General features: G+C 44.7%; 1 protein-coding gene across 1 annotated transcript; it reads right to left on the bottom strand.

The window, feature by feature from the left end:
* Window positions 1-39,879: 39,879 nt before the first annotated feature.
* On the bottom strand, window positions 39,880-56,506 carry LOC142249373 (defense protein l(2)34Fc-like). Its single transcript, XM_075321009.1, has 6 exons — window positions 56,400-56,506; window positions 49,213-49,421; window positions 46,875-47,011; window positions 45,564-45,664; window positions 44,225-44,312; window positions 39,880-40,113 (listed from the first exon to the last, which is right to left on the bottom strand). Exons 2-6 carry the CDS (start codon window positions 49,409-49,411, stop codon window positions 40,048-40,050), a joined length of 591 nt encoding a protein of 196 aa, XP_075177124.1. The 5' UTR covers window positions 49,412-49,421; window positions 56,400-56,506; the 3' UTR covers window positions 39,880-40,047.
* Window positions 56,507-72,089: the final 15,583 nt, after the last annotated feature.

Consider the following 72,089-nt stretch of genomic DNA (forward strand, 5'->3'; position numbering starts at 1 on the left):
CTATTTTGCCATCTGCTGGCTGATACAGCAGTGACATTCCAAATTGGCTTATATACGCCTTAGGAGACCAATAGATTTATGTTGTCTCTGTTATCAGCCAGCCGGGGTTATATACAATGACTTATATCTGCGGATTTATCCTTGTATGGTTGTTTCGAGGGTTATTAACTGGGGATGATGCGCCCCACTTTGAGGGCTTTTTTCCTGTTTTATACTTGTGATTTTGTAATCAATAAAGTTTTGTACTTTTAAAGAATTGTTATGCATTCAGCTCCACTTCTTATCTGAGCATTATAGTGCTCAGATTGTTGTTATAGTATGAAAAACAATACCTGCTTTGAGCTTTACTTTATGCCACTGTTTGGCAAAATTTACAATTAATCTGTTAGGCTGTTGCGAGTTCTGTCCTTAAAAAAAACAACCAGCAGGATTTTCATATATAAAGTAAAGCCAGTGCTATACTGGCTCTTGGATGCTGAGTGTAAGCATAGCTTTTGATCAGAGATTGGATGTTTTATTTCAGAAATCTGTGCAAGTAAAGTTCCAGCAATGCACTTGATTGACAAGTGCAATAGGCCCGGGAATATGTGGGTCAGGTCTTGCAATATATTCTCGCCCTTGCCTGCCTGCCTGGCCTTCCTCCCCCTGTCCCCGTCATAAACATTAGCTCTGGCACCTGTGCACTATCATTTGGAAGTATTGCAGAAAAGTCCTCATTAAGATGGCATCAGAGTCTGTGCCTGCGCATAGCACTGTCTCCGGTGCCATCTTTGTGAACACTGTCTTCTTTCAGCAGATTGCCGTTTGTGTTATGCGGGGGCAGCACATGTGCCCTTGCATCCTCTACTCTCGTTGTGACCGTGGGAGCGCGCTCAATCACAACAGAACTGCAGAACACCCACAAAATCAGCTTGCCGCAGACCGTACCCAGAAGAACCCGAGTTGTATGCTTCACAGGAGACTAGTGAGCTGATTTTGTGGGCGGTCTGCAGTTCTGTTGTGACCGTGTGCACTCCCGCAGTCACAACAAGAGTAGAGGATGCGAGGGTGCATGCTCCACCCTCCCATAGCACATATGGCAGTCCGCTGAAAAAAGACAGTATTCATAAAGGTGGCGCAAGAGAAGCTGCTATGCGCAGGCACCGACTTCGATGCCATCTTAGTGAAAACATGCAATACTTCCAGATGATAGTGATGAGGTGCTGGAATTAACGTATATGACGGCGACAGGGGGAGGAAGGCCAGGCAGGCATACAAGGGGGGAATAGATAGCAATATCCGGCCCTCATATACCCCCTCCTGTTGCACCTGTCAATCAAGTAGCAGTGCATTGCTGGTACTTTACTTGCACATATTTCTGAAATAAAACATCCAATCTCTGAATAAAAGCTATGCTTACACTCAGCATCCTAGCACCAGTATAGCACTGGCTTTACTTGATATATGAAAATCCTGCTGATTTGTTCTCTTTAAGCCTCTGCCACTTTTAGCTAAATGGCAAGGCAGATCCTAAAGAGCAAAACATCGAAGTTTTTTCACTGATGCAAAATTAGTCATTTTATAGCCAGAAAATTGGTGGGAAGAGATGTAATTGGCCTGTAAATTGTGACAAGATTATTAATAATAGGTACCTGTGATTTTATCTCCTGCCTGGTAACTGGTTTTAGATGCGGTCAGAGTATAAGGGGCGCTGGTGGCCATAGCTGGGACACCATGCTGAGGCACCATATCTACACAAGCTGCTGAAACTGAACCATTGGCATAAGCAGAAACTTGGAGAGGGAACAGAACAAGGGTGACCACAGTGTACCGGAACAAGGGATTCATCTGGAAGACAAATAGCATTCTTAGTAACACTTCTACATGCGACAACATAACCACTTTTTTATATATATATATATATATATATATATATATATATATATATATATATTGTAGCAATACAGCTCTAACATGGTGAATCCTGGGATGGAGAGGGAGGCGAAATCTCCACATCGTATTCGGGACAATCCAGGGAATTGGCTATTTAATAGGCCTATTTAAAAGGTAGATATAAGAGGTCCTTAATTAAAGGGGTTGTCCAACATGTCAAAAAATTCTGGAAATGGCTTGGGTGTTTTTAAAACTAAAACATACTAATCTGTTCCAATCTTCCTGGAGTCAGCATAGGCCGCATCAGTGGTCTGTGCTGAGATTAGGAGCAGCAACATCCTGTTTTTCAGTCACCTAATCACTGAGGGCTCTGATTGGCTGCAGCGCACAGTTGACTGAAAAGCTGAATTTGTCTATTTAACATTGTACACACTTTGAGTTGTGAAACCAATCAACAATTTATTTCAGTGATCCAAATATTTCTTTAGGTCCTGTAAAAGTGTTGTTTAACACTTACTTGGGTTGTCTATGGCATTAAAAGGGTTAATTATAAATTAACCAATGGCTCTAGATCTAGACAGTAAGGACTGAGCAGACTTATCACAGCCTCTCTACTGATGGACAATCTGCTCAGATTAAGTCTACAAAATAATATTAGTTTTGAAAGAAGGAACCCTTGTGACATGTGCACCTAAAAATTTTGTTATTCGCGAACTATATTTTTTTATTTGTTTTTTATTTAAAATGTCATGTCCTGTAAAAGATTTGTTAAGATGCCATTCCCCCCTTTTTTTTGTCCTATACCTTGTTATGACTTAAAAATTTAAATAAAGAATTTATAAAAAAAAAAAAAAAAAAAAAAAGGGACTTTTCAGTATCAACCCTCTTCATATGTCTTTTCAGTATAAAAAAAGTCATAAAAGTCTATCTGTTGGAGGAGTTTCCTCAAGAAAGGGGGGTTTCCCAATTGTTTGATTTCTGAAAAGCATTAATAGGCTCCAAACTCAACAGTTGTACTGCCATTGATACAAAGTACTAACAGTAGTATTACCCCATCATACAGATTCTTACATATGAGGTTTATGGATATGTTAAACACAAGTCAATAATACATTCGCACTCTTTCTAGCGTTTTCTCCATACCACTCCGTATATCTAGGAAGACTCACTTAAACTGAGTCATTATTAGCTACAGAGTAGAATTCACCAAAGACGTTTTTTGTAGAATAATAATATAATAAAACATATATAGTACATAGAAAGAGTAATACATTGTACAGTTAGGTCCAGAAATATTTGGACAGTGACACAAGTTTTGTTATTTTAGCTGTTTACAAAAACATGTTCAGAAATACAATTATATATATAATATGGGCTGAAAGTGCACACTCCCAGCTGCAATATGAGAGTTTTCACATCCAAATCGGAGAAAGGGTTTAGGAATCATAGCTCTGTAATGCATAGCCTCCTCTTTTTCAAGGGACCAAAAGTAATTGGACAAGGGACTCTAAGGGTTGCAATTAACTCTGAAGGCGTCTTCCTCGTTAACCTGTAATCAATGAAGTAGTTAAAAGGTCTGGGGTTGATTACAGGTGTGTGGTTTTGCATTTGGAAGCTGTTGCTGTGACCAGACAACATGCGGTCTAAGGAACTCTCAATTGAGGTGAAGCAGAACATCCTGAGGCTGAAAAAAAAGAAAAAATCCATCAGAGAGATAGCAGACATGCTTGGAGTAGCAAAATCAACAGTCGGGTACATTCTGAGAAAAAAGGAATTGACTGGTGAGCTTGGGAACTCAAAAAGGCCTGGGCGTCCACGGATGACAACAGTGGTGGATGATCGCCGCATACTTTCTTTGGTGAAGAAGAACCCGTTCACAACATCAACTGAAGTCCAGAACACTCTCAGTGAAGTAGGTGTATCTGTCTCTAAGTCAACAGTAAAGAGAAGACTCCATGAAAGTAAATACAAAGGGTTCACATCTAGATGCAAACCATTCATCAATTCCAAAAATAGACAGGCCAGAGTTAAATTTGCTGAAAAACACCTCATGAAGCCAGCTCAGTTCTGGAAAAGTATTCTATGGACAGATGAGACAAAGATCAACCTGTACCAGAATGATGGGAAGAAAAAAGTTTGGAGAAGAAAGGGAACGGCACATGATCCAAGGCACACCACATCCTCTGTAAAACATGGTGGAGGCAACGTGATGGCATGGGCATGCATGGCTTTCAGTGGCACTGGGTCACTTGTGTTTATTGATGACATAACAGCAGACAAGAGTAGCCGGATGAATTCTGAAGTGTACCGGGATATATTTTCAGCCCAGATTCAGCCAAATGCCGCAAAGTTGATCGGACGGCGCTTCATAGTACAGATGGACAATGACCCCAAGCATACAGCCAAAGCTACCCAGGAGTTCATGAGTGCAAAAAAGTGGAACATTCTGCAATGGCCAAGTCAATCACCAGATCTTAACCCAATTGAGCATGCATTTCACTTGCTCAAATCCAGACTTAAGACGGAAAGACCCACAAACAAGCAAGACCTGAAGGCTGCGGCTGTAAAGGCCTGGCAAAGCATTAAGAAGGAGGAAACCCAGCGTTTGGTGATGTCCATGGGTTCCAGATTTAAGACAGTGATTGCCTCAAAAGGATTTGCAACAAAATATTGAAAATAAAAATATTTTGTTTGGGTTTGGTTTATTTGTCCAATGACTTTTGACCTCCTAAAATGTGGAGTGTTTGTAAAGAAATGTGTACAATTCCTACAATTTCTATCAGATATTTTTGTTCAAACCTTCAAATTAAACGTTACAATCTGCACTTGAATTCTGTTGTAGAGGTTTCATTTCAAATCCAATGTGGTGGCATGCAGAGCCCAACTCGCGAAAATTGTGTCACTGTCCAAATATTTCAGGACCTAACTGTATATCCCTGACCTTGGATACTTTGACCTAGGACTCTAATACAGAACAATAAGAATAATGCTATTCCGGTGTATGAAAAGAGCTATATGCTAGGGTGGTTACTCTATATCACAAAACCAGTTTTACTAGAAGTTGAGCTTTGTCTGATAAACCTAATTTCTCACAAAGCTGCCATTTCTACTATTACCTCCAGTATTTCTTCTTCCACTGTAATTATGCTACCAGATAACACATATAAGGAACCTGTACATAAATATACCACTACTCCAGATACCTATACACTGAAAAGAATCTGCTTAATGTTTTCAATTTACAGTATAGCCGCACTTATTACCATGTATATACACTCAAGGGATATAGAAATAAAAAATCACTTACAATCAGTAGATTGGACATCCAAGGCCTGGACACCTCGGCCTTTGGATGTAAAACAAATAACCCAGACTTTATACAAAGGCTGAAATATATAGACATTGAGAATCTCCTGGAAACATGGATCAGGGCTATAAACGAATCCCTGGTGCCCATCTGATACATGAAAAGTGTTGTCCCAGCCCTGAAAAATAATGACATTACACAGGGTCTCTGCTCAGGTGGGTTATTTGTTATGGTATAGAGAGGAGCATATCCTGCTCACCATGAGGACTGAGCCTGGGCTCAAAGGATCCACCTCACCTGGAGGGTATGGAATCCATACTGATATGTTTGTAGTGATGACTTCATGATTTTGCCATGCATTTTTGTATTGGTATCCGCTGCTGAACCCTGAACCATCAGATGGTGTCAGGGCCAGGCGGTCGGGCAGACCCAGGAGGTGGATCCACTGGGCCGAACTCTAAGATGGTGGTAAGGAGTCCGGTAGCTGCAGCAGTATGGGCAGTAGAACAGTCCGTGCAAGTGAAGGTACCGAAGAAGTCCCTGGGACCACGGAGTCACGGATGGTGGTCCGGGTGACGTAGCTCAGGTTCGGAAGCCGAGATGATGTCAGGCGGGGTCCGGAACCTTTTGGAGCGAGATGACGGGTCACTGCAGGGATCCGAGATGGTACGGACTGTCAGATGGCAGACGGACAGCGTGCGGGGTTCGGGATTCAGCAGGCCCGGCTGGCGAGGCAGGATCAGCTCTAGAAGAGAGATACGTGAGTATGGCAAGACGACACAAGGAGACCTGACTCCTAGCTTGGAAAACACGAAGATCAGGCCCCGCCCCCTTGGACACTAACCCCCTTTATACCCTGTACCTGTTCAACCTCATTTCCTGTTAATGGACGCTGGCCCTTTAAGAAAGGGTCAGTGACCGCGCGCGCGTCCTAATGCGCATGCGCGCCGCCCGGGTGCCAGAAGCCAGGGAAGGAGGCTGAGAGGAGGACGCAGGGGAGCCGGCCAGATCCTGGGAAGCCGTCGGGCGCCGGAATCGGGCACCAGGGGGCCTGGGAAGGACGGGCACCGGAGGCTGGAGAGCGGGGAGCGTGGCAGGTGAGCCGGGGAGCGGGGGTGAGGACCCGGGGAGCGTGACAGTACCCCCCCCCCCCCACGTCCCCCTCCCCGCAATCGGGACATGAAGGCACGGATCAGAGGAGTGCCCACGTTCTCCCTGGGCTCCCAGGACCTATCCTCAGGACCATACCCTTCCCAGTCCACCAGGAAGAACTGTCGACCACGTACGGTCTTCATGGCCACGACATCCCTTACCGCATAGATGTCGTCATCGGCTATAGGAGGAGGAGCCGAACTGGCAGCAGCGGAGAAGGGACCAAGGACAACCGGCTTGAGCAGGGAGACGTGGAAGGAGTTGGGTATCCTCATCGTGGCCGGGAGCTGGAGCTTGTAGGAGACCTCATTGATTTTGCTGAGGACTTTAAACGGCCCGATGTAGCGAGGACCCAGCTTGTAGGATGGTATCTTCAACCGGATGTACTGGGAAGCAAGCCAGACTAGATCTCCAGGAGAGAAACACGGAGGGTCCAGACGCCTCTTGTCAGCGTGTTTCTTCATCCGCTGGGAAGCGCGTCCAAGGGACGCCTTGACAGAGTCCCAAATGGTAGCGAAGTCACGGACTACAGTATCAGCCGCAGGGACATCCGAAGAAGGGGATATAGGCAATGGGACGGAGGGCTGAAGTCCGTAAACGACATGGAAGGGAGATTTGGAGGACGACTCACTGATGTGGTGGTTATGTGAGAATTCAGCCCAAGGCAGAAGCGTGGACCAGTCGTCGTGATGGGCGTTGACATAGTGACGTAAGAAGGAGGTCAAGGTTTGATTGACCCTCTCCACTTGGCCATTAGACTGAGGATGGTAAGCAGAAGAAAAGTCCAGAGTCACTCCCAGATGTGTGCAGAGCGCCCTCCAGAAGCGGGAGGTGAACTGAGTTCCTCTGTCGGACACGATGTGGGATGGAAAGCCATGCAAGCGGAAGATGTGATGTATATAGGCTTCCGCGAGTTCCTGAGCAGAGGGCAGTCCAGCCATAGGGACGAAGTGAGCCATTTTGGAGAACCGGTCCACCACGACCCATATGACCGTGTGTCCGGAGGACAATGGCAAGTCAGTAATAAAATCCATTGCTATGTGTTGCCACGGAACTGAGGGTATCGGCAGAGGCAGAAGACGGCCATAGGGCAGGTGTTTGGGCGTCTTGTTCCTGGCACAAGAGGAGCAGGCAGAGACAAAAGCAGCGACGTCCGTGCGAAGGGATGGCCACCAGTAATGGCGTACAATCGCACCCCATGTTCTCTTCTGGCCTGCATGGCCGGCTGTTTTTGAGGCATGGCCCCAGTGTAACACTTTTTGTCTGTCAGTCTCAGAGACATAGGTCTTTTCGGGCGGTATCTGGGCCAGGGTGACAGGGGCCACCGGAAGGATCTTGCTAGGAGAGATGATAGGTTGGGTAGTCTCTTCCTCCTGCTCCATGGGCATGAAAGACCTAGACAAGGCATCAGCGCGTACATTTTTGTCCGCGGGTCGGAAATGGAGCTGGAAGTCAAACCTGGCAAAGAATAAGGACCACCTGGCTTGCCGTGGGTTCAGTCGCTGAGCGGACCGCAAGTATTCCAGGTTCTTGTGGTCCGTGTAGATAATCACGGGGTACACTGCTCCTTCCAGGAGGTAGCGCCACTCCTCCAGAGCCAGTTTGACTGCCAATAGTTCTCGGTCACCGATGGTGTAGTTGCGTTCAGGCGCTGAGAAGCTCTTGGAGAAGAAACCGCAAGTCACCATCTTCCCGGAGGAGGACTTCTGCATGAGCACTGCTCCGGCTCCCGAGGAGGAGGCATCCACCTCTAAGGTGAACTGGCGGTTTAACTCCGGACGGTGGAGTACAGGAGCGGAAGCAAAGGCTCGCTTCAGTGAGCAAAACGCGGCGTCGGCCGCAGGTGACCAGTCCTTTGGATTAGCCTCCTTTTTGGTCAAAGCGGAGAGAGGAGCAGTCAGGGCAGAGAAGTGAGGGATAAACTGGCGGTAGTAGTTGGCGAATCCCAGGAACCGTTGGATTGCCTTCAGTCCAGAAGGGGGAGGCCAGTTGAGTATGGAGGAGACCTTCTTTGGATCCATTTGCAGTCCAGTACCCGAGATGCTGTATCCCAGGAAAGGAAGAGAGGACTGCTCAAAGACACACTTCTCATATTTGGCGTAGAGACGGTTCTCTCTCAGTCTTTGTAGGACCAGCTGTACGTTCTCTCTGTGGGTCTGGAGGTCCGGAGAGTAGATAAGGATGTCATCCAGATAAACTACTACACAGATGTAGAGGAGGTCCCGGAATATGTCGTTCACCAGTTCTTGGAAGACTGCTGGTGCGTTACACAAGCCGAAGGGCATCACGCAGTATTCATAGTGCCCATCGCGAGTATTAAACGCGGTCTTCCATTCGTCCCCAGAGCGGATACGAACTAGGTTGTAGGCACCCCGCAGATCCAGCTTGGTGAACACACGGGCTCCTCTGAGCCGGTCGAACAATTCAGGGATGAGCGGCAGAGGGTACTTGTTTTTGACGGTGATCTGATTCAGACCCCGGTAGTCGATGCATGGGCGTAGGTCACCCTCTTTCTTCTTAACGAAGAAGAAGCCTGCTCCCGCAGGAGAGGAGGATCTCCGGATGAATCCCTTTGCCAGGCTCTCTGTGATGTAGGTAGACATGGCCCTGGTTTCGGCGGGGGACAACGGATATATCCGTCCTCGAGGTGGTGTTGCTCCTGGGAGCAGGTCGATGGCACAATCGTAGGGACGGTGTGGCGGAAGTACCTCAGACTCCTTCTTGTCAAAAACGTCTGCGAAGGACCAATAGGCCGAGGGCAGTTCCGGTAGGTTCTCTGGAAACGGAGGTCGTCGGATGGGTTGTATGGACTTCAGACACTTCTCATGACAAGCAGGACCCCATCGGGTGATTTCGCCAGTACCCCAGCTGACTGATGGTTCGTGAGTCCGCAACCAGGGAAGTCCCAGCAGGATTTGATGGGACATGTGTGGAAGGACGTAGAGAGCGATGTTCTCGGTGTGCAGGGCACCGATACGCAGTTCGACCGGTCTGGTGACCCAGGAGATGGTATCAGAGAGGGGTCTCCCATCCACAGAGGCAATCACTAGGGGCTTCTCGAGTAGAGTAACAGGCAGCTGGTACTTGTCCACAGTGGCCTGCTGGATGAAATTGCCTGCTGCTCCAGAATCGAGGTATGCCTCAGCCGTGAAGCGCGTCTCTCCCGTTGACACTTGTACAGTCCACATAACCGGGTCTGAGAGAGTCCCAGCACCTAGGGAGGCCTCTCCTACCAACCCTAGGCTTTGGAGTTTCCCGGCCTTTCCGGACAGGAGCGTAGGAGGTGTGTGTCCTCTCCGCAGTAAAAGCAGAGACCCTTGGCGAGCCGCTCTGCTCGACGTTGTTCAGACTGTCGTACTCGGTCGATCTGCATGGGCTCGTGGACGGGAATCCCAGCTGTTGATGACTGAGAGACGGAGGGCTTCTGTGGAGGAGAAGACTGCCGTACCGGACGTCTCTCACGAGACAGCTCTTTGGAGCGCTCCTGAAAACGAAGGTCCACTCGAGTTGCTAGGGCAATCAGGGCATCTAGGGTGGAGGGCACGTCACGACCCGCCAACTCATCTTTGATGCGACTCGAGAGTCCTTCCCAGAAGGCGGCTGTTAGGGCCTCATTATTCCACCCGAGTTCTGAAGCCAGGGTGCGGAAACGGATGGCGTATTGGCCCACCGTCAGTGTTCCTTGACGTAAGCGGAGAAGGGATGAAGCAGACGCAGAGGCGCGTCCCGGCTCGTCAAAGGTGCTGCGAAAGGCCTGCAGGAACTCTTGAAGATACTTGGTCATAGGGTCCTCCTTCTCCCACAAGGGGTTCATCCACGCCAGTGCCTCGCCCTCTAGGTGAGACATGATGAAGGCGACCTTGGCTTGGTCGGAGGCAAACAAGTGTGGTAGCTGCGTGAAATGAAGGGAACATTGGTTTATGAAGCCCCTGCAGGTCTTGGGATCTCCGGCATAACGAGGTGGTGAAGCCAAACGGAGTTGGGAAGCAGTCGAAGAGGCTGCCACGGGTGCGGGAGCCGTGGATTGACTAGTGGAGGCCCGGAACGTTGAAGGCGTAACTGCCGCTTGTAACGTGTACAGGCGGGTGTCCACGGAGGTCATAAAGTTCAGCATGCGGGTCTGGACTTCACGCTGGCGTTGGAGTTCCTCTTGCAAGGCCGCTAGTGCTGCAGCGGGATCCATGGCCTGATCTTACTGTCAGGGCCAGGCGGTCGGGCAGACCCAGGAGGTGGATCCACTGGGCCGAACTCTAAGATGGTGGTAAGGAGTCCGGTAGCTGCAGCAGTATGGGCAGTAGAACAGTCCGTGCAAGTGAAGGTACCGAAGAAGTCCCTGGGACCACGGAGTCACGGATGGTGGTCCGGGTGACGTAGCTCAGGTTCGGAAGCCGAGATGATGTCAGGCGGGGTCCGGAACCTTTTGGAGCGAGATGACGGGTCACTGCAGGGATCCGAGATGGTACGGACTGTCAGATGGCAGACGGACAGCGTGCGGGGTTCGGGATTCAGCAGGCCCGGCTGGCGAGGCAGGATCAGCTCTAGAAGAGAGATACGTGAGTATGGCAAGACGACACAAGGAGACCTGACTCCTAGCTTGGAAAACACGAAGATCAGGCCCCGCCCCCTTGGACACTAACCCCCTTTATACCCTGTACCTGTTCAACCTCATTTCCTGTTAATGGACGCTGGCCCTATAAGAAAGGGTCAGTGACCGCGCGCGTGTCCTAATGCGCATGCGCGCCGCCCGGGTGCCAGAAGCCAGGGAAGGAGGCTGAGAGGAGGACGCAGGGGAGCCGGCCAGATCCTGGGAAGCCGTCGGGCGCCGGAATCGGGCACCAGGGGGCCTGGGAAGGACGGGCACCGGAGGCTGGAGAGCGGGGAGCGTGGCAGGTGAGCCGGGGAGCGGGGGTGAGGACCCGGGGAGCGTGACAGATGGGTGAGGAGACCTTTCCTTATATGCATATTTTACTATTGCTACTACTGAATTACTTGGGCACTGTATGTCAGTATTATTTGGGTATTGCATATTGGTATTATATGATTGGTATTATTTTGCTAGTATTAATTGAGCACTGTATGCATTATTTGGTTTGTAATATTGGGAACGGTAAATTGCTATTACTTGGGGACTGTATATTAGTATTATTTGGGCATCTATGTTGGAATTTTTATTGTTGGTAATATATAGACACTACATCAGTATTATTTGAAAAATCAAATATTTGCTAGAAGAGACAGGTCAACAAAGGTAATTAAACCTAACCACAATACTTGACCTTGTGTCAGCGCTAATCATTAGAACATCATATAAGAAATTTGCGCAGAACCGACATAAGAGGTATCAAAATTTTATTACCAAAATAGTGTAAACAACAAATCATATATTGTGGCATGATAGCAGCAGGGAATTGGATACAAAGGACAATTGCTATAATCAGGCAAATAAGGTGTAATATGTATAGTCATAATTAGAGTATCAATTTAACTCGAAGCCATGCACAATACAATCACACAGGGGATAAGATAAGGGCCCCTCCTAGGCAATGTGAAACATATGCTAGAGGAAATGAAGTATAGCCCCGTTATATTGAACACCAAGTGGCACAATAAATCCAAACACCCCATGTGGACAACAAACAATGCATGGCTTAAGATGTAAATCTAATCCAAACAAATCATCATTACCTGAGAAACCAAGTGCCCTGTCTGGAAAGCTCCTACGCACGTTTCGATGTGCTGTCTTTTTCCAGGGAGAGAGTGAACTCTCGGTTCTGCGCAAATTTCTTATATGATGTTTTTATCAGTATTATTTGGTTTGTAATATTTGGGCACTATACATTGGGAATATTTGAACTAGATTTTAGGATAATATCTTGTGTCCATTGTTCTGCAGAAGGTAGCAACTGAATGGCATCCTATTTAGGGCTTTGGATAAATTGATGGCATTTTTTAGTACATATCTAGGCACTGTATATTGCTGGAAATTGTTTCACTGTAAATTGGTATTATTACGTTTACTTAATAAAACTTAAAACATAACATAAAACGTAATACATGATACTTATTCAATTAGTTTCATAAGAAAATTGTTTCCATCTCCTGACATATTATTTGAAAATCATACTATGGAAATTCTTGATCCGATTGTATGTCATAGCTGTTACCAATGTTATTTGTTTGTTTCTCCTTTTGTATATGTCTATATTATTTGTTTGTTATAGCATGAAGTAATGCTATACAGTACATTCTGTTTTATTGTTTTTGTTAGAACTGTTTTATGTATAAACTTTGAAAACCTAATAAAAAATTATTGAATCATAAATTGGTATTATTGATTTTCATTATTCGTGTCCAATATTTTGGCTTTATTTGGTCTCTATATTGGAATTATTTTAGCACTGTATAGTGCTGTGTTACTGTATATTTGTTGTGTGGATTATGTATTTGTTGTCTGTATTGTTAGTTTAATGTCTGTATTATGTAGTCTGTAGTGTGTATTGTTTGTCTATATTGTGTATTTGCTGTGTGTATTTGTGATGTGTTGTTGATGTTATTGCATATTTAATGTCTGTATTGTGTTGTGTTGTCAGTATTGTGTATGTGATGTCTATATTGTATATTTGATGTCTGTATTGTGTATTTGTTGTGTATATTGTGTATTTAATGTATGCTTTGTGTTTTTTGGATGTCTGTACTTTTTAATTATTGTTTGTTTATTGACCAGCTGAAGCACTTTGTAAGTGCGAAACGGCCGTCGTCGGACGTGTCCAACGCCCCCTCCCCTCCTGCCCACCCAACACATGTAACTTCCAAGTGTGAATAAAATTGCTTCCTGCACAGCAAAAATCGGGTGAGTGCCATTCCTTCTCACAAGTATATGATGCATTGTCTCCACATTAATGTGCACCCCTGAGCTGCATTGATTCATGCCGTTTTGAAAAAGACTTTTTTTGTGAAAAAAGGACATAAATAGTGTGGAGTAGTGCCCCGGATCCCTCTACATACATTGTATTTATTGTTTATATTGTGTATTTGATGTACAGATTGTGTTTTTGTTGTCTGTATTGTGTATTTGATGTCTAAAGAGTGTATCTGATGTCTGTATTGTGTATTTGTCTGTATTGTGTATTTGATGTATTTATTTTGTTTTTTATGTCTATATTGTCTATTCATTGTGTGTATTTGTGTGGATCAATGATTTTGAAAGCCATGCTATTGGTAATGTATTTTGCCATCAGGGACACCCCAGGTGGACAGGTTTCAATTCAGATACCAAACTATGGCATACTGCCCAGGGCCAGCAATGGGGTAACATACAACCTTGATTTCAGTGTTGCTTTTTCATGGGAGCCACGTTACTGCATTGGCAATTTTACTTCTTTGTTATGCCAAAATAACTTGATGGAGAGTACAACAAAAGAAATTAGATATAGTACTGGAAAATACACCCCTAGTTCAGAAGGCACTCCATAAGCTCCTGGGAAAGAGCCAATGCTCGACCTGAGTATGATAAAGTCTTGTGGCTCACCAGGGTCAAAGCCGCAAAGATGTCTTGATACTAATATCGCTTGGTCGAAAAGGAAGATCAAAAGCTCATAAAGGTCAGAACTTGGAATATACAAAATATAAATAAAGGCAAACTTGACATTGTCAAAACCGAAATGGACAGAACAGGACTTGACTTACTAGGAATTAGCAAACTAAAATGGAAACATTGGGTCTACTATTCTGGCAATAATATCCAAAGAAAAAATGGTGTTGTTTTTACTCTCACCCAAAAATTATCCAGCAATGTCCTGAAGTCATCTTGATACAATCTAGATAAGGAGAGTCAATCCCTGTCACAGTTATATAAGTCACCCAACCAACAACAGATGCTGAGAAGGAGGACATTGAACTTTTCTATCATCAAGTTCAAAAAGAAATCACCAAGACACCAAAACAAGACTTACTCATTATTATGGGAGTCTTGAATGCCAAAAGGACAAACAAAAACGTGGAACTGTTGTTGGAAACTTTGAACTTGGTGAATGAAACAAATCTGGAGGAAGATTCATTGACTTTTGTACAACTAATCACCTGCCCTTCATGAACCACTTCTTCCAAAATCACAAATGGAGACTCTACACAGGGACATCACAGAATGGGACCTATAGTATTCAGATATGCTGCATATGTGTTCCGTAGAGATGGAGATCGTCAATCATTCCCGCAAAAACAAGTCCAGGAGGTTACTGTGGGACTAATTATAACCTTTTGACAACTAAAGCTGGGGTCAAACTAAACGACAGCGACAACGATGTCGCTGTTACGTCACCATTTTCTGTGACGTAGCAGCGACCTTGTAAGTCACTGTTATGATCGCTGCTTAGCTGTCAAACACAGCAGCCGAAGCAGCCATCATAACGCGTCTCTGTGCTGCAACATGTGCAGAGAGCAGGGAGCTGCGCACACTGAGCGCTGGCTCCCTGCTCTCCTAGCTACAGTACATATTTATTGGGTTAATTACACAATGTGTACTGCAGCTACATGTGCAGAGAGCGGGGAGCCGCGCACACTGCTTAGCGCTGGCTCCTTGCTCTCCTAGCTACAGTACACATCGGGTTAATTACACGATGTGTATTGCAGCTACATGTGCAGAGAGCAGGAGCCGGCACTGGCAGCGTGAGAGCGGCGGAGGCTGGTAACGAAGGTAAATATCGGGTAACCACCTTGGTTACCCGATGTTTACCTTGATTACAGCTTACCGCAGCTGCCAGATGCCGGCTCCTGCTCCCTGCTCACTTCATTTCATCGCTCTCTCGCTGTCACACACAGCGATGTGTGCGTCACAGCGGGAGAGCGACGACCAAAAAATGAAGCTGGACATTCAGCAATGAGCGGCGACCTCACAGCAGGGGCCAGCTCGTTTCTGGATGTCACACACAGTGACAGCGACGGGACGTCGCTGCAACGTCACAGAAAATGGTGACGTAGCAGCGACGTCGTTGTCGTTGTCGCTGTGTGTGACACCACCTTAAGATTAGAGTGAAGCTGTGCAAACGGACTAGACAATAGGTCATTTCCAACGTTGATTTTACCAAAATACCTAAAGTTTTTTTCAACAGACTGCACAACCGATTCATATCTCTAGACACAGGTGAAAGAAAGCCTGAGGAATTATGGACACATACTGTATAATGAATAATCAAAATATTCCGTATCAGAGCACCTTAAATAATCATAAATCTCAAAATACCTTTAAAATAACCCTACAGGTTCATAGAAAAGAAAATTGGTGTCTTTTTCTTATAAAATCAATTTTTATTTAGATTTTTAAAATACATATGAAATATGTTCAAAATCAATTTGGGACAGGATCAAAAACCCAGGTAAGTTAGCAGCGGTATAGCAGGTAATGTACATAACTAGTGTGGGACCATTATTATAATTATCCATCACTGAAAATATAACATAGTAATAAAGTGCAATGTGCTATTATGTATATGATTATATGCAATGGCTATAGAGAAAGGTATAGAAGGAATGACTTGTTGCAATAGAATGCCTGAAAAATGCAAAAAATGTTTCTAAGTCAAATATACATTGTAAATGGTCAGTGAACTCCTGCGTGTCGCTATGCCCCAATGACACAGATGAAAGAAAGCCTGAGGAATTATGGACACATACTGTATAATGACTATTAATACTGAGGTAGCCAGGAAGATAATAAACAAAAGTCACAAGAGACCCCTCGCAGCCATGGTTAACAGAAGAGACTCTAAAGATCATCGACCAAAGAAGAATGGCAAAAGCAAAAGGTAGCAAGCAGGAGGCAGACTACATCAATGGAAGACTAGAAAGCCATTCAAGCAAAGAACTTCATTACCAAATAGACATATGTACAGAGATAGAAAACGAACATGTGAAGGGACCAGGAAGGCATACCAAAAGATCATAGAGATAGAACGAAAGTTTCAACCAAGAGTGGGAATGTTGAAAGATGCCAATGGGAACAATCTAACTGAGACAGAACAGATCATGGAATGATGGAAAGAGGAAACTCAGCATCTCTACAAGAACACTCAGTGATATGGGAGGAAACTGAGACTGGAAATGATAGTGAGTCAAACATCTTGAAGTATGAAGTCGTTGCTGAGATAAAGCTTCTGTCAAAACACAAAGCACCTGGATGTGACAATATTCCAATAGAGCTAATAAAGTTTTTGAAGCAGCAGTTAGTGTCAACAGATATGGACAACTGGTAAATGACCCCTAGGCAAGATCAATGTTTATTCCTATTCCAAAGAGGGAGATGCTACTGACTGTGAAAACTCTCGGACTATTGTGCTAATACCGCATACCAACAAAATATTACTGAAGATCCTTCAAAGACGGCTACAGCCCTTACTTTGACAAAGAGCCGTCAGTGGAAAGAGCAGGATTTAAAAAAGTGAGGACAAGAGATGTAACTGCTAACATTAGATGAATAGTGGAAAAGACCAAAGAATACAATTAACAGATCTATTTTTGCTTCGTCGACTATAGCAAAGCCTTTGACTGTGTTGATCATCTGGACTACCATGTAGGATATTGGTGTGCCAAACCATCTGATCAGCCTAATTAGGAACATCGACCAAGTAGCAACAGTCTGAATGGAACATGGTGAGATGGCATGGTTCAAAGTAGAGCGAGGTGTTAGACAAGACTACATCCTGTCACCATTTCTCTTTGGTTTATGTTCAGAAGTTATTTTCAGGAAGGCTGTATTTGACAAAAACGAAGGACTGAAAATTGTTGGACAAATCATCAACAATCTTAAAAACACAGATGATACAACATTGATAGCAACAGGCAGAGATGGCATGTTGGAATGAAGGACTTATTACGGAGTGTCAAGATGGAAAGCTCAAACATAGGACTCTTAATACAAAGAAGACAAACATATTGACTACTGTCAGGTATGACCGGGACACATTTGAGATGGATGGCGATGAATTGGAAGTTGTAAAGGACTTCAACCTACTCTGATCAATGATCATTCAAGATACAGTGATGACACCAGATATCAATGGGAGAATATCTATTGACAAATCAACAATGAAGTCACAAAACAAGGTCTTCAAATCAGGGAACATGTTACTACAAGTGAAGACATGGCTCGTAAATAGCCTGGTCTTTTCTGTAGTAATATATGGATGTGAAACTGGATGATCAAGAAACAAGACAGAAAAAGAATCAAAGTCTTTGAAATGTGGTGCTGGAGAAGGATGTTATCAATACCATGGATGAGAAGGAGAACAAACAAATTAATTTTGGAACAAATTAAGCCAGACATGTTTCTCGAAGCAAAGATCACCAGGCTATGATTGCCAACTTTGGACACATCATGCAAAGAGAAAAATCACTTTAGAAGAACATCATGCTTGAAAGAATAGAAGAACAATTTGAAGAGCAAGACCAGCAACCCGATGGCTTGATACTATCAAGATAATGGTGGCGAAGACACTGGTGGACCTCTCTAGGCTTGCGCAAGATCGATCTTCCTACAAAGCGTTCATCCATCAAGTTGCCATGGCTCAAGATCAAACAGAACGTCATTAAATAGTACTGTAATATTATACACTTAGTGAATACATATCAGTAAAACTCTTTATCTCACCCATTCTCTAAAAACGTCAGTCACTCAATACGGAGTCATTTTATAAACTTCTATTACCGAAATCATACATTTTATAACTAAGATAAATTTAAGTATTAGAAGAGAGGAACAATCAAACCAAATTTCCAGTGAATACTGACAGCAGCATCTGTAAAATATAGGCACAGAAGTACAGATACCAAAAGCTACTGAGAGAGTAATGCAAATGTTGACCGGTGCCACTCATCTCAAGATACAATTGCAATCAAAACTATTTAAAAGGGCTATTCCCATATCCAAGTTCCTTTCCCGTTATGTAGTAGGTGTAATATTATTATTATTATTATTATTATTATTAACAAATAACTTCAATGAGAAATGTAGTTTAGTTCTCCTGATATAACCATGTCTCTTACCTCATGTGTAGGGCATTGCAGCTTAGGTATCTATGATTACAACCACAAGAGACTAACTAACTAACTTTTACTATATGAGTGGACGTAACCATGGATACCTAAGCTGCAATGCTCTGCACATGAGGTAAGAGACATGGCTATATCAGGAGAACTATACTACATTTCTAATTGGAGGTATTTGCTAATATTATTATACCTACTACATATTGGGATATGATTTTGGAGATGGGAACACTCATTTGACCTACATTGTTAATTAGGTATATTAGCAAAATTTACAAACGTTCTACTGTATGCAATAAAAAAATCAAACAAGAATAATTTAAGTAGCTGAACACCAATATTTTACCAAGTGGTTTCTCTAAATTGATCACAAAATGCCCCTTTTACTGACTTCTGCAGTGTCATAAATATTTAACTCTTTGGATAGAATTGCCCATAAGAATACAGTTTCAAATCAGGTGCTGCCTCAGGTGCAGCTGATACAGCTAATCAAGGGCTTCATTAGTTGTATGAGGTATGCTTGAGATAAAACACATCAAATATCTTGACTGGCTAGGGCTCTATTGAATGTAATGGTTGCATGTTAACTATGTTGAGAGACTGGTCCAAAAACGTAAGAGAATAGAATATTGCCTTGCACACCATGGAAGAGAATACAATAACGTAGCAAAATCATTAAATGTTCCTAAAGATACATTTGGAAGGATAGTCTGCAATTTCCTTGTTAAAAGGAGCACTGGATACAGTGCTGGGATGGGGCAGAAAGAGGGTGCTATCACCAGCCGTCACCAGATTTGTTGAGTAGGCAGGTGGTCATAAATCCTTGAGTGACTGCAAAAGACCTGCAGTAAAATATGGTGACAGTAAGTACTTAAGTTTTAGTTTTCACAATAACAAGCATACTAAACGCTGAAGGTATACTTGCCTGAACAGCAAGGCGTACACCTCTAATAACCCAAAAGGAGCTTTAACTGGCTCAAAACCAAATCAATAAGTCACAAATGTTCTAGGAATCTTTTCTGTGTAGTGATGAAACAAAACTGGAACTTTTATGGTCTAAGGATCAGCAGTATGTCTGGAGGAGGAAGAATGAATCCTACACTAAAAGAACACCCTGCCTAAAGGTGGGTGTCTGGAAGTGGCTTGGTGATGCTCTCGGACTGATTTACTCGCCCTGCACTGAAAACATGCAGCTTGTGTAGGTCAAGATGGATTCTATCAAGTATAGGGAAATCATAGGAGAAAATGTCATGGCTTTTGTGGGAAAGCTGGATTGTCCAAAAGGACAATATTCTCAAGTATACTTTAAAGTCCACCAAACTATGGTTTCAGAAGAAGTCTGAGAGGATGTTGAAGTGGCCATCATATTCACATATCTTAACCCTCTTAGAAAATCTTTGATGGGATTTGAAGAAAGCTACTTTAGCACACAAACCCAAAAATATTATTAAACTATAAGCCACTGCCCATGAGGAATGAACTAAAATTCATCAAAAACAGTGCCGGAAGCTGGTGTTTGGTTATGTATCCCATTTGCAACAGGTCATAACAGCCAGGGATGCTCCACCTAGTACTAAATCCCCTTTCAGGAAAAGGTTGAATAATTTAGAAACTAGTCATTAAAAGTGTAATTTCGTGTTGAATTTTCAGAAACTACTTATATTAATTGTTGATATCTCTACTTGCTATTAAAATTTTACTTGATTTACTGGTTTATTGAAAACATCAGAATTTTTTAAAAATATTGTTAAAACAACTAATTTTATAGTTGTACGGCTGAAAGAAATTCAACAAAATGTGGTGATACGAAGGAAGGTAAAAATTCCATGTCTCAGGTGCTAATTGCCCCGGACAAGGAGAAAAAAAATCAGTCCTGACCCCAAATATGATATCAGACTAGTTCTCTGGATCAACGCACCATTGAGGAATCTAGTACACATAGATTGTGATATACTATTTATTAAAAAATGGCGCCCAGACAAAAACTTGTTCATTGGGGTTGAATATTTTTTTTTACAATTGTATCTCAAGCCAAGAGGTAAGTCATAGAATGATGTATCTGTTCTGAACCCCAGACATAAAAGAAGAAAGTCTCTATAGACTTCAAGACAGTACTTTCAATAATGTTGTATATCTGAGAGGACATGTAATCCTAGCAAGAAATACTCAGTCGTGCAGATAAGTAACACAGAATTATGGAAAATTGTGTTTTCTGTAAAGAACTTGTACAATATTCTGTAATAAATATACTATTGAAAGGTTCAACTGAGGAAGAAAATCTGTGAAGAGTGATATTCTTACCTTGTTTTTTACAGAGTTTGCCTGTTCACAAATATCCAAGGTCAGGTTCTCACAGCTATTCGTTAACACAGAGAGCAGTCTTATAAGTGATGCAGGTATGGAGCTTTGGGAGTGGTCACCCATCTATAATGTCTTGAAGTATGTTCTATGTAATGTTTGTAAGTTAGATGACAGATCCCTATTATTGTGTTCCGTGTAAAGATAAATCCATGTGAAGGACCCCATGGTGAGCAGAAAGAGGAAACATGCGAAACAGGAGACTTAAATTGGAATTCACAACATTGTTTGTGAAGAGGAAGAACATCAAAAAAGTATTAGGTTTACAAAAAAGCTAAAGGAGGTAATAAATTTATAAAATGGGTTGTCCCACCCCTAGAAATTATGGCCATGGTGCCTCATACAGTAAATAAAAAAAGGAATGAAAGATTAAATATTTACTATCTAAAAGTGTGCCTTCTTTTCACCACAAGTGCCAAAGGTCTGTAGTAGTTTGTTTACCTCGGTATGGCATGTTATACAAGGACAAATGACTATACCCCCAGCTGGCTACAAGCACAGCCTGCCACCATAGCTGATATGTGTCCATCGGGTACACATTATTGCACTGCTGAGGTGTAGAGGAACATAGCCCTGACAATAATGGTACAAAGACGAAATGTACCTCCAATGTTAGGAACTCATCAGAGATTCCTGTCGTTGCTCATGTACTATTAACCTAAACAATTACCTTAAAAATCTGATTGATACATAGTAGAAGGAAGGGCTTCTACTTTTTTATTGATGGCCTATCCTCGATATAGGACAATAATATCTCATTGGTGGGGTCAACTGTTACCGGCGCTTGTTCTCAAATGCTGCTACAACACAGCAGTTCCGTTATTCCTGTAGTGGCCATAGCTAGGTAGTGTAAATCAACCCCCTATACACATGAATAGGAATAAACTCTGTAGTACCCAGCCTCGGCCAGTATAGTCTTGTTGGAGCGGTCAGCTTCCATATGGTTCCAGATGTTGTCGGCCATCAATAAAAAAGTAGTGGCCAACCTCTTTAAAATGAAAAGAGCCAGAATCTGTAGAATAAGTTATATCAATATTAGAAGATACTGAAATGTTCAATATTTTTTTATTATTATAAGGTTTTATGTTCAACTTTGTGACAACCTAATATGGCAAACTAAAAATGTCTGTTAGAGGGGCAATATAATTGATTCTCCAAGTGGAAATAGACAAGGAATCCTTCATAGGTTGGGGGGTTGCAGCAGCTCTGGTGGAAGTGAGGTAGCAGAGGGGTCATTACAAACTTATTGAGCGAGACCATAAACAGTTTAGTTGGAATATGGCTGGAGTATGCATATTGCATACTTGAGGTCTTGTGACTGCCTGCTCCCAGCCTGGAGAACCCTCACACCATTTAACACTCCCAATGTGAGGATTCACATGGCTGCAGTCACATAGCGTAACAGCAGACTTGCAGGTTAAGACTGGAGAGCAGCTTTGAGGATGGACTGGAGAAATGTGAGAGTGTTAGCTGGAAGGCCACTGATTAGGATATTGCAGTAGTCAAGATAGGAAATGATGAGGGCATACATTGACATTTTAGTAGAATCAGGGTTGAGGTAAGGAAGGATTTTAGAAATATTTTCAGTTGGAGGTGAACAGATGTGGCGAGGGCTTAGATGTGTGGCTTAAAGGAAAGGGAAAAGTAAAGTTTCTTCTGAGACAGCAGACCTCCGGTATAGTGGAAAGCGGGATATCATTTATTGTGATAGATTAGCTGCATCTAGTATTTTGTATGACCTCCATAATTATTAAGGAGAGCACCAAGACATGGTACGAACAAGCTGGCAACATATTGCAACATGTATCTTTTTCCATTCATTAAGAAAGACCTTATTTAGAGCCTGGACAGCATCAAGCACCAAGCCTACTTGGTGCTCTTGTGACGCCCTGGCCTATCAGGTCGTCACAGGGTATTGGGCAATCTGCCCTTCTGCACAGTATCCACATCCTCCTTGGTTACAGATCTCTGTTCTTTGGTGTTGCTAAGATCAGAGCCAGTCAAAACCCTAGGAACACTTTGCACCACACCCACCTGAAGGGCCTGAAGGGAATAGGGCCGCCCATTTGGGGGGTCGGTTGGGGAACGTGAAAAGTGACAGGAGAAGGGAAAAAGAATTGGATGGAGTAGGAGTGTGGAGTGGTGACTCTCGGAGGGAGAGGTCACCGGTTTGGCACAGGGCTCCTGAAGACTACTAGGTGGCAGACGTTGGTTTGGGCCTGGTAGGAGCTGGAACCCCGGTCGCAGGGGATCGTGTCAAGGGGCATGGATTGCCGAGGAGGGCAGCCGGCGGCCTTCAGCCATCTCCGGGCAGGGGCCAGGACACGACGGGGTACGCGGACCCTAGGCTGGGAAGTAGCTTCAAGCGTCGTGGTAATTACCCAATAGAGTGAAGTCTTCAAGATTCATCCCTCACCCACTCCAAATTCGGGGTACTAGCGCAACGAGCATATAGGACTTTTCCCAAAACACAGTCCATCAAATCCCAAGCGTGAACCCTGAGAGCAAGCTCACTCCGTTAGCCATACGGGTGGCGGGACCCGATTAGTTCCACACAGTTAAGAAGGTGCCACGGAAAAGGCCACAGGCGAACAAGCAACACCAAGGGCACAGATCTAAGCGTGCTCCCTCCTTGCTGCAGCGGTGCTCAGAATTCTGGTTTACAAGCTGTCGGTGTCAGTATTCTTGGACTGAGTGAGTACGCAGAAACCCTTTCCTTTCCCAATGGCACCCCATCACTACCACCACTGGGCCCCGGGACACCCCCCCCCTACCCACGGAGGGGTTAGACACCTTGCTGCCATACCACCGCCACCGGCCTCCCCCAACAGCAGCGGTGGTACTGCATCTTACCACGCACCGTGGGTGGCGTCATGAACTTCTAACTCCCCTGTACATATTCCCCTTTTTAAATTCGAGTGTCCGCATGAACCCCCGAGTCCGGAGACCCCTTGAGCCACCGCGGTTCCGGATCGGAGCGGCTTGGCCACTGACACGGGGGCGGTACACTCTCCTTAAAAAATTATAAAGGCCATACAAAATCCTAGATGCAGTAGTTTTGATGTGGAGTGCACTCAGTTTTTGAATCAAGTAATTTGAGTAAAACTGAAGATTTTATAATGAAAGTTTCTGTATTTTTCGTTTTATAAGACGCACCTGATTATAAAAGTACACCAAATTTAGAGCTAAAAACAGGTTAAAAAAATGGGGTCTGTTTTATAATCCGGTGGTGTCTTACTGGATGGTGCATCGGCGGTGGTGGAGCGGGGTCACAGGAGGCAGTGGGGGTTGTAGAGCAGGTCGATGCAGCGGGCAGTGCAGAGGGGGACCCAGATGCTCACTGTGGCGCTGAACTACGGTGCTGTGCTGGGGTGGCCAGCGTTGCTGTGTGCTGGGTCGGCTGGTGCTGCTGTGTGCTGGGGTGGCTAACACTGCTGTGTGCTGATGCTCGCTGCGGGCAGCGAGGCTTTGTGTAGCGGCTTCTGCTGTAGTGGGCTCATGCTCACTGCGGGCAGAGAGGCACTGGCCATTCTGAAGATGTCGGCGGTGTGGGCTTCAAAGAAATGGTGGCTGGAGTCAGCGCTTTCGCAGATGAGAGCTTGAGCCAAGAGCTCAATCTGCGCACAAGCCGACTATGGGCGCCATCATTTGAAGAACTTACCACTGACATCTTCGGAATGGCCAGTGCCTTTCTGCCCACAGCGGGCACCAGCCCACTGCAGCAGCAGCCGCTACACAGAGCCTCGCTGCCCGCCCGCCTCACAGAGCCTTTCTGCCCACCCGCCGTACAAAGGCTTGCTGCCCACCCGCCGTACAAAGGCTTGCTGCCCACCCACCGCACAGAGCAGCACCCACAGCACAGTACACAGCATGGTCCAGCCTCTAGTGACCCCTCTTCACCACACCTCAGTAAGCTACATTAGGATTTAAAGACGCACCTCTAATTTTCCTCTCAAATTTTTGGGAGTTAGGCTATGTTCACACTAGAAAAATGATTTTTCTTAAGAAATTTCTTAAGAAATTTCTTAAGAGTGAAGGATTAGTGCACCTGCGTTAAAAAACGCACCAAAAACGCACCTGCGTTTTTGCCGCGTTTTCGGTGCGTTTATGGTGCGTTTTCGGTGCGTTTTTGGTGCGTTTTTACCGCTGGTTGCTTCCTGCGTTATTGTGCCAATTATCTATGGCAAAAAACGCAGTTAGCTGCAGAAAAGAAGTGACATGCTCATTCTTTTTCTTAAGAAAATCTACTGAAAGAATTTTCTTAAGAAAAAAACGCAGTGTGTGCACAGCTAATTTTTTTTGCCATAGGTTTTGCTGGGGAATGTCTGCAGAAAGGTTACAAGAATTTCTCAAGAAATTTCTGCAGCAAAAACGGACCCAAAACGCAGGTAAAAAACGCAGTGTGTGAACATAGCCTAAAAGTGTGTTTTATAATCCGAAAAATATATATCTTGTTAACCTTATTTTCATGTTATGGATTAAAAAATATTCAATGAAACTCAGTCTTGTCAAAATTATGGACATTGTTCTTAAGTTCAGTGAGATATTGATTAAAATCTTACTTTTCAAAGGGGGTGTACTCATTTAAGCTGAGCACTGTATATGTATTAGACTATGGCCATATTGAAATGTGTGTCTTTAATTTGTGCATTTGTTTTTTTGCACTTATACTTGTGTTTTAGTTATGTTTTATAATTGCTTTTAAATCAGGGTAAATGCAACAAACAGACCATTCATTATAATGGCATAGTTAGAAAAATCCAGCAACCAAGTCCATGGAAAAATCTTCATTAAAACTTCATTTTTTATTTATCAAAACTTATAAAACAGTCCATGTTATTACAACTGCCCCACTAGAGGACGCGTTTCGAACGACGGTCGTTCGAAACGTGTCCTCTAGTCGGGCAGTTGTAATAACATGGACTGTTTTATAAGTTTTGATAAATAAAAAATGAAGTTTTAATGAAGATTTTTCCATGGACTTGGTTGCTGGATTTTTCTAACTATGACATGAGTTCTGCTACCTTCCTTTCCGTGCACGGTCCTGGATAAGCGGTCTCCGGCAAGAAGCAGGTGAGCTGGACAAAGTGATTTGTTGTGTTGCATTCATTATAATGGGTATTTACAGCTTTATCTACAATGGTTACTGATTTCCTCATTCCTTCAGATTAGTAGAAATCACATCGACGTTACAATCACACAGTAAAATGCAGCCCTCACGTTTTGTGACTAGTATGTGGAATGAACATGTAATGAATACACAGAAGTTGATGTTGAGGACTTTCCCTTCCAAAAACAACTATTCAAAGAAAAACCTGTTATATGGAATTTAAAATAATTTTTAGAAAAATGTTTGGTTTGCTAAAATGGAGAAATGCAATACCTAGTAGTAAAGTAATGTTTTCTTTGTTTGTAAATGTATCATGTATCATAGCCGTATGTGAGAACAAATGCTGTTTAAAGCACGATATTAGAATATGTCTAAATATAATGGTATATCAATTCATTTTTCCATCAATAATGTATCATAAGGTATGGAGACTAACACCATAGAGACTAAGGGGTACTTTGCACGTTGCGAGTTGCGACATCGCTACTGCGATATCGTCGGGGTCAAATCGAAAGTGAAGCACATCCGGCGCCGGTACCGACGTCGCAACGTGTAAAGCCTAGATGCGCCGATAAACGATCGCAAAAGCATCGAAAATCGGTGATCTGTGTAGTGTCGGTCATTTTCACAATGTCGCACCAATAGGAGATACGATGTTGTTCCTCGTTCCTGTGGCAGCACACATCGCTGTGTGTGAAGCTGCAGGAGCGAGGAACATCTCCTTACCTACCTCCACCGGCTATGCGGAAGGAAGGAGGTGGGCGGGATGTTTACGTCCCACTCATCTCTACCCCTCCGCTTCTATTGACCGCCTGCCGTGTGACGTCGCTGTGACGCCGCACAACCCGCCCCCCTTAGGAAGGAGGCGGGTCGCCGGCCAGAGCGACGTTGCAGGGCAGGTAAGTGCGTGTGAAGCTGCCATAGCGATAATGTTCACTACGGCAGCTATCACAAGATATCGCATGTGCGACGGGGGCGGGTACTATCGCGCTCGGCATCGCTAGCCGATGCTAGCGATGTCGCAACGTGCAAAGTACCCCTAACACCTAAGATACACATAAAGATTAATTAGCATTCTAAATATCTTTATTCATTCATAATAAAATACAGTATATAGTCGTATATTAAAAAAGGCAATTGAGTCCCACTCAGAAGGAAATAAAAAAATCAAAATGTAAAAAAGTAGAACATGGGTGCAGCAACAACTGTAGACCGATCCCAATTCATTTTTTATTTATTTTAATTACTTTTATAGTATCGTCATATTCCACAGAGCTTTACTGACATCATCATCACTGTTCCCATTGGGGCTCACAATCTAAATCCACTAACTGTATTGTCTATGGAGTCTCTGCGTACTTGGAGGAAACCTATGGAAACATAGGGAGAACATGCATACTCTTTGCAGATGATGTTCTTGGTATAATTGAATCCTGTCTTATGTCTAGAAAATGAGATGCGGGTGTATGGTCGGCCATTAACCGTTATGTGATACAGAAGTCACTGTGTGCTCTATTAGACATTTTTATGGGCCAAATACATCTATTTTAGCTATCAAAATGTGATCTACTGTGTCTTGGTACTCACTTCAAATAGACATATACGGTCAAAATTAATGTCTGATGGAGCACACTGTGACTCCATCTGCATCATTGCAGTCAATGGCCCCATCAGCGCAATTGCCGGAATCCATTTTCCAGGGCTTCAAACATAAAGCAATATTTAAAGGCAGGGCTGCCATCAGGACATTACAACTATGACTGGTGTACCGGGCCCGGTGAAGAAAGGAGGGCCCGGGGTCATTGCTTAGCTTTATTAAGCCCCGGCCAGGCCCTCCTCTTCACCGGGCCCCAGTCACAGCCGCAGCAGAGGGGCCCAGCAGTGTTGCATCAGCCACTACACGCGCAGATAAATTGCTTGCAAAGCCTTTCTAGGGCATTGCATGCAAATTAGCCTTGTGGCCGGAAGCAAGGTGAGTGGAGCAGAGCAGGGAGGCGGCGCATCATTCCGCGGCCCACCGTGATGAGGTCATCACTCTCCAACCTCATCACAATGCTGCTGGCAACGCGGAGATGGCAAGGACATGGCATTTGGTGGGGAATGGTAGGCGCTCCTTGAGCTGAAGATCCCCGGGGGTGGTGGCTGCTCAGAGAGGATGCCACGCGATGTGGAAGCTGGGAAGGGTGGGAAGGGAATATATACAAGAAGGAGGACATATATACCAGGAGGGAGACAAAATCAAGGATAGGGACATTATACCAGAATGTGCACTGGAGGGGAATATATATACGCATCAGGAGGGGCCCTGGAAGGAGACATATATACAAGAAGGAGGCCATATATACCAGGAAGGGGACAATAACCAGGATGGGGACATTATACCAGAATGTGCCCAAGAGGGGATATGTATACACCAGTAGGGACCCTGGAAGGGGACATATAATGATATACAAGAAGAAGGACATATATACAAGGAAAGGGATAAAAACCAGGATGGGGACATATATACCAGGATGTGCCCAGCAGGGGGATATATACACCAGTAAAAGCCTAGGAAGGGAAAATATATACCATAAAGGGAACAAAAACCAGGATGGGGACCTATATACCAGACCAGAGTGTGTACAGGAGGGGGATATACATACCAGGATGGGAGATATATATATATATATATATATATATATATACCAGGATGGGGATATATATACCAGGAGGGTCCCAGGATTAGGACATATATACCATGAGGATGACATACATTCTCAGAAAGGGACAATAAACCAGGATGGAGACATACAGACCAGGAAGGACCCAGGATGGGGACATACATACCAAGAAGGGCCCAGATGAGGACATATATACCAGGATTGGGATATATTTTCCAGGAAGGGGACATATATACCAGGAGTAGGACATATATACCACTGTGTGTAGGGGGGTTACTATTCAGAGGACCAGTGTGCGTGTGGGAATATTATATAGAGGAGTAGTGTGTGGGAATATTACACAGAGGAGCAATGTGTGTGGGAGGATATTATGCAGAGGAGCAGTGGGGGTGGGGGTATAGTATATAGAGGAGCAGTGTGTGGGGTTTTATACAGAAGAGCAGTTGTGTGGGAGATATTATACAGAGGAGCAGTTGTGTGGTGGGATATTATACAGAGGAGCAGTTGTGTGGTGGGATATTATACAGAGGAGCAGTGTGGGTGGGGGAGAGGAGCAGTGTGTGTGGGGGAAATTACACAGAGGAGCAGTATGTGTGGGGATATTACACACGGGCATTGTGGGTATATTATACAGAGAGGCAGTGTGTGTGGGGGGGATAGTATACATGGGACAATGTGGGAGAGATATTATGGAGAGGGGAGGTGCAGAGGGTGTATTATGGAGAGGGGCATAGTAGAGGGTATAGTATGGAGAGGGGCATTGTAGAGGATATATTATTAACTTTCTGAGGGAAATACTTCACTCTGTGGAACAACTTCAAGGGTGCTAACACTTTTGGCCCATGACTGTGTGTGTATATACAGTGCAGACCAAAAGTGTGGACACGCCTCATTCAAATTTTTTTTTTATTTTCATGACTCTGAAAATTGTAGATTCACATTGAAGGCATCAAAACTATGAATTAACACATGTGGAATGAAATACTTAACAAAAAAGTGTGAAACAACTGAAAATATGTCTTATATTCTAGGTTTTTCAAAGTAGCCACCTTTTGCTTTCATTACTGCTTTGCACACTCTTGGCATTCTCTTGATGAGCTTCAAGAGGTAATCACCGGAAATGGTTTTCACTTCACAGGTGTGCCCTGTCAGGTTTAATAAGTGGGATTTCTTGCCTTATAAATGGGGTTGGGACCATCAGTTGTGTTGTGCAGAAGTCTGGTGGATACACAGCTGATAGTCCTACTGAATAGACTGTTAGAATTTGTATTATGGCAAGAAAAAAGCAGCTAAGTGTTACGCTCACCGAGGAGCAGCGAGCGTCCGGAGGTGGACTCACTGGACCGTGCCCCGGACTCCCCTGAGAAGGCGACCAGCAGCAAACCCCTATACAGGGACTGTGCAGTGCCTCCCCAGAAGGCCTATAAGCACAGCAGCCAGGAACCGGTGGTAGGAGTCTCTATACGGCCTCTGGTACGATGTCCGCAGCAGGCAGAACACGGGTGTGGCACCGGAGATGGTCACAGTAGGTGGCACGGAGACATTCACTGCAGGTAAGGCTGGTGACATCCACTGCGGGTATGGCCGGTGACGTCCACTGCGAGTATGGCGGGTGACGTCCACTGCAGGTATGGCCGGTGACGTCCACTGCGGGTATGGCCGGTGACATCCACAGCCGGAAGGTACAGATGGTACTACGGTGAGATAGAGTATTAGTAACGGGCAGGTAACACACAGATAACAGTAGTACAAAGGGGCCTGAACACTAGCAGGGCTCTAGTAGAAGCGTTGCTCGGGCGCCTGCTGGTGGGGGAGGTGAACCTAAATAGTCTTTAGGCAACAGGTGGCCTCTGAGGTCACTTCCAGAAAATGAGGCACTGCTGCTTTAAGAAAGGAGGCGTGGCCTCGCACGCAGCCTAGAGGTGCTCACAGCAGAATTGTGTGTGGAGGAAGAGACTGCAGCAGCTCCAGGAAGAGGGCACCTGACCCCGGAGTGAGCAGAGCCATGGAACTGGTAAGAGGAAGCACCTCGCTGCCGGGGGCTGGGACCAGGAGTGCACGTGGGGGCCATGCTGGGACTGGGCAGATGTGAGGGAGAGCGCCCCCCCTCGGGATCTGGCGGGACCAGGCGCTACAGTACCCCCCCTGAAGCCCCCCCTCTTCAGGAAGCTCCGGAGGAGACGAGGAGCATCCACGTTCTCAGCAGGTACTCACGTCCTTTCCTCAGGACCGAACCCCTTCAAGCCTACTAGATAGTAGGTTTTACCTCGGACCACCTTAGCCGCAAGGATGGCTTTTACCTCGTACACGTCGTCATCACAGACAGGAGGAGGCGAATTACCAGGATCTCTGTGGAAATGGCTCAGGACCACCGGCTTGAGGAGGGACACATGGAAGGAGTTCGGGATGCGAAGTGTAGACGGCAGCTTCAACTTGTAGGACACCTCATTGATCCGTCGGAGCACTTCAAAGGGACCAATAAAGCGGGGACCCAGCTTGTAGGACGGCATCTTCAGGCGGACATACTTGGATGAGAGCCAGACTTTATCTCCGGGTTGAAAGAAAGGAACATCCAGACGTTTCTTGTCAGCGTGTTTCTTCATGCGGACAGAGGAATGTTCCAGAGCCGACTTGGTTTCAGCCCAGACGGCGGAGATGGACCTCACAAGGTCATCAGCTGCAGGGTTGCCTGAAGCACATGTCACAGGGCATGGCACTTTCGGTCGCTGTCCATACACCACCTGGAACGGGGATTTAGCAGAGGACTCACTGTCATGATTGTTGTAGGAGAACTCGGCCCATGGAAGCAGTTTGACCCAGTTGCTGTGGTGTTCGTACACGAAGTGACGGAGATAGTTAGTCAAGACTTGGTTAATGCGCTCCACTTGCCCATTGGACTGAGGGTGGTAGGCAGAAGAAAAGTCCAATTGAACATTCATCATTTTGCAGACTGCTCTCCAAAACCGAGCGGTGAACTGGACCCCTCTGTCGGACACGATATGGAGAGGCAAGTCGCGAAGCCAGAAGATATGTTGAATTAATAATTCAGCAAGAACCGGAGCGGACGGTAGCCCGGAGAGTGGTGGGAAGTGGGCCATCTTGGAGAACCGGTCCACCACCACCCAGATGACTGTGCAGCCAGACGATTTTGGCAGGTCCGTGATGAAATCCATGCCGATATGTTGCCATGGAGTGGATGGTACGGGTAAAGGAAGCAAAGGGCCTGCCGGAAGAGTCTTCGGGACCTTGTTTCGGGCACAGGAGGAACAGGATGAAACAAAGTCCTGGACGTCTTGACATAGCCCTGGCCACCAGTAATATCGGGATATCAATTGCAGAGATTTCTTTTGACCCACGTGACCTGCTATTCGGGAAGAGTGTCCCCACCGGAGTACAGGTCCCTATCGACCTCAGCAACAAACGTTTTAATGGGAGGAAGGTGGTGCATGTCAATTGGTGTCGCCATTAGCTTGGAAGGTTCAATGATGTGCCGGGGTTCATCCTCCTGATCCACTAACAGGAATCATCGAGACAGCGCATCAGCCTTCAGATTCTTCTCGGCTGGACTAAAGTGCAGAGCAAAATCAAAGCGGGCGAAGAACAATGCCCATCGGGCCTGTCGGGGGTTTAGCCATTGGGCTGTCTGGAGATATGCCAGGTTCTTGTGGTCAGTATAGATGGTAACTGTATGCAATGACCCTTCCAGCAAATATCGCCATTCCTCCAGGGCCAACTTGATTCCCAGCAACTCACGGTCTCCAATAGAGTAGTTTCGTTCCGCTGGGGAGAAAGCCTTAGAAATGAAGCCACAGGTTACTGTCTTACCCTCAGATGTTTTCTGTGTAAGGACCGCACCGGCTCCGGATGAGGAGGCGTCTACCTCAAGGATAAACGGCTTTTCAGTGTCAGGTCTGTGTAAGGCTGGAGCAGAAGCGAAGGCTCGTTTAAGGGACAGGAAGGAGTCCTCAGCTTCCGGGGTCCACATCTTCGGGTTCTCCCCTTTGCGAGTGAGAGAGGATATGGGGCGTACCAGAGACGAGAAATGTGGGATGAACTGCCGGTAATAGTTGGCGAATCCCAGGAATCGCTGGATAGCTTTCAACCCTTCCGGACGGGGCCACTTCAGTACGGCTGACAACTTATCTGGCTCCATCTTCAGACCGGTATCAGAGACTATGTGGCCAAGGAAGGGTAGCGAGGTCTGCTCAAACAGGCATTTCTTAAGTTTGGCGTAAAGGTGATTCTCCCTCAATCTTCACAGGACAAGACGGACATGTCTTCGATGGGTATGCAAGTCCGGAGAGAAGATAAGGATGTCGTCCAAATACACGACTACACAGGTGTAGAGAAGATCATGGAAGACGTCATTCACAAACTCCTGGAAGACCGCTGGAGCATTACTGAGCCCGAAGGGCATCACTCGGTATTCATAGTGCCCGTCACGAGTGTTGAACGCGGTCTTCCATTGGTCTCCCGACCGAATACGGACCACATTGTATGCACCCCAGAGATCTAACTTGGAAAAGATCTTGGCACCTCGGAAGCCAAAGTCAAACAGTCAAACAGTTCCGGTATAAGGGGTAGCGGGTACCTGTTTTTTACCGTGATCTTATTCAATCTGCAGTAGTCAATGCAAGGCCGTAGACCCCCATCCTTTTTTCCCACAAAGAAGAAGCCCGCTCCGGCGGGAGTGGAGGATTTTCGGATGAAGCCTCGTGCTAAATTCTCCTTTATGTATTCAGACATGGCTTGGGTCTCTTCTCGCGACAGTGGGTAGATGCGCCCACGAGGAGGGGTTGTTCCCGGGGAGCAGGTCGATGGGACAATCGTAGGGTCTGTGTGGCGGCAACGTCTCAGCTTCCTTCTTGACAAAGACATCGGCAAAGGACCAATAGGCGGGAGGTAACCCGGGAAGGTTGACCGGTTCGACTGGTGGGTGCGGAGGATGCACTGGTTTTAGGCAGTTATTGTGGCAAGAAGCACCCCATTGCAGGATGTCTCCGGAATCCCAGTCCAGCACTGGCTTGTGTGACCGAAGCCAGGGTATTCCCATAAGAAGATCATGTGCCATGCCAGGGAGCACATGGAAGGGGATTGTCTCATAGTACAGCAACCCCACTTGCATTTTACAGTTCTCCGTGATGTACCGGATGGGTTCGGGAAGCGGTTTTCCTTCTACCGAAGCAAGACTGATGGGGGTAGCAAGACGTCGGACAGGAATCCGATGTAGATCCACCACAGACTGTTAAATAAAGTTCCCGGCAGAGCCTGAATCCAAGAATGCATATTCTGACAACCGAATGGAACCGCATGACAGGGATACGGGTACATAGAGAAAAGGAGAGGGCTTAGCATGACCTAGGGTGGCCTTTCCAACGGACCCTAGGCTTAGTAGTTTCCCGGCTTTACTGGACAGTCCCGAATCAGATGTTTGGCACTTCCGCAGTAGAAGCACTCTCCTGCCATTCTCCGATTCCTCTGCCGCAGTCTGGACTCAGTGACGCGATCGACCTCCATGGGCTCGGGCTCGGGCTGAGCAGTGGGCAGGGTGGAAGGAAGCGACATTGACCGTTGGAAGGTGGGTGCAAGACGCGGGATTCTTCTCGCCCGGGCGACTTCTTGGGCACGCCCTTGGAAGCGGAGATCGATACGGGTAGCCAGAGAGATCAGCTCTTCCAGGGTGGTAGGAACATCCCGGCCGGCCAGTTCATCCTTGATTTTTCCGGATAATCCTTCCCATAAGGCAGCTACCAAAGCGTCATTGTTCCACTTGAGTTCCGAAGACAGGGTGCGAAACTCGATTGCATACTGTCCCACGTTGAGATTCCCCTGGCGGATTCTCATGAGCGAAGAGGCTGTAGACGAGAGACGGCCTGGCTGATCGAATACCTTACGGAAGGTATCCAAAAAGACGGACAGGACTTGAATGGTCGGGTCATTCCTCTCCCAGAGCGGATTCATCCAAGCCAGAGCCCGACCAGTCAGATGAGACATGATAAATGCTATCTTCGAGTGATCAGTGATGCTGCAGAGGCGACAGCTCAAAGTACAGGGAGCATTGGTTTACGAATCCGCGACACAAACTGGGATCACCTCCATACATGGGTGAGCAGGCCAGGCGGGAAGGAGACATGCATGTCGACAAACCCGTAGAGTCGGTGGTTGTTGAGGAGGTTGGGTTCTGCAGGGCGTATAGACGGGAATCCATGGACGCCATGTATTCGGCCATGCGTCTCTGGGCCTTATGCTGGCGGGATAGCTCCTTCTGTAATTCTGTAATAGTTGGGAACCGTCAGAGGATCCATATGTTATATACATTAACATCAGCAAATGGGTTGTGGTGTGGGTGCATTTCATGTTTGTACCATGTCTCTAATTTTATTTCCCTAGTGTATGCACACCATTTGTGACCTTACTACCTTGTTCTCTTGATTGATTTTATATATTGTATATTTCTTCTACTCTAATTAAATTTGTATTATTTTGCATACAACTTTTGTGCCTTATCTTCCTTGTTCTCCTTGTTTGCAATGTGTCTCTATGAAGTTGGCACTATCCCGGGGGATACTATGTAGTTATTCCCTCGGTGTACATATGATATAGCCATGCATTTTTTGTTGATAATATATTTGTGCATGGTAAGCCTTTATTTCTGAGGACTATAAAAGCCATGATTCTTAATAACATTTTGGAGAGCTCTGGAAATCACATGGCTGTGCATTTCTTTAATTCTCCCTGGTGCTGTATAATGAATCCCAGAAACTTTTAATTGGAGTGAGAATTACTTCAACAGTTTGGGGGACCATCCTTGGGAAATCCAGAAAACCTAAAAGACCTGAAAAATGGGACTTTTGTTGGAGAGGGAGAAAAACAACTTGGTAGATAAACCTTTGCCATTCCTTCTCCAGGAAACCTATTCCCATTAACGTTTTGGATGTTAGCAAAGAAATTTAAGATAAATAATTCGGCGATTCTATGCATGTGTGTGTGTGTGTGTGTGTGTCTGTGTGTATGTGTTTAATAGTCTATAGGAATATTTAAGAGCATAGACAGTGTCTTATCTTGTCTCATTTTGAGTATTCTGTTATTTTAATGCATTTCCTGACCAACGAAGATAATATGTATTTGCAGCTGTAGAAAATCTTGAAACCAGTATCTCAAAGTAGTATACATTGGACTAAATGACGGATTTGACAAATAGAAGTAGCTGACTAGCTTTCCTCTTTTCCCTTGATAAAGTTTGAAGTCTGTTTTCCATAGAGGCTAGGGATCTTTGGATGTCTGCATTTGCCCCACCACCCATCAGTCTACCCCCCTTCTTCCTTCCTCCAGGGAGTGATTGATTGCAGGTAGGTATGAACTGGGAAAAGGAATGCCATTGCAGACAAGACAGAGTAGATAAAATATATGCTGTATTTCCATCATGATAGTTTAAAGTTCATGAAGCTAGCATTAAAAACAGTAACTTGTCTTATTATTGAACTGTATTTTTCTTACATAACCTTTTTTTTGTGTATCTCTATGAGGGATCAGATGGTTTCCATAAAGAGTGTGAGATGTCCAGTAATACATAACTATTTCTGGGAATTGTTTCATATAAGGTTCTAAGAATTGTTTTTCTGTTTATTGGAATAAAGATGTTATTTTTGTCCTTTGGAAGGGTAACAAGAGCCCTCATGGGTTCAAGGTTTACGTGTCTTAAGGTACCATCACACATAACGAGATCGCTAGCGAGATTGCAGCTGAGTCACAGTTTCCGTTACGCAGTAGCAATCCCGTTAGCGATCTTGTTATGTGTGACACCTACCAGCGATCAGGCCCCTGCTGTGAGGTCACCGGTCATTGCAGAATGATCCAGGCCATTTTCTTCAAAGGCAATGTCCTGCTGGGCAGGACACATCGCTGTGTTTGACGCTGTGTGACAGGGTCACAGTGACTGCTGAGATCGTTATACAGGTCGCTACTGCGACCTGTATTGTTCCTGCATCGCTGGGAAGGTCTGACTGTGTGACATCTCACCAGCGACCTCCCAGCGACTTACCTGCGATCCCTATCAGGTCACATCGTTTTCGGGATCGCTGGTAAGTCGTTGTGTGTGACTGGGCCTTTACAGCGTGATCTATCATATTTAGTCAATTGTTCTGTCATAGTAATATAATACACACGTAACCTTGTGATATATTTTTAACCAATTCCAGTAACTTTGTGATAAAAAAATATATCACTAACCAATCCAAAAGTTCCTATATAATAAGCAGTCATATGATCAATAAAGAGCAGACACTTAGAAAGATACCCGAATGTGTGTTTACTCATTTTATTTCCATGACGGTATACATGTGCCAATCCATATCCCTACTTCAGTGAGAAAACTTCTTGTCTGTAACAATTTGGAGGCCCCAGCGAGATATACTATCTTCCTTTTTGAATTTTATTCTGTACTGAAAAAATTGACTGCATCCCATCCTGAACAGAAACTATAATCCCTAGGGTAACAGAGAATCTGACTCACAAATAATGTCTCTCCGGGAGAGAAGGATGGCATATTAGTGTCAGTCTGGGGTGAAGAGTAATGGGAAACCAAATCCTCAGGTAGAAAAATATCTGAAATTTGTTATTTGTCTGGCTGTATATGTTACATGTACTGTATATGTTGTTCTTTGTGTTACTTGTTTGTTGTGCTACTAATAATAGGTTGTTCCTTTTGGCTTCTTTGTTGTTGTCTTGTTCATTATTTGGTATATGCACCACATGTTAACAGTTTATTGCTGCTAAAAAAATTTTGGCCCAGGATGTCAGGAGATGCCACATTTAGATTTTGATGAACATCAGAATAAAACATCTGCATCCTTGCCTATTAGAGGGTGGAAGAGGTTACCTTGTTTTCAGGTTAATCTAACTACAAAGCCAGAAGGAACAGCAGAGAGACTAGTGAGATATTTCAATTTAAGGAACACTTTGATGGCACTTGGAATAATGAAAGAAGTACACAAAGATGTTTGGGAGAAATACCTAATCATGAGTTAAAAATCAGTTTTGCTACAAAAAACACCTACCCCTCTCATAAGCTCAGGCAATCAATTCTGCAATAGGAAAATGTGTCTACAAAGGGAAATGCATTGTTGAAATTGGTCTACGGCAGACGATTAACAAGCATGTGCAGGGAGTTGGGCATTCCATATTGATGGGAGAGCTAAAGAAGGACAATCTGGTGAAGGAACAGTAGAGAAACAACCTAGTGAGAGAACTGTAAACCGCCAACCTAGTGAGGGAACTGTGGATATGTCCATAAATAATTAAACAATAAATTTAATTTACAGTGTTGACCAATAGACTATTATAAATCAGTCACCACAGACCTAAAAGGTTCCTGGTGTTTTTATACAGACAGTACACCATTGACATCTACAATGATAGCCTTCATAACTGAGAAACAGTTCCAATTCCCAAAAGGGATATACAGTATATTGTATGTGGTAATAAAGCCTACAGATGGATACCTAAAGGTGCAGAATGCACCTGTACTTTAGCCAGGTTAGAACCAGCAACCTGAGCATGGAATAATGAAGATTTCCCTTACAAGGCTATGCCACAGCACATGCTAGCTAAACATAGCACAGGTAAGCCCCAAAGCAAGCATATATTTCACACTCCATGGCAAGAATGGCTCTAACAGGCCCATTAGGAGCCATATTTGGAACAATTAGGAATGCTCAGATGATGATAGAAGAAATGGGAGACTGGTTTGATAATGTAACAAACTACTTCTTTGCTGCACTAAGTGTAGAGTCTGCCTTCATGAAGCAACTTATTGGGATTACTAATCAACATGCGATGGTACTCGATTATCTAAGTTTCACAGGGAGACTTCTGCAAGATTGTTGGTTTAGCATGACTTACCCTTTCCTTCATGGCTTTCCTGGTTAAATCCATTGAACTTTTTCAAAGGAGTAGGTAGGTCAATAACAGGAATAATCCACTATTTGATACAAGGGGATTTTATTACTGTATACTAGTTATTGCAGAATTCATAAAATTGTTTGTAATGCTGATAAAGAAATTTCTCTAGACTAATTGTACATTTTTGTTCAGGTAAAAACAGAACAGAAAATGCTAAAGGAAAGACTCAAAACTAGGCCCAAATTTTGACAATTATAACCACAGCACGATGTATCTGCATCCTATGCAGCAAACAGAATGCAGCGGACTTAGCTGATTGTATGAATTGTGGAAATCCATTGGTCTGAAGATAAAGAATCTGCATTAAGAAACCCCAAGTGGTTCTCAATCCAAGAATTTATCTAACAATCCATTGATATAATATTAATATATCTCCCAACATCTACCCCAGCGAACACCCCTAAATGAGCAACAAACTCCTTTCCCTATTGTCAATGGATCTCAGTGTTGCCAATAGTGTAAAGCCTGCTTTACACGCTACAATATATCTTACGATGTGTCGGCGGGGTCACGTCGTAAGTGACGCACATCCGGCATCGTAAGGTACATTGTAGTGTCTGACAGGTACGTGCGATTGCGATTGAACGTTAAAATGTTCATCGCATACACGTCATTAAATCCTGACGAATTGCACGTCAGGTTGTTCAATGTTCCCGAGGCAGCACACATCGCAGTGTGTGACACACCACGGGGAACATTGAACAGATCTTATTTGCCTGCCGTGGCTCCAGCCGGCAATGTGGAAGGAAAGAGGTGGGCGGGATGTTTACGTCCTGCTCATCTCCGCCCCTCCGCTTCTATTGGCCGGCTGTCACGTGACATCGATGTGACGCCGAACATCCCTCCCACTCCAGGAAGTGGACGTTCGCCGCCCACATCGAGGTCGTATGGATGGGTAAGTACGTGTGACAGGGGTTAATCATTTGTGCGGCACGTTCAACAAATTGAACATGCCACACATACGATGGGGGCGTTGCAAATCGCATACAATATCGTATGCGAAATTGCGGCGAGTAAAGCAGGCTTTAGACTACCTGGCCACATGCAAAGTACTCCTTTAATGGTAATATATTGCTGATTAAACAGTGATTTTATCAAAACTACACTAAGCAGCCCAGTAAGTGACACATCGCGGAAACAGGATCTCTGTCCCAACATTATGCTGCTCTCAGATTAGATGGCAAAAACCTGGTGACGGATTCCCTTTAAGACAATAGCATAGCACAAGAAGCAGGATGCTGCTTAGTTTAGTGCAGCCCACAGCACATACCATGGTTGGTCCAGGCTGCAGATTAACAGCAAAATCCTTTTATAAAGTGATTTTGAAAAACCATATTACTGAAAGGTCCTGCACTATAATCATTTTTGTTTTGAAAGTATAGGAACAGAGTAAAACAGAAATACAACACAACCTAAAATTAAACCTTAAAACTCTTTTATTTATAGGACAATTAAAGTAAACATAAAAATACATAATAGAAATGTATGCAGAAAATAACACTTCTGGTCTTCAGACTTCACAGGGCATCATTACAGCTTTTGATGGCAAGCCTTCCGTACTGTACATTAGATTAGGTGTCCACTGGTCAGATGGTGAACAGAGCACAGATGAGTACAGAGCTGCAGAGCACAAGCTGGCCTAATGAAGGAGCCTGAAACACAAAACATGGAATGTGAAGAAACTAAACGCCATAACTTTCTAAGACATTTCCATTGTCCATATAAGAACTTTTCTTGTTTCTCTATCTTTGCAGGTTTCAGTCAACATTTGGTAAACGTGGGTTACAGATATTAATAATTTAATTTCATCCTTTTACAATTTGTTTAGGTTACACTAGTGTTTCATCTATTTCTTTACTGTTCTTTCTTTACTGTTCTTTCTTTACTTTATACATTACATAGTTGGATACATAGCACATTATCGATATAGAACTGTATAACTTTATAACTGGCTTCCTTAGCTAACTGTAGATTAATAGCCATCTTGTATGTAAGACCACGCCATGGTTTGTAGAATTAAGCGGGCTTTACACTCGGCTAGCGATGTCGAGCGCGTTAGCACCCACCCCTGTCGTACGTGCGATATTGTGTGATCGCTGCCGTAGCGAACATTATCGCTACGGCAGCATCACACGCACATACCTGGTCAGCGACGTCGCTCTGGCTGACGACCCGCCTCCTTTCTAAAGGGGCGGTTCGTTCAGCATCACAGTGACGTCACAGCAGCGTCACGGAACCGCCGCCCAATAGAAAAGGAGGGGAGGAGATGAGCGGCTGGAACATGCCGCCCACCTTCTTCCGTCCTCCTTTTCCAGTGGACGGAGGTAAGGTGATGGTTGTCGCTCCAGCGGTGTCACACACAGCAATGTGTGATGCCGCAGAAGCGACAAACCACATCGCTAAAAAGCAGATAACGATTTTTTGTTTCAGGACGACCTCTCTGCGGCAAACGATTTTGCCCTCTTTTGCGATCGTTAAAGGTCGCTCGTACGTTTCACATACTGCGATATTGTTAATGACGCCGGATGTGCGGTCACAAACGTGACCCCGATGATAAATCATTAACGATATCGTAGCGTGTAAAGCCCGCTTTACACTCATGAGTTACATGGCTTGATATTTATTATAAAATCAAAGAAATCATTTATATACAATTATTTAACTGCAACAAAAACGAAAATCACATATATGGTAATAAAGGATTAGAAAAACTTGGCTTCTTAGTCCTAAACCAGTGCCCCCCATGTCCATACATGGGTGATGTACTACTGATCAGCTGTAAGTGTAAGGCCAGACTCTGCAAAACTGTGGTGGCACGCAGCTGCTACAATATTCTTAATTAATTGTTAAAGAGGCCCATGATTTTGCAGAAGAACAGAGTGGTTTTATGGGTGACATAGTTGTTCTCCTGCAAAATATTGTATCCATTTAAAATGAACCAGACACATGCTGCCCATTCCAGACACTGGCTGTTTGATTTTAGCCATGTGCGCTTGACTCTTTAGCAAGCCTTGCCATATGACTTAGGATATAAGCCAAACTAGAATCTCAATTTGCAGACACTGTGTTTCGGGGTATTGCCCCTAATTGGTGCAAAGTATGAGATTTTATTTGGTTAGGCGAGAGGCTAAAGCCTGCTTTACATGTTGCAATTTCGCATACGATATCGTATGCGATTTGCAACGCCCCCATCGTATGTGCAGCACGTTCAATTTGTTGAACGTGCCGCACAAACGATTAACCCCTGTCACACATACTTACTTTCCATACGACCTTGATGTGGGCGGCGAACGTCCACTTCCTGGAGTGGGAGGGACGTTTGGCGTCACATCAATAGAAGCTGAGGGGCGGAGCTGAGCGGGACGTAAACATGCCACCTACCTCCTTCCGCATTGCTGGCCAGGAGCCGCAGGAGGCAGGTGAGATCTGTTCATCGTTCCCGGGGTGTCACACACTGCGATGTGCGCTACCCCGGGTACGATGAACAATCTGACGTTCAATTCGTCAGGAATGAATGACGTGCATGCGATGAACGGTTTTTTGTTCAATCGCAATTGCACGTCGCTGTCACACGCTACAACATACCTTACGATGCCGGATGTGCGTTACTTACGACGTGACCCCGCCGACACATCATAAGAGATCTTGTAGCGTGTAAAGCAGGCTTTAGATTTGGATCTAATGGATAAGATTTCTCCTTGTGTACTTTACTTGCACTGATGAAGGGCAATAGCCAGAAACATGGTGTCTGCAAATTTAGATTAAGATTTGGCTTATATCCTAAGTCCCATGGCAAGGCTCGTTAAAGGGTCAATACTGACTTTTAGGATTGCTACTTCCAATAGGAGGCACTAGAGTTCTCTCTGAAGAGGCATGTTTGACTCATAAATGTTGCAATGTTTCAGAGAAAAAGATAATTTTAAAGCCAAACAGGAGACTAAGGGGTACTTTGCACGTTGCGACATTGCTACTGCGATATCGTCGGGGTCAAATCGAAAGTGACGCACATCCGGTGCCGGTAACGACGTCGCAACGTGTAAAGCCTAGAAGCACCGATAAACAATCGAAAATCGGTGATCTGTGTAGTGTCGGTCATTTCCATAATTTCGCTGCAGCGACAGGTACGATGTTGTTCGTCATTCCTGCGGCAGCACACATCGCTGTGTATGAAGCCGCAGGAGTGAGGAACATCTCTTTACCTGCCTCCCGCCTGCAATGAGGAATGAAGAAGGTGGGCGGGATGTTTACGTCCCGCTCATCTCCGCCCCTCCGCTTCTATTGACCGCCTGCCGTGTGACGTTGCTGTGACGCTGCACGACACGCCCCCTTAGGAAGGAGGCGGGTTGCCGGCCAGATCGACGTCGCAGGGCAGGTAAGTACGTGTGTAGCTGGCGTAGCGATAATGTTCGCTACGGCAGCTATCACAAGATATCACAGCTGCAATGGGGACGGGGACTATCGCGCTCGGCATCGCTACAATCGACTAGTGGTTTCGCAGCGTGAAAAGTACCCCTAAGTCAAGAAGGCAAGTGCCCAGCAGCTTCTCCACACCTGCTCTTTTTGAATGATTAGTCTCTCCCTGCATGCATGTATAAGAAGAGACTGGAGACGACTGGAGACCCACCTTCGAAAATAATCATGCGTGTGACTTGGTCCCTGCTTTTACAATCGAATATACCTGGCTGAAATCATACAGCCAGTGTCTGATATATGCTGCTGGTGGATCGGGCAGGATGTATCAGCTGTCAGGTTCATGTTAACAATCAATTGAAAACTTACAGTGGCTGCATATCTTTGTGATTTTTAGGAATATCATTGTTGTGTAAGGGTATGTGCACACAATGCCTTTTTGATGTGTGCAAGCACTGCAATTGTATTCAAAAGGAAGTTGCTTTAGGATACTCATTTTTTTGTCCTGAAACATCTCTTTGGCGTCTTTTTTTATGAAGTCTTTGATTGGTGCCATTTTTTTAAAGTTGTAATAAATCAACTAATGAGCGGCTTCCAAGTGGAGCTGCCTGGAGAATGGATCGTTCAATACTTTTAACCACTTGGTGTTTTTAGAAATCTGAAGCAAATAAAAGAACTCAGAAAACTGAACATGTGAACAAGAAGTCGTTTTTACATTGCCGTGCATATATATTCAATAATTTCAGTATTTATTTAAGTGGCTTTTTCAGGGGGTTAGGGAGCATACACATCTGAAAAAGACATTGTGTGCACATATTTAGATCATCTCTAGAGATGGGTGAACTCATGGAAGTTCTGTTCAGCAGCTGCAGCTGAACTGGTCCACCATGGGAACTTGGCCCAAACCTCAATGGAATTTCACTGATTGGCAGTTCGGCTCTCAGCCCACATACAGCCAGCCATAAGCAGAACATTTCTGAGGGGGAGGGTGGCCAATTTTTTTTTTTGTTGCACACTACATCCAATCACAGTGTTGTTACCCCCAGTGTGAGCCGTTCAAACACTGCAAGCGGCTCGCACTGGGCTAAGCACTGTGAATACCAGAGCAAAGCGATGCTCTTATGAGTTTTCAGCAAATGTAAAGCACTCAAACTCTGTTTATTTTTGTAAAGTCGGTGTTCGGTCTGAAAACCGAACACCGAACATTGGGTTCGCTAATCTCTAGTCATCTCTGCCTGGCCTTCCTCTTGTACCAAACATAACTACACATATGGTGCCATTTCTGGCAGAAAGCTTGATATTCAATTCCTCTACAACCCCTTTAAGAGCATAAATCTTTCATAGTTGACTTACGAAAAGCTGAAGTCCTTTACCAGCAAGTGGGATGACATCACTAAACACATTTGTCCAAAATATGGTCCTCGCTTGCACAACTGTAGCCCTTTGAAACATAAGAAAAATCATGTTTATGAACTTACGTTGTCATTTGCTTCGATAAATTTACATATGGATCCATTGTAGATAAGTCATCTATAAGAACTCAGACTTATATGGAGACATTACTGGTGAGGAGCATGGCTACTCTATCTCTGAAGACAAAGCTTTTGCTCCTGAGCTCTTCTGCCATAGTGTGGACATAGTGATGTTTTTTTTATTTGCAGTCTTAATCCTCATTAATGTCTACATCCTTATTTTTTAATATATGGGGAGTCAGGATAGAACATTGATACACACTAAGGGGTACTTTGCACGCTGCAACATCGCAAGCCAATGCTGCAATGCCGAGCATGATAGTCCCCACCCCCGTCGCAGCTGCGATATCCTTGTGATAGCTGCCGTAGCGAACATTATCGCTACGGCAGCTTCACATGGACTCACCTGTCCTGGGACGTCGCTCTGGCCAGCGACACGCCTCCTTCCTAAGGGGGCGGGTCGTGCGGCGTCACAGCGACGTCACACAGCAGGCGGCCAATAGAAGCGGAGGGGCGGAGATGAGCAGGATGTAAAATAATCCGCCCACCTTCTCCCTTCCGCATATCCTACGGGAGCCGCGGTGACACCGGTAGGAGATGTTCCTCGCTCCTGCGGCTTCACACACAGCGATGTGTGCTGCTGCTGGAGCGAGGAACAACATCGGACCATTGCGTCAGCGTAATTATAGATTACGCCGACGCTACACCGATGATACGATTACAACGCTTTTGCGCTCGTTAATCGTATCATCTAGGCTTTACACTACACACTACGATGTCTCCTGCGATGCCGGATGTGCGTCACTTTCAATTTGACCCCACCGACATCGCACCTGCGATGTCGTAATGTGCAAAGTACCCCTAAGTTTTGGATACACAGAAGTTCTCATGACACCGTCCATCCAAGAAGGAAGAATTGTTTCTTGGGATGTCACTGAGCTGAGAACTTGACTCCATCATGACTTATTCTTTATACAAAGACCTGATTTTAAAGTTCTAAAAGAATTTCTATCTAATTTCACACTGACATTTCATTGACATAACAACCCAAATATTGGATGGAAAAGTGGTCTTCTAGGGTGTGGCAGTTTATAGAAGATGCCTAGGAGGTCTTAAATATGGTGGAAATGTAAATCTCACTAAAGAAGAATGTACAATTGGTTACTCAAGACTTAATATTTATAGTACACATTTGTAATGTCATAAAAAAACAACATTACCTGAATTGTATGTCTGTAGAAGCTTTTTTTGGAGGAAGCCAAATCACTGCTACATTTGATTTCATGTTGGAACTCGTGTGACTTACTGCCCGGTCCGGAAACTTTGTGAAATAGAAGCAAATAAAATAATTAAGATTAAACAGATAATATTTCTAACAAATAAATTTATTTAAATTGAAAAATGTACTCCCACACTCCAAAGACATATTGATAGAGAGTTTAGATTGTGAGCCCCAATGGGGACAGTGATGATCACATCTGTAAAGCACTGTGGAATTAATAGCGCTATATACCATATTTTTCGGATTATAAGACACACTTTTTCCCCCAAAAAATCGGGGGGAAATGGGTGGTGACTTATAAGCTGAATGTAGCTTACCAAAGGTCTATGGGGGCGATGGAGCAGGGTCAAAGGAAGCCGGCGGTGGCACGAGTGGGGTGATTCTACAGGCAGCATGAGATAGGTATAATTGATCTCCTGGCGATGGGTGCAATAAACTTCAGGAAAATAGTGACGGAGGCGGCGCATGCACAGATGAGAGATCCTAGATCTCAATCTGTGCATGCACCGCCTCCGATGACATTTTCCTGAAGTTCATCACGCCCACTGCCGGGAGATTATTGGTGCCTGCCTTATACCGCTGCAACACCCCTCCTTCCAGCAGCGCCCCACTTCGACTACCACTGGCGTCCTATGACCCCGCACTCCCCACAGAATGCTACATTCGGCTCATGAGATGGCCACAAAACTATAAAAAGTCCTATTTTCCTTCTCTAAGTGTGGGGTGCGTCTTATAGTCCGGTGTGTTTTATAATCTGAAAAATACAGTAAGTGAATAAAATAAAAAATAAATCCACTTTATGGGGCAGATAAAATTTGGTTATTTGCTAAGGATGAAGATCCCTATTAAAGGGAAACAGTCAGGTGCTTCATGTTGGCCAAACCATGGGCAGCACAGATTGTAGTCTGACTGCACCATTGTCGGCAGGTATAACATTCTCTGAAACGCTATGCTAATTAAAAGCTAATACGCATTAAACTTTAGCATGACTAATTAAACTTTAGTGTCACTATTGTTGCACCTCTGTATTATTATTTATTAGTAGTTGCTTTGTCATTTATTAGGGGCAAATGACAATATATTGCCACTTTATGAAATCCATGGACCTGCTGTCGGATTCCAAGACCATTGAAATGCCCAAAGGAAACTAACTAGATTGCAGAAGAATGTTAGTATCATTGTTGCCATCTTCATATTATGAAATTAGGAATTCTGTGTACTTACAATGGTATATCGAGACTGAACATACCTCAGATGAAGAACACAGGGTCTGTGCATCTGTGCCATTGACAATGAATGTACCCATGGGGGTGTTCTCCCCAGGTGGACGAGCCTGAATCAGGAAACCCTTGAAATCATTTCCACCGGGGTCTTTACTAAGAGTGACTACAAAATAAGACATCCAATGTAACTACAGTATACTGTATAATAAATAATAGTGACAAATTCTGGAATTGTCCATCAAAGAAATATCTCAGTTTAGACTATGCTGCAGAAATGGAATAATTCAGTTCACATCTAGGGACAAACATAAAATTATTGCTGTACTGCAACTTGGTGCAAAGAAAAACCTCTATTTTTGGTTGGGGATGCTGCATGGATGCACAAAGAGCACAATTTTTCCATCATTTGATTTCAGATGAGGGGAAAGAGGACAGACAGGGCATTATTGACATACAGCAGTGAAATAAAAATCGACCATGTCACCAATTTTTTAAGTAAATATATTTTTGAAGGTGCTATTGACATGAATTTCTCACCAGATATCAGTAACAACCCATCCAATCCACACAGGCAAAGAAATCAAATCATAGATGTCCATAAATTAAGTCATGTGTAATAACGAGAAATGACATAGGTCTTGAGACAGCTCACTGGTTTTACCCATCATGAAATGTTTCTTGTGTGGCACCTTTGTAATGAAACACCTTTTTATAGGCCTTCAGTTGAAGCAGCTGATATTTTTCACTAAGTGGCAGGATTTCCTTCTAATTACTGTTAGCTTTTAGCTGGTGTCATGACTTTCCATGGCTTTTTGCACCTCTTTCTTCATGTGTTCAATACTGTTTCCCTATGTCATTTCTCATTATTACACATTCATTTATGGACATTTGTGGTTTGATTTCTTTGCCTGTGTGGATTTGATGGGCTGTTACCAACATTTGGTGAGAAATTCATGTCAATAATACCTTTAAAAATATATTTACTTAGTAAAATGGTGACATCTTCAATACACTTTCCTTCACTGTATGTGAACCCAACAATTAACAAGAAATATTAACATCCTAGTTCCCTCTTTGTGTTTCTTCATTTCTTTGTTAGTTGCTTTACATTAGCATAGAAGCAGAAGTAATATATTTCAAAAGGAATTTTGTGGTTTTTGAATTCTGTAAACTAAAGGAACCTATATATCTCTGTTTTTTGACGCTGCATGTTTTTGTTGCTTCAAAAATGTAGTGTCTTAGGGGTACTTTGCACACTACGACATCGCAAGCCGATGCTTGCGATGCAGAGCGTGATAGTCCCCGCCCCTGTTGCAGCAGCGATATCTTGTGATTGCTGCCGTAGCGAACATTATCACTATGGCAGTTTCACATGCACTCACGTGCCCTGGCCGGCGACCGTCTCCTTCCTAAGGGGGCGGGTCGTGCGGCGTCACAGTGACGTCACACGGCAGGCGGCTAATAGAAGTGGAGGGGCGGAGATGAGCGGGACATAACCATCCCGCCCACCTCCTTCCGCATAGCCGGAGTGAGCCGCGGTGACACAGGTAGGAGATGTTCCTTGCTCCTGCGGCTTCACACACAGCGATGTGTGCTGCCGCAGGAACGAGGAACATCATCGTACCATCGCAGCAGCTAAATTATAGAAATGTCGGACACTACACCGATGATACGATTACGACGCTTTTGCGCTCGTTAATCGTATCATAAAGGATTTACACACTACGATATCGACAGCGACACCGGATGTGCGTCACTTTCGATTTGACCCCACCGACATCGCACCTGCGATATCGTAGTGTGCAAAGTACCCCTTACAGTTCCAGCAAAGTGGATGGGATATATAGAAATCTCATGCCCTGCGCTTTTTTTTTGTGCTGCGTAAATTGACCTGTGGTGTGTTTTTCAGATACGCAACATGACAATAACTCATGCGGTTACGCTGAGTTTTCTGTGCAAATTTTTCCCCATAGACTTGCATTAGAAAGTTAGAAAATCCGCAGGTAAAAAATAGAACATGCAATTCTAGTGCATTTCCCTGGTAGAAGCGCATATAATTGACACTTAAGAATCCCAATAAAGTTTTGTCAAAGCCAAATACAAGGAAGTTTCAAAAACCATGCAGCTTTATTTAAAGCATGACACCAACAGGCGACAAAAATTTGCAGAATCAAAAACACAATAAAAATACATTTAAAAAAATGCACACTAAAGCAGAATGAAAGAAATGCAAGTAACCTAATTTAGAAATAAGGCACAGAAGTGGTGCAAAAATTAGTATACAAGTTAATTCCTGTCAAATATTGATCTCACACCTCAAATCTTCTTAATGCTAGCAACTTTCTAAATATATTGATCAGTTACCTGTGAATCCTAATTTTCCTGTGTAATTGACACTAGAAAAGCTGAGACTATATGGAGGGAAGGAAGACTGAGCATCGGCACCATGTGATGGCATCATTGTTGAGCAAGCTGGTTCAACCTTTCCATTTGGATACCCATCAGAATGCATGGGAAGAAACACGAGTGCCAGTAGAGTAAAGATTCTCACGTGAAGACCCATCTTAGTAATTCTGTGGATGGAAATTTAAATTGTTGAATTCTACGTATAACAAACAGCATCATCAATAAGAATTCTCGCATAATCAGCATGCACTCTGATATAAGCAATATGTATTCTCAGATAATGAATATGCACTCTGATATAGTCAATATGTATTCTCAGATTATCAATTTGTACTCTGATACGAGGGACTACTGATAAGTCTTTGGCTTTACCTAGGTATAATATATTTTTGTACTGTGTTAGCCAGTAAAGATAAAAAAATTGTTTAAAAGAACTGAGAGTCCTCAGTGGTTGATACCTTTTAATGGCTAACTGAAAAGATAATAATAATAGCAAGCTTTCGAGACTACTCAGGTCTCTTCATCAGGCTCATTGGCTTTACCCAGAAAGAAACGAGATAGGATGATGAAACTTTACATTTATTCCACATACTCTCCACTGATGACAACACACTTCTTACATTGTTATTCCAAGTTCTGTAAGCCTAGCAAAAAGAAGGATTTCAGTTGTGCCTCAAACCAGGCATCCGTAGCAGCCATGGCATCAGAAATGGTGTGAAATTTTGGTACCCTTAAGGTGTTTATTCAGGTTTGGAAACAGATGATAGTCGGAGGGAGCTAGATCTGGTGAATAAGGTGGGTGGTCACCAGCTGGAAGCCCAGCTCTGCCAGTTTGCAGTGGTCACTTGTGCAGTGTCAGCGGAGACATTATCTTGCAGGAAAAAGATTCCTTTGGACAGCTTGCTGTGCCATTTGGCCTTCAGAGCTAGACGCCGTCATTTTGTTTTCCCGCATGCGTAGAACACTGTTGCCATAAGCAACAGACACATCATTTTGAAAACATATACAGTTAGGTCCAGAAATATTTGGACAGTGACACAATTTTCGCGAGTTGGGCTCTGCATGCCACCACATTGGATTTGAAATGAAACCTCTACAACAGAATTCAAGTGCAGATTGTAACGTTTAATTTGAAAGTTTGAACAAAAATATCTGATAGAAATTGTAGGAATTGTACACATTTCTTTACAAACACTCCACATTTTAGGAGGTCAAAAGTAATTGGACAAATAAACCAAACCCAAACAAAATATTTTTATTTTCAATATTTTGTTGCGAATCCTTTGGAGGCAATCACTGCCTTAAGTCTGGAACCCATGGACATCACCAAACGCTGGGTTTCCTCCTTCTTAATGCTTTGCCAGGCCTTTACAGCCGCAGCCTTCAGCTCTTGCTTGTTTGTGGGTCTTTCCGTCTTAAGTCTGGATTTGAGCAAGTGAAATGCATGCTCAATTATGCTCAATTAGGTTAAGATCTGGTGATTGACTTGGCCATTGCAGAATGTTCCACTTTTTTGCACTCATGAACTCCTGGGTAGCTTTGGCTGTATGCTTGGGGTCATTGTCCATCTGTACTATGAAGCGCCGTCCGATCAACTTTGCGGCATTTGCCTGAATCTGGGCTGAAAGTATATCCCGGTACACTTCAGAATTCATCTGGCTACTCTTGTCTGCTGTTATGTCATCAATAAACACAAGTGACCCAGTGCCATTGAAAGCCATGCATGCCCATGCCATCACGTTGCCTCCACCATGTTTTACAGAGGATGTGGTGTGCCTTGGATCATGTGCCGTTCCCTTTCTTCTCCAAACTTTTTTCTTCCCATCATTCTGGTACAGGTTGATCTTTGTCTCATCTGCCCATAGAATACTTTTCCAGAACTGAGCTGGCTTCATGAGGTGTTTTTCAGCAAATTTAACTCTGGCCTGTCTATTTTTGGAATTGATGAATGGTTTGCATCTAGATGTGAACCCTTTGTATTTACTTTCATGGAGTCTTCTCTTTACTGTTGACTTAGAGACAGATACACCTACTTCACTGAGAGTGTTCTGGACTTCAGTTGATGTTGTGAATGGGTTCTTCTTCATCAAAGAAAGTATGCGGCGATCATCCACCACTGTTGTCATCCGTGGACGCCCAGGCCTTTTTGAGTTCCCAAGCTCACCAGTCAATTCCTTTTTTCTCAGAATGTACCCGACTGTTGATTTTGCTAATCCAAGCATTTCTGCTATCTCTCTGATGGATTTTTTTCTTTTTTTCAGCCTCAGGATGTTCTGCTTCACCTCAGTTGAGAGTTCCTTAGACCGCATGTTGTCTGGTCACAGCATCAGCTTCCAAATGCAAAACCACACACCTGTAATCAACCCCAGACCTTTTAACTACTTCATTGATTACAGGTTAACGAGGGAGATGCCTTCAGAGTTAATTGCAGCCCTTAGAGTCCCTTGTCCAATTACTTTTGGTCCCTTGAAAAAGAGGAGGCTATGCATTACAGAGCTATGATTCCTAAACCCTTTCTCCGATTTGGATGTGAAAACTCTCATATTGCAGCTGGGAGTGTGCACTTTCAGCCCATATTATATATATAATTGTATTTCTGAACATGTTTTTGTAAACAGCTAAAATAACAAAACTTGTGTCATTGTCCAAATATTTCTGGACCTAACTGTATTAGACGCATAAGGCTTTCATGTGATATAACATTCGTTACTATAGAAACAAAAATAGATCACAAAGCCAAAGACTTAGCAGCAGCCCCTCGTATAAGCAAAATGTACTCTGATATAATCAATATGTACTCTCATACTTATGAATCTTCTAAGTCTAAGCTTAGGAACAAACTGCATATTTCTGTATTACGGTATTAATGTGAGCTGTGTTCATCTTTATTTAGTAAGTACCTCTTAAACGGGTGGTTCACTAATCAGCATAAGTGGTCACATCGCTGTAAAACTCATAGGGAAGGCTTTTCTCAAATACCTTCTGTATTCATTTGTGCCACTGAGCGGCAATATTGCATTCCGTTCATCCCCATCACATGACCTCTGTGACCTCTGAGACCCAATGATGTCACATTAACTTCCAGCTAACCCAACATCACCGAGGCCTGCCCCAATCTCCCTGAGTGACTGGTCTGTGGGTGGAATTTCAGTAGACTTTAGACCTTGCTGTTTAAGCCTTGTTGTTTTCTTTATGGTGTTTGACTGATCTGTTGATAGTTTATCCTTTTGTTGTCCACCTTACTTGTGTTTAAGCCCGCATGTGAGCAGGCTGTATGATTTAGTTTTGTGTCTCTGTTTGTCAATTTTTGGGGTTATCATTCCGGTCCCAGCCCTCTCCAGAGGTGGTGGAAGTGGGGGTATTAGATCAGGGCTGGCCTGAAGGGCCAGGGTGGCAGGCCAGATGTCCTCTCCTCTACAGCGTGCGGGCATAAAATATGACCGCCCATGTGACCTTCAGTCAGAGACCTGAGGTGAGGTCTCTCAGTTCAATGAGGTCACCTGAGGTCAGGTTACCTGCGATTACAAGTGGAGAACTATGGGAACCTCAAGCTGTGACCACAAATAACTTGAGTGAAGTCACCGCTCAATGCTGTGGCTCAGTCATTCTCTACCTGAAGCTCCCAGCGGGGGCTCATGTTCTATGCTCGCGTGCTGTCACTTCATACGTAGCAGAGCTTTTAATCATCGTGGGACCTCATGTGGATTACGTCAGACCTGGGTGCTTTGGGGCTTAATAAAGGGGTGAAAGAGGGTGTGTTTTTTGCATTTGATTTTAAGTAAAAGATTTTGTGTTTATTTATTTTCATTTACGGATTAGCAGATCTCATAGATCTCATCTCATAGATGCCTCCCATTGCTAATCTAGGGCTTAGGGGCACCTGTGAGCTGTTATTAACCCCTTATCCCCAATTGCCACTGCACCAGGGAAATCGGGATGAGTCGGGTAGAGTTCCGAGATTGTCACATCTAATGTACATACAGGGTGGGGGCGTGTCTGACAGCAACCAATCAGAGACGTGGGGACTTTCAGTGGGCGGGGAAAGCAGTGCATATGCATGAGGGATTATGAGCAGCCCCGGAAGTAGAATTAACACCAGGCTGGAGACTCGGTAAGTATAACGCACTTGCTCCAATCCCCCTATCCCTTCTACCACCATTTTAAAGCGCTGGATTCTGGTCCCAATAGAGTTATATGGGGACCAGCGTTGGGTTACATATCTGGGATCAATTTCGGGCTCAAACCAAGTTTTTCTAAAAAAAAATTTGGTTGGACCCACCTATTACTGGTATCCATGAGTCCACCCATTACCATATATAATACATTGCCATACAGCATATGCACATATTAAATAAACATGTATAGTATAAGCTATGCAATATAAAAGCATAGCATGCAAACATAGATCATAAGCACATATAGTATATCAATATATAGGGAGGGACCAATTCATTAAGACTGGTGCAGTGCTCGCTAGAATATACTCACCTGATTTATTAAGCGGCAACTGCCATTTAATGAATCAGCAACATCTGGTACCCAGCATGCGCCTCTACCAGGAATGTAGGAAACAGGGGCTGGCGAACATTTCTGGAGTAACCTACATCCCTTTTGTGGTGTAGCTATGGTGAATTTGAAGGGCGGGAGTGACCATGCTCTGTCCTTCCCATGCCACACCATCTTTGCATATGACCGAAAATGTTTTACGCATCTACGAGTTGCACAAAAATAAAAGTGACCTATTAAGGTGTTTAGTCCATAATTATGGTGTAAGCACTTTGATGAATCGGCACCATAGTATATAGTAATAGATTCTGAACAGGTATAAACACATAGCAGATACATACAGTATATGGTACACTGCACATACAGTATATACAGATATTGAATATATGAGGGACCGACACAAGAACCAATCATCATAATGTACAATTCCCCCTGCTTTGGAGGTGGAAATGGCCCCCTTACTCTTTGGATCTCTGTGCGGCTAGACCAATATTATGTCCATCCCTGGAATGTACATGACGTTTATGCATATATAGTACACATTCAGTATGAACATACAGTCTGCATATTATAGGTGCATATAGTGTTCACTTTATTGTCCCAGAACATGTACACATACTCTATCATATAAGTGACATATAATTACATGGGGTTATAATAAAGATACTATACAGGGCCAGGCATAGCTAACACATGGCTTCTTCATAAGGACAGATTAATAATTAATAATAATCAGAAATTACAGGCTGATGTGAATAAACTTGAGTGTTTGGGCATCCTCATGGCAGAAGAGCTTCAATGTGGATACATGTAAAGTTATGCACCTGTGCAGTAATAATATGCATGCATCATATGTTCTATGGAGGGGGTAAAACTAGGAGAGTCACTTGTAGAAAAGAATCTGAATATATTTGTATATCACAGACTAAATAACAGCATGTAATGTCAATCAGCAGCTTCTAAAGCCTGCTTTACACGGGACGACCGATTGTGCGATTTCACAATCAATCGAACCCGCCCCCGTCGTTTTTGCGTCACGGGCAAATCGCTGCCCATGGCGCAGAAACTCATTTAACCCCCATCACATGTACTTACCTTCCGGACGACCTTGCTGTGGGCGATGAACGTCCACTTCCTGAAGTGGGAAGGACGTTCGGCGTCACAGCGATGTAACACGGCAGGCGGCCAATAGAAGCGGAGGGGCGGAGATGAGCGGGATGTAAACATACCGCCCACCTCCTTCCTTCCATTAAGCCGGCAGGTGCCGTGGGACGCAGGTACGCTGTGTTCATCGTTCCTGTGGTGTCACACGGAGCAACGTGTGATGCCACGGAAACGATGAACAACCTGCACCCATGAAAATAAACGAGATTATGAAAGTTAATGACGAGTACACGACTTACGATTTGTGAGCGATACTGCGTCGCTCAGAGGTGTCACATGAGACGACGTCGTGTACGATGCCGGATGTACGTCACGAAAACCGTGACCCCGACGATGCATCGCACAATCTATCGTCTTGTGTAAAGCCCGCATAAGGCCAGCAGGATTTTGTTGTGTGCCAAAAGAGGCATGAACTTACATGACAGGGATGTAATACCACCACTTTACAAAGTGTTAGTTTGACCTCTTCTGTAATATGGAGTTCAGATCTGGAAAGAAGTTTATATAAAAGATGCCAAAGAAAGATTAAAAGAATTATATTTGTATAGTCTTGAGAAGAAATGAATAAAGGAGGACATAAGTAACTTATGCAAGTACATAAGTGGCCCCTTACAAAAAAGAGATGGTAAAAAGCTGCTTCATGTAAATCCTCCCCAAAAGACAAGGTGCTACTTACTCCATCTGAAGAAAGACATGTTCATTCTCCAGAGGAGACAGGACTTCTTTACCATGATAACTAGTAATCTGTTAATATAGATAAATTGAATGGGTATAAAACCGTGCTGCCACCAGAATGGATAAATTAATGTTGAGTTTATTTGTTACAGGTCGACGCGTATCTGGGAGCTACGTCCCCTTCATCAGGACCAAAGAAATACATGTATTTCTTTGGTCCTGATGAAGGGGACGTAGCTCCCAGAAATGCGTCGACCTGTAACAAATAAACTCAACATTAATTTATCCATTCTGGTGGCAGCGCGGTTTTATACCCGTTCACTTTATCTATATTAATCTGTGGAATAGTATACTACAGGAGCTGGTCACAGCGGGAACTGTCAATGGTTTTAAAAAAGTTTGGAAAGAAAAAACATTTTATGTAAAATTGTAAAATTCTTGTGCTAAATATTGATCTACATTCTTCATCAAGAGTGAAAAACCTGCTGTTTAAGGCAGCCTGGATCATAGATTATGGACATGTTTAAACCCCATTTCCTTCATCCTTTCTCATCCCTCAGTTAAATTAGATGAACATGTCACGCTTTTCAATTGTACTATATAACTATTAGTAACATCTGAGACAATAGGAAACTGTTTTGTGGTAGTAACAGACCCTTTGACCTTGTAAGCTGGTTTCACGTCGGGTCCACACATGAGCATATAAGTTCACTATGATTTTATAACAATATTATTCCATTCATAGCCTGATACCATATAAAGTGATATGTATCCCAGCACCAGTGATGGACGGTACTCACCTCCAGGAGCTCACTGTGTGTTTAATCCTTCACTTGCACTGGTTGTACATTCAGTTTTCCCTTCTGCTCTTCTCCACCCTCAAGAAACCTCTGATGATTCACTAGAAGCCTTCCTGGACTTCCTAAATTGTGAAATCCAGACACATGGTGAGTACAAAGCAGAGCACAATATGCAATAAAACTCACACCTTAACATTAATCAGATATAGTCCCCGAGTACGAACATGTTATACCTAATAATTAACTAAAATCTATGAACTTTAATGGTAAAACTGCTGTGTACAAACATATAAAGTAAGAAACTGATCCAGGCCATTAACTGAACACCTATCGGATATATGCAAGCTGATCGGTGGTTGTTTACTGGTTTGTTCAGACAGACTGACGAGCATTCATTAATTTGATCATATGGTGTCTATCAGCAGCACATCTGCTGTGTACATAAGCCATGTGTTACCAGTAAGGCCTTGTTCATACTACTGTATTTTCAATCCAAGTGCTATTGTGACGCCCTGGGCAAGCCAGGGGTCACGGGTCATAACACCACCACACCCTACACCCCAGTTAGGAACACCTAGGCTACCAAAAAATCCTTGTTGCCTTCCTCCAGGGGCTGGTGTCCACACCAGGGGGTGGGCCAGGCGGTTGGCTCCGCCCACCGAGAAGTTCACAGCCCTGGAGGCGGGAAGAACCAGGCAGTTGAGCTCAGGCAGAGCTTGAGTGAGGAACAGAGATGAGTTTAGGAGGAGGAAGTAGAAGGAAGTGGTAGAGGAGCTTGAGAGAAGGAGTAAAAAGTGACAGTTAAGAAAGCCTGAAGCTGGTCTGGGTGTGTGCCCCGGACTGAGAGACAGCAAGGACAGCAGACGGCGGTGACTGTCCGCAGGGGTGACTGCTTGGAGGTTGCTGGAAGGTCCGCGGACGGGTGGTGACCCGGCGGTCTGGAGCAGTATACGAAGAACAGTCAGCACCAGTGGCAGGGGCCTTTCGGATCCCGGCAAGGCTAGGAGTCGCCGTGAATTTGCCAAATCCGTCAGTGAAGGGGACGACTGTCTCCCAACAACCAAGTCCCGATTGAAGGCAACAGTCCAACCGTAACAGAGAGACACCGCCACCGCCAGGGCACCAGTTTCTCAGGGCCAGCGCCTGCGGGCAAAGTAGGGCTCCTCCGGCCCATATCCAAGCCGGGGAGCGGGTTACCGTAGGGAACCCATCGCAACCATCATTATCTTAGGTGCAGGAAAAAGGGACAGTCACCGTCAACTACTGGGGAAAGCAAGTGCAGCCGTCCATGGGAACCGTCTTTCCAGCCGTGTGTTTTACCGAGAACTGTGTCATCGTCTCAGGCTGAGTGAGTACCACAGTGCCGCAAGGCACAGAGCTGCCCCTGCGTCCCTGCACCCCACCAAGCCCTGCATCACCCACCTCATCACTGGGCCCCGGGACAACCAACCCCCTACCCACGGAGGGGAGGAATAACATCTAGCTGCTCCATACCATCACTCCCGGGATCCCCATACAGAGCAGCGGTGGTTTCCACAAATCACAACAACCGTGGGTGGCGTCACGGACAATAAACTATCCAAAATCCCAATCCCCTTTCACTCACGGGCGAGGAGCGCCGCTCGAGTCCCCGGGATCCGGCCCATCGCTCGAGCCACCGAGCAGCGGCAGGCAGCAGCAGCCGCGGCAGCCAGACCCGAGCAGTAGGGAGAGCGCGGCGTCCCCTCCTCCGCCCGCGACAACTTGGCGTCACGAACAGGATCTTACCGCTCTGCTGTCAGGTAGAGGTGCGTCTTGTGACCGCCGGAGGTATCCGGCCGAAAAATTTCAGAAGTCGCCATCTTTGGCGCGAAAAGTTCCCGCTCGAGCGTCTTCTCGAGTAGCAGAGGCGCGAAGGCCAAAACCCCGCCCCGATAGAGGAGGGGCCGGAAAGAGCTAAGGGGGACGCGATGGCGGCTGGATGCATGTGAAGGTGGCGGTACAAGCAGAAACGCTGAGACCCCCACAGTCCGCCGACCCTGGCAAGGAATGTCCGCCCCACCTAGTTATGCAGAGGCTACCGAGCTGGTGCCCGGAACAGCGGCATGGCTGAGGGCCCGGACGGCGGGGTTCTGCCGTCACTACCGGAGCCAGATCTGCAGACTGATGGAGCAGTGGACCGCAGAGGTGGAGGCGATAGCTGCTGTTGCGCGAGTGTATGGAATGGAGGCCATGATGGAGGAGCTGGTGAGTGACCCACGCCCCTGTGTCCCCGAGGGACTGGCCGCTGCAGCCGAGGGACCCGGTCTACCCCTGGCCCCCACGCCGCCTCCGTCCTCCCTGCTCATGCATCGCACCGCGTCTGGCCCGTCGGGCGTATACCCCTCTTTGACCGTGGCAGAAAGAGTGGCAAGCCTGGAAGTTGTGGCAGCTGGCAGCAACCCGCCTGACGCAGGGACAGATGATGGTGGCTCTGGGCCTGATACCGAACCCGTTTCGGAGGAGGATGAGGGGGTCGCTACCCTGCATGGCATGGAGGCCACGTATGTTCCCCGAAGTGGAAACAACGGATATCGGGCGGCCCTTCCACGTCGTGCTTGCTATGCATTGGAGGGGCTGGTGCCCGTGTTCTTCCACCCCGAGCCGGGTAAGGAGGACGAAAATGCCCAGTAAAGGCAGCGGAGCACCGTTGCACAGTCCCCGTTGGGACCACCAGTGTGTTTGTTGAAAAGTTTTGCAAGAATGAGAATGATAACCGAAGATTTACCTGATTGTCAACCGTGATTGGAAACCGGCCGTTGCCGACACCGTTTTCCCCGTGGGGACCGTTTAAAAAGTTGCATCAGGAACTGCTCATGGACAAGCCCGTGAACTTGCAGGGCAACCATAAACGTTAGTGGCATGTAAATAAGTTGTTTTACCGTTACCGTTTCCGCAGTTTACGCCTCCGGAGAGGCAGGTTGGAGGGAGGGCCCACAGCAGAGCAGGCTGGGGCCCAGCCACCACAGGAACCGGTGGCTACCCTCTGGAGGGGAAGGACAGATCCCGCTCGGGTAACTTGTGCTGGACTGGGGTCAAGGGGTGCTGCCTGGGCTTTAGGGGCAGCATCAGGGCCAGGTTGCTTGGGTGGGAGAGAGCGGAGACCGTAACCGTAGACCGTTTGTAACGTTTAAGCACTGAACCTCCCGATGTGGGATGATGTCATAGATTGTTATGTTTACCGTTTTACCTTTTATATATTTTCAGAAAATAAAACCGGTGTTGGACGGGCAGCCCGCGGACGGTCTGCATTTTGCTAAGGGGGAATGTGACGCCCTGGGCAAGCCAAGGGTCACGGGTCATAACACCACCACACCCTACAACCCAGTTAGGAACACCTAGGCTACCAAAAAATCCTTGTTGCCTTCCTCCAGGGGCTGGTGTCCACACCAGGGGTTGGGCCAGGCGCTTGGCTCCGCCCACCGAGGAGTTCACAGCCCTGGAGGCGGGAAGAACCAGGCAGTTGAGCTCAGGCAGAGCTTGAGTGAGAAACAGAGATGAGTTTAGGAGGAGGAAGTAGAAGGAAGTGGTAGAGGAGCTTGAGAGAAGGAGTAAAAAGTGACAGTTAAGAAAGCCTGAAGCTGGTCCGGGTGTGTGCCCCGGACTGAGAGACAGCAAGGTCAGCAGACGGCGGTGACTGTCCGCAGGGGTGACTGCTTGGAGGTTGCTGGAAGGACCGCGGACGGGTGGTGACCCGGTGGTCTGGAGTAGTATACGAAGAACAGTCAGCACCAGTGGCAGGGGCCTTTCGGAACCCGGCAAGGCTAGGAGTCGCCGTGAATTTGCTAAATCCGTCAGTGAAGGGGACGACTGTCTCCCAACAACCAAGTCCCGATTGCAGGCAACAGTCCAATCGTAACAGAGACTGTTACAAAGAAAACCTCGCATCACCTCTCGTGGGTGCTCTGGAGAAAAATAAGTCAAGTAATGGAAACTCCGGCACACTCACTATCACCCTTGGAGACACAGAAAGTCGGAGACATGTAACTGATATCAAAATCCTTTTCTTTTTATTTTGTGGTGAAAAACGTGTATCAAAAAAGTGCTGTACAATAGTCCGCCAATCTCAACGTTTCGGCCTATCTGGCCTTCTTCAGGTCGGACGGGCTGATGACAATATATACAATAAAACAAAACAAAACAAAAATACAGGACATCCATCAGTATAGAATAATGGAACAAATAAAAGTTTCACTATAGGTATGTTGGGATAACAAGAGAACATATTTGAGAGACAAAAACACAGAATCATGGGCACAGTAAGTGAATATGTGAACGTCAATAATCATGAATGAGATAGAAAAAGACTGAAAAAAAGGGGGGGGGGGGTTATTAGAGCAAATTTGTGGCCAACTACGGTGGATGTTACCAAGTATCCACCGTGGCATGTGCACATTCGTGTAGCGTGAATACTATATGACACACATGGTAAAGAGGCTCACCTCAAGGATGAAAGGACTGGAAGTGGATGAACATGCATAGGACACTATCGTTAGACCTATGGTATAATAAGAATAGTCATCTTCTTGAATAGGTGATGTAGAAGTAAACTACTAGACTACTGGAGAGTTTATTCTATGGTCATACCAATGCTGAAATGCAGTAAGGATTATGGGATACAGGGTAATCAATGTCAGGATACACTATGCGTAGACGATGTCGGATAGTGCTGGGAAAAGATAATGCGTCATTAGATTAAAAGGAAATCAAGACTATATAAGGTTCAATGTGCAATTATTACCTGTTATCAAGGCATATGGGTCTCAAACCTTGTGTTGAATCAATGGTATAATGATACCCAATCGTACGCAAAGGGTCTGGATTATCTAAGAGCCATCACCTGTAGTAGATGAAATGTATCCTAATATATGTACATTATGTTAGAGTTATCACAATGGATGACAAGGGATCATAGATTACCTCAGTGTTCCATAGTATGTAGATTGGTCTATGACGTGGTCAGACGTCTAGAGTGGTCTGTTTAGATATGGTGATCTCTATTGATGACTAAAAAAGGTGAGAAAAGAGGAGAAAAAGAAGAGAGAGAGAAAAAGAGAGAGAGAAAGAGAGAGAAAGAGAAAGAGAGAGAAAGAGAGAGAAAGAGAGAGAAAGAGAGAGAAAGAGAGAAAAAGAGAGAGAGAAAGAGAGAGAGAAGAGAGAGAGAGAAAAAGAGAGAAAAAGAGAGAAAAAAAGAGAGAAAAAGAGAGAGAAAAAGAGAGAGAAAGAGAGAGAAAGAGAGAGAAAGAGAGAGAAAGAGAGAGAAAGAGAGAGAAAGAGAGAGAAAGAGAGAAAGAGAGAAAAAAAGAGAGAGAAAGAGAGAGAAAGAGAAAAAGAGAGAGAAAGAGAGAGAAAAAAGAGAGAAAGAGAGAGAAAAAAAGAGAGAGAAAAAGAGAGAGAAAAAAAGAGAAAGAGAGAGAAAAAAAGGGGGGAAAGAAAGAGAAAGAGAGCAAGAGGGAAAGAAAGAGAAAGAGAGCAAGAGAGCAAGAGAGCAAGAGAGCAAGCGAGCAAGAGAGCAAGAGAGCAAGAGAGCAAGAGGGCAAGAGAGCGAGAGAGCGAGAGAGCAAGAGAGAGAGAGCGAGAGAGAGAGAGGGGAGGAGAGAGAGGGAGGAGAGAGAGAAAAAAGAGAGAAAGAGAGAGGGAGAGAGCAAGAAAGAGAGAGAAAAGAGAGAGAGAGAAAAAAAAGGGGGGTAAGAGGGAAAGAAAAAAGGAGAAAAGAAAGATGGAAGAGGAGAGGAGAAAAAGGATAGAAATGAAATACAAAGACAAAGGAAAAAAGAACATATTACCATCTGATATGGGATGATACCCCAGTAATATATAAACATGGGAAAGGAATTGCAGACTACCTGGAATAGTGCATAGGGACCAGGAGTGGAAAACCACAGTGCGGTCACACTCGTCAGTGTTTAATGGAAAACATTGTTAGCTTAAATGACTGCCTGGCTGTATAAGGAAACAGAGAGAGAGTGTTGAAAAAGGCACTCCAAGTTACACAGAACAGACATCCATCATAGAGAATAGATCTATACCTGAGACTCCACTGGTATTTTGTCTGGATAGGGGTCCTAGAGGTACAGTGGTGGGAGTCCAGGTAACTAGTGTGGTCGTAAATGGAGGAAAAAAGGGGGGATCGTTCATTAAAAGGTAATATCCCAGAAAGTGTGTCCCCATCGTCAAAATGGGCCACTTACCATGTGCCTGTGTGATGTAGGGGTGAACCGCACGTCCTATGGGTATTGGACCCTGGCCGAAAGTGATCTATTTATCAGAAGCGACATCGTAACGTCACTTCCGGTTTCGGAGCTGTCAATTAACATTGAGGCCGGAAGTGAGCTATTGCGCATGCACAGAGGCGAAAATACACTGGCCGGTTGTTTATACATAGTGGTTGCCTAGCTAGGCAACCACTATGTATAAACAACCGGCCAGTGTATTTTCGCCTCTGCGCATGCGCAATAGCTCACTTCCGGCCTCAATGTTAATTGACAGCTCCGAAACCGGAAGTGACGTTACGATGTCGCTTCTGATAAATAGATCACTTTCGGCCAGGGTCCAATACCCATAGGACGTGCGGTTCACCCCTACATCACACAGGCACATGGTAAGTGGCCCATTTTGACGATGGGGACACACTTTCTGGGATATTACCTTTTAATGAACGATCCCCCCCTTTTTTCCTCCATTTACGACCACACTAGTTACCTGGACTCCCACCACTGTACCTCTAGGACCCCTATCCAGACAAAATACCAGTGGAGTCTCAGGTATAGATCTATTCTCTATGATGGATGTCTGTTCTGTGTAACTTGGAGTGCCTTTTTCAACACTCTCTCTCTGTTTCCTTATACAGCCAGGCAGTCATTTAAGCTAACAATGTTTTCAATTAAACACTGACGAGTGTGACCGCACTGTGGTTTTCCACTCCTGGTCCCTATGCACTATTCCAGGTAGTCTGCAATTGCTTTCCCATGTTTATATATTACTGGGGTATCATCCCATTTCAGATGGTAATATGTTCTTTTTTCCTTTGTCTTTGTATTTCATTTCTATCCTTTTTCTCCTCTCCTCTTCCATCTTTCTTTTCTCCTTTTTTCTTTCCCTCTTACCCCCCTTTTTTTTCTCTCTCTCTCTTTTCTCTCTCTTTCTTGCTCTCTCCCTCTCTCTTTCTCTCTTTTTTCTCTCTCTCCTCCCCTCTCTCTCCTCCCCTCTCTCTCTCTCGCTCTCTCTCTCTCTTGCTCTCTCGCTCTCTCGCCCTCTTGCTCTCTTGCTCTCTTGCTCTCTTGCTCGCTTGCTCTCTTGCTCTCTTGCTCTCTCTCTTTCTTTCCCTCTTGCTCTCTTTCTCTTTCTTTCCCCCCTTTTTTTCTCTCTCTTTCTCTTTTTTTCTCTCTCTCTTTCTCTCTTTTTTCTCTCTTTCTCTCTTTTTTCTCTCTTTCTCTCTCTTTTTCTCTTTCTCTCTCTTTCTCTCTCTTTCTCTCTCTTTCTCTCTCTCTTTCTCTCTCTCTTTCTCTCTCTCTTTCTCTCTCTCTTTTTCTCTCTCTTTTTCTCTCTTTCTCTCTCTTTCTCTCTCTTTTCTCTCTCTTTCTCTCTCTTTCTCTCTCTTTCTCTCTCTCTTTTTATCTCTCTCTTCTTTTTCTCCTCTTTTCTCACCTTTTTTAGTCATCAATAGAGATCACCATATCTAAACAGACCACTCTAGACGTCTGACCACGTCATAGACCAATCTACATACTATGGAACACTGAGGTAATCTATGATCCCTTGTCATCCATTGTGATAACTCTAACATAATGTACATATATTAGGATACATTTCATCTACTACAGGTGATGGCTCTTAGATAATCCAGACCCTTTGCGTACGATTGGGTATCATTATACCATTGATTCAACACAAGGTTTGAGACCCATATGCCTTGATAACAGGTAATAATTGCACATTGAACCTTATATAGTCTTGATTTCCTTTTAATCTAATGACGCATTATCTTTTCCCAGCACTATCTGACATCGTCTACGCATAGTGTATCCTGACATTGATTACCCTGTATCCCATAATCCTTACTGCATTTCAGCATTGGTATGACCATAGAATAAACTCTCCAGTAGTCTAGTAGTTTACTTCTACATCACCTATTCAAGAAGATGACTATTCTTATTATACCATAGGTCTAACGATAGTGTCCTATGCATGTTCATCCACTTCCAGTCCTTTCATCCTTGAGGTGAGCCTCTTTACCATGTGTGTCATATAGTATTCACGCTACACGAATGTGCACATGCCACGGTGGATACTTGGTAACATCCACCGTAGTTGGCCACAAATTTGCTCTAATAACCCCCCCCCCCCTTTTTTTCAGTCTTTTTCTATCTCATTCATGATTATTGACGTTCACATATTCACTTACTGTGCCCATGATTCTGTGTTTTTGTCTCTCAAATATGTTCTCTTGTTATCCCCAACATACCTATAGTGAAACTTTTATTTGTTCCATTATTCTATACTGATGGATGTCCTGTATTTTTGTTTTGTTTTGTTTTATTGTATATATTGTCATCAGCCCGTCCGACCTGAAGAAGGCCAGATAGGCCGAAACGTTGAGATTGGCGGACTATTGTACAGCACTTTTTTGATACACGTTTTTCACCACAAAATAAAAAGAAAAGGATTTTGATATCAGTTACATGTCTCCGACTTTCTGTGTCTCCAAGGGTGATAGTGAGTGTGCCGGAGTTTCCATTACTTGACCAATCGTAACAGAGAGACACCGCCACCGCCAGGGCACCAGTTTCTCAAGGCCAGCGCCTGCGGGCAAAGTAGGGCTCCTCCGGCCCATATCCAAGCCGGGGAGCGGGTTACCGGTGGAACCCATCGCAACCATCATCATCTTAGGTGCAGGAAAAAGGGACCGTCACCGTCAACTACTGGGGAAAGCAAGTGCAGCCGTCCGTGGGAACCGTCTTTCCAGCCGTGTGTTTTACCGAGAACTGTGTCATCGTCTCAGGCTGAGTGAGTACCACAGTGCCGCAAGGCACAGAGCTGCCCCCGCGTCCCTGCACCCCACCAAGTCCTGCATCACCCACCTCATCACTGGGCCCCGGGACAACCAACCCCCTACCCACGGAGGGGAGGACTAACATCTAGCTGCTCTATACCATCACTCCCGGGATCCCCATACAGAGCAGCGGTGGTGTCCACAAATCACCACAACCGTGGGTGGCGTCACGGACAATAAACTATCCCAAATCCCAATCCCCTTTCACTCATGGGCGAGGAGCGCCGCTCGAGTCCCCGGGATCCGGCCCATCGCTCGAGCCACCGAGCAGCAGCAGGCCGCAGCAGCTGCGGCAGCCAGACCCGAGCAGTAGGGAGAGCGCGGCGTCCCCTCCTCCGCCCGCGACACTATCAGACAGCGCACACCCATACCAGTCTATGGGTGGGGGCAAAACATCAGACTGCACTGGGATGTCATCCCAGTGCATACTAATATACACCGACACAGACAATGGAGAAGATGGAGAAATTAATCCCTCCCTTTTCTCCTCCCTGTGCTCCAATTGTCGCATGTGAGAGATTCGGAGCACTGAGGATGACACGCGGCTCACGCTCCCAGCAGAGATTGAGCTCAGTGTCTTTTGCATAAACGGGCTGATTCTATCGCATGAGAGAATATATTCATACACTAGTGTGAACAAGCCCAAAAAGTCATTATCAGCAGCATGTCACCCTTTGTAAACAGTTTACATGCTACTGATAGCATGGTATTGTATGGCAGCAAAATGATATTAACAATCATTCTATCTCCATAGAAAATCTGGAAGCCTATTATATAATTTTACAGGAAAAAATATTATAGATGCATTAAAATAAATGCAATAGAAAAAAAATCACGTAATGTGAACTGGCTGAACAGAGTGAAGCCGATAGGCCTTACCACCAACTCTTCTCTATCATACATGCCTCTCCTAATTGCAATCTGTGTATCTGAAGAAGGTCTAAGTTATTGAAGAAACATATGTACAATAAACTGATATACAGTATTGTATTGCTAATAAATATCATCTCTATTTAACTACAGAGTGCATAGCTCTTCACATGTACTATAAGGAAATTTGTGATGCCCTGGCAAAATTAGGAGTCACACAGTTTAGGCCCCCCGCACAACACCACTCCCCCACAGGGTTAAACCAGCCATCAAAACCCTAGTCACGCCCCCCCAGTGAAGGACAGGCACACAGTGGGCGGGACCAGGCGGAAGGAAAACGCCCACCTAGGGGTCTGGAGAGCCCGGGGAGGGAAAAACAGTGAGTTGAGTTCTGGAGTTGAGAGGAGTAAGAGTGGAAGCTGACAAGTATCAGGGTCGGAGCCCTGACACATTGGCTAGGTGGCAGACGGTGGTCACCACCATTAGGAGACAGGAAGATGGCTCGGCACATCCGAGGTCGACCAGGGCAGGGTTGTAGCATGCCGGTACCGACACCGGAGAACTGACCCGGAAACCGTGCACACCAGGGGGTACTCGGACCCTGAAGCCAGGACTGGCACCGACGGCTTGGCTAACTAACCGATTGAGGGCAGGATTCCAGGTCCTGTCCCAACCTAAGTCCCGAAAGTAGACAACCACCCACAGAGAGGGATAGGGCATCCACCAGGGCCAGCGTCTGATGGGCACGGCTCCCAACCAGAGGACCGGGAGCGGACTCCTGCATTACACACCGGGAAGTCTACACCACGAAACACAAAGTGCAGAGGAAAGGGGTAGTGACCATCAACCTGGGTGTGGGACCAGATACACCCATCTGCGGCAAGCAGCCACCATCACCTTGGTTTACCAAAAGACTGGTGTGATTAATTAAACAGTCAGTAACCTTCCTGGCCTGGCCGGGTGCGCCGGCCCCTGCCGCTATCATCCCCTGCACAGAGACATTGGGCCCCGGGGCATCCATCCCTGCCCACGGAGGGGTTAACATCCAGCTGCCAGCCCATTGCCCCAGGGAGTCCCACAACAGCAGCGGTGGTGCTACATCTCACCACACACCGTGGGTGGCATCACCAACAATTTTCAACAACCCCCGTACAAATACGTCCACTTTTATTCGGAGTGTCCGCACGACCCCCGGGTCCAGTAGAGTCCCACGAGCAATACCGTAGATCCGGATCTGAGCAGCACAAATTAATACCAACATTTTATCACATAAGGGGATATAGAACGTAGTGTTCAATGGTGACCATGCACCCATCCAGTTAATTGGAAAAGGCTATAGAAAACAAACCCCTATAAAACAAAGATAGTTAATACAACAATATATAATAATGAAAGTTTATTAATGAATAGATAAAAGACAAGATAAAAAGCAATGTAAGTAGTGCGATATGCACCACATACGGCACGTCAAGGGACAAAAGACAAAATATCTCAAAAATAGTGCTATGTACGCTAATAAATGTAACAACAGGGCAAATATATAATATTATACAAAAAAGAGTACAAACAACATCAATAAAGGCAAATGGTTACAATATATGAGATATCTGGAAGGTATTGGAGAACGAATGGATGTATTGCCACACTATTACCAATGCAAAGAATTGTTGATTAATATTACTAATTTATTTTACAGGTCGACACGTTTCTGGGATCAAGTCCCCATCCTCAGGACCATGGAAGTCAACAACAGTGTTGTTCTTCGCATTGGTGGTAGCGCGGAAATACATCCATTCTTTCTCCAGTACCTTCCAGATTATTCATGTAGAGCTGCAGTAACCGCCATAAGTATACCTTGTATAGGAGTTGTGCCTGCCACACCCCTGCCAGGTGAGTGGTTTCAGTTTTACCTAACTCTCCATTTATCTGGTAAAGCCCTATTTTGCGTTCTCCTTTGTATTCAGTCTAATATATGAGATATGAATCAGATATAATACACACCCAATAAATAAATACACATTTATATTTTGATCAATATTTTTATAATAAGGCTATTTATTATTATAAGTGCATTTTTTCTATTTTGTGCATACATCACCTTCTGTAGTTTGTGCATTTGTCACTTTATTATTTTTGATATACGGCTATTTATTTATTGGGTGTGTACTATATCTGATTCATATCTCATATATTGTAGCCATTTGCCTTTATTGATGTTGTTTGTACTCCTGTTTGTATAATATTATATATTTGCCCTGATATTACATTTCTTGGAGTACATAGCACTATTTTTGAGATATTTTGTCTTTTGTCCCTTGTGGTGCATATGGCACTACTTTCATTGCTTTTTATCTTGTCTTTTATCTATTCATTAATAAACTTTCATTATTATATATTTTGTATTGGCTCTCTTTGTTTTATCGGGGTATGTTACTACAATGGGTAGGACCCTACTAGTGCACCACCTACTCCGAGTGCTGAGATCCACACACAATAAATGTGAGCACAGCAATTCTTGTGACCATTTGGACTAATGGTAACCTATTAATCATTTTTTACATGCGGAGCATGGCTTGTGGTACATCCGATTATATGTAAATGTGATCAGTAGTACAGAGGAAAAATGACATGGGCGTTGCAGAGATGATTTAGTGGGTGTTTAAAACTAATTAAAATGAAGAATGAATCACTGAGACATATGCAACATATACAGGATGGCCATTGACAGACAAAACCCAGGATAAGGGCAAATGAGGAAATACTCTGTAGTAAATAAATAATTAGTAATAGTAAATGTAAATAACATTGGGTACATAGTTGTTGCTATTTTGATTAAAAAAACGTAAAAGTGAACCCACCGGTCTTGTGTGAACCAGTTGGATCTTGGTCCTGTTCTACCCCGTCTATCTTGAGGCCTGCTGAAATGTACTAAGGTGAGATACTGGAGTTAGAGATAGGGATGATCGAATACCTCAAATACTCGGCTTCGCGAATATCTGACGAATAGGTCGCTGCTATGTGAATATTCGATGCGCAATATAAGTCTATGGGAAGCCCGAATAGTTCCGAATACTTGTTATACGGGTTTCCCATAGACTTACATTGCGCAACAAATATTCACAAATACTGTAGTCGAATAGCGGCGACCTATTCGGCAAATATTCGCGAAGCCAAATATTTGAGGTATTCGATCATCCCTAGTTAGGGATCATCCTGATTAGGTACACCTTATCATGGTGGGATGGCTTTTTGTTTTTTTATCAAAATAGTGTTGACTAAGTACCTTGTGTTATTTACATGTATTACTACAGCTGGGCTCACACATAGCGACAGCGACAACGACATCACTGTTACGTCACCATTTTCTGTGACGTAACAGCGACCTTGTAAGTCGCTGTTATGATCGCTGCTTAGCTGTCAAACACAGCGACGCAGCAGCGATCATAACGTCGCTACATGTGCAGAGAGCAGGGAGCCGCGCACACTGCTTAGCGCTGGCTCCTTGCTCTCCTAGCTACAGTACACATCGGGTTAATTACCCGATGCGTACTGCAGCCACATGTGCACAGAGCAGGAGCCGGCACTAGAAGCAAGAGCGGCGGAGGCTGGTAACGAAGGCAAATATCGGGTAACCAGGGAAAGGTCTTCCCTTGGTTACCCGATGTTTACAGTGGTTACAGCTTTCCGCAGCTGCCAGACGCCGGCTCCTGCTCCCTGGTCGCTTCATTTCGTCGCTCTCTCGCTGTCACACACAGCGATGTGTGCTTCACAGCGGGAGAGCGACGACGAAAAAATGAAGCAGGACATTCAGCAACGAGCAACGACCTCACAGCAGGGGCCAGCTCGTTGCTGGATGTCACACACAGCGACAGCGACGGGATGTCGCTGCAACGTCACAGAAAATGGTGACGTAGCAGCGACGTCGTTGTCGTCGTCGCTGTGTGTGACACCACCTTACTACTTATTTACTTACTTTAGGGTATTTGCTCATTTGTTTTTCACATGGATTTTGCATGTACAATGTGTCAAGTTCCCTTTAAAGCTCTGCTTGGGTCATACCTTTTACATGGTCTCATGGTCAGCAGGATAAATGTTCATAGCAATGCTTATTCATAGACCACGAACAAATAAATGCACTTTTGTTAGGTGATCACATTTTTTACGCTGGCACAAAAAGCAATTCTGCAGCACTTTGTCATGCCTCAGATTTGAGCCGGCAGCTTCCTGTACTGTGGGCCGTTTCCCACTGTCCAGGTTCTGAACACTTTGTCTTTGTGTGGACATTTTGTATGTTCATTGCCAGGGATGAAAGAATCCAAACAGTAAAGTTCAGTGTTCGTACCTAACACGGACTTTGCGAAAAGATCAGTGTCCGAGTTTACATATGCAAACCACTTGCATGAGCATCGCTGTGCTCAGGTTTATGCTCAGTGGTCAGTCCAGTGAGAGCCACTTGCAGTGTTTGAATGGCTTACACTGGGGGTAACAACAGCGTGATCCAAACCAAAAAAAAAAAAATGGAAAAACCCTACTCACCCGCCCCTGGAAGTGATCTGTTTATGGCTGACTGCAAGTGGGCAGAGACCCGAACTGCCCAGTTAGTGACTTACACTAGGGTTCAAGTCAAGTCTGGGTCCCAAACCGAACTTTAGCTAAAGTCCAACTGAATCCTCAGAACTGAACTTCCATGGGTCCACTGATCTCTAGTAACCACTCAATCGAGCATAGCTGTGCTTGGGTATGGTCGGCGCTTGACTCAGCGTGAGCCGCTTGCAGTGTTTGAATGACTCACACTAAGTGTAAAATCAGTATTATTGGATGTAGTGTATACAAAAAAAGATCCTGACCTCCCTTCTCCGGAAGTGTTCTGTTTATGGCTGGCTGTATGTGGGAGGAGATCCCAACTATCCAATCAGTGACTTCCAATGAGGTTCAGGTCAAGTCCGGATCCAGAAGTGAACTGTATCTAAAATGGAGCTGAACCCACTGAACCCGAAATCCAATGAGTTCACTTATCTCTATTCATTGCCTTTCTGCCAACAAGTGTTTCATATTATGTACGGTAATTTAGTCTGCCCTACCACCGAGCAGATGTCACTATATAAAGCCTCCCCAGGCTTCCATTTCCCGCTGGTGATACAGTATATAGCTGAATAATCTGCAATCTGCTACTGGGTTCACTGCCTGTAATACAGGTCAAGATTACCGAATCCTCCTATACCTCACAATCCATGCAGTAGCTTAATGAATCTGACAAACATTTATGGCATGTTAGGGTATGTGCACATGACTAGTGATGAGCTAATCCGTGGATATTCGGGGTCGCCGAACTAGCACAAACTAAAAAAAATCGAGTTTGTCCGCCGAACCCCATATTAGTCTAAGGGACCCGAACTTATGTGTTATTAAAATGGTGTTAGTAAGGGCTAGGGGTGCTGCAGAGGAAAGAAATTAAGGAATAAAGCAGGACAGTTATACTTACTGACCTTCCCCATGCCTGTAACACTGCTTCTAGGACCAATCATTAGCTCTCATATATATTCACTGCTTCCTCTGCCTACCGTCAGTCCCAGTGTCTGTGATTGGTTGCAGTCAGACTGCACCCCAACCCTCTGTGACGATGAAGTGACCTCGGGTAAGGCCGCGGCTGAGTTCCCATAATCTGCGCCAACAAAATCCCCACGCTCGGATTTTATGTAAGGGTACATTTCTTTACTGGTAAACATCTCAATGACACACGCCGCTGGCTT

This window comes from Anomaloglossus baeobatrachus, chromosome 8, assembly GCF_048569485.1.
Source record: "Anomaloglossus baeobatrachus isolate aAnoBae1 chromosome 8, aAnoBae1.hap1, whole genome shotgun sequence".
Taxonomy (NCBI): Eukaryota; Metazoa; Chordata; class Amphibia; order Anura; family Aromobatidae; genus Anomaloglossus; species Anomaloglossus baeobatrachus.

Bases quoted from the DNA above. Each gene is read 5' to 3' on its own strand.
- LOC142249373 (XM_075321009.1), bottom strand. From the start codon at position 49,411: ATGGGTCTTCACGTGAGAATCTTTACTCTACTGGCACTCGTGTTTCTT. The intron at 45,665-46,874 runs GTATGTTCAGTC...TATTTCACAAAG, and splicing joins CCCTGTGTTCTTCATCTGAG to TTTCCGGACCGGGCAGTAAG. The intron at 44,313-45,563 runs GTAATGTTGTTT...TATGTTTCAAAG, and splicing joins TCTACAGACATACAATTCAG to GGCTACAGTTGTGCAAGCGA.